At 40.0% G+C, this 71,896-nt stretch overlaps 5 protein-coding genes across 5 annotated transcripts in view; 3 read left to right on the top strand and 2 right to left on the bottom strand.

Annotated features, from left to right (window-relative positions):
- The window catches only part of LOC115739892 (oxysterol-binding protein-related protein 3A-like), a 7,372-nt gene extending 6,193 nt beyond the window's left edge, over positions 1-1,179 (top strand). Inside the window, exons 9-10 of the mRNA XM_030673189.2 lie at positions 267-445; positions 664-1,179. Of these exons, the coding sequence (XP_030529049.1) occupies positions 267-445; positions 664-892 (408 nt within the window). The 3' untranslated portion in view covers positions 893-1,179. The remainder of the gene's footprint in view (positions 1-266; positions 446-663) is intronic.
- Positions 1,180-34,260: 33,081 nt separating this feature from the next.
- LOC115739841 (scarecrow-like protein 9) lies at positions 34,261-37,544 on the top strand. Its single transcript, XM_030673124.2, has 2 exons — positions 34,261-37,118; positions 37,223-37,544. The coding sequence occupies exon 1, from the start codon at positions 34,800-34,802 to the stop codon at positions 37,041-37,043; it is 2,244 nt and encodes a 747-aa protein (XP_030528984.1). The 5' UTR covers positions 34,261-34,799; the 3' UTR covers positions 37,044-37,118; positions 37,223-37,544.
- A 2,105-nt stretch (positions 37,545-39,649) lies between these two features.
- Positions 39,650-42,494, bottom strand: LOC115739843 (UPF0161 protein At3g09310). The gene is made up of 5 exons (XM_030673126.2): positions 42,220-42,494; positions 42,074-42,133; positions 41,679-41,819; positions 41,216-41,308; positions 39,650-40,035 (listed from the first exon to the last, which is right to left on the bottom strand). The coding sequence occupies exons 1-4, from the start codon at positions 42,395-42,397 to the stop codon at positions 41,247-41,249; spliced, it is 441 nt and encodes a 146-aa protein (XP_030528986.1). The 5' UTR covers positions 42,398-42,494; the 3' UTR covers positions 39,650-40,035; positions 41,216-41,246.
- Positions 42,495-45,929: 3,435 nt separating this feature from the next.
- LOC115739842 (uncharacterized protein At5g02240) lies at positions 45,930-50,142 on the bottom strand. Its single transcript, XM_030673125.2, has 7 exons — positions 49,697-50,142; positions 47,745-48,016; positions 47,625-47,661; positions 47,438-47,535; positions 46,853-46,914; positions 46,359-46,482; positions 45,930-46,272 (listed from the first exon to the last, which is right to left on the bottom strand). The coding sequence occupies exons 1-7, from the start codon at positions 50,040-50,042 to the stop codon at positions 46,153-46,155; spliced, it is 1,059 nt and encodes a 352-aa protein (XP_030528985.1). The 5' UTR covers positions 50,043-50,142; the 3' UTR covers positions 45,930-46,152.
- A 14,875-nt stretch (positions 50,143-65,017) lies between these two features.
- On the top strand, positions 65,018-69,515 carry LOC115739896 (RHOMBOID-like protein 1). The gene is made up of 6 exons (XM_030673192.2): positions 65,018-65,463; positions 66,202-66,365; positions 67,581-67,744; positions 67,836-68,095; positions 68,519-68,645; positions 69,182-69,515. The coding sequence occupies exons 1-6, from the start codon at positions 65,111-65,113 to the stop codon at positions 69,302-69,304; spliced, it is 1,191 nt and encodes a 396-aa protein (XP_030529052.1). The 5' UTR covers positions 65,018-65,110; the 3' UTR covers positions 69,305-69,515.
- Positions 69,516-71,896: the final 2,381 nt, after the last annotated feature.

The following is a 71,896-nucleotide window of genomic DNA, read 5'->3' as shown; positions in this document are numbered from 1 at the left end:
ACTACCGTACTTGCTTCCTAGTCTACCAGGCTTAAATCTCACCCATGCACGATGGGAACCTGTCCCGCTGTTCCCTGCACCTAAACACCACTCTGCTAAGGCAAATTACAAAGTTTTGAAAGGTTAAAGGTAGTCTACTCGATTAGATTCATGATGCGTTGTAACTTTCATGTCGAATCTTGCAGTTTCTCAGCGATTACTGTCATGCTTTTTGTCTAACCCATGCGGAGTTCTTCACATTAATCTTGATATTTTCGCTCCTGTAGGCCTGGAGAGTTGCTGAGGCTCCGAAAAATGACAAGTTTCAGTACACATACTTCGGACACGAGATAAACAGTTTCAATACTGCTCCCAAAAAAGTTCTGGCATCTGACTCTCGTTTACGTTCCGATAGATATGCTCTTGAGCAGGGTGACCTCCCTAAAGCTGGTGCTGAAAAGAGCAGGTTTCTCTTTTTCTTCTTCTTCTTCTTTGGCATTAGTTAGCACATGCGAAAAAAATGGAGACTAATTTGCTTTGAGAATATGATCTAAGCCGCATTGTTGGAATGGATAGTTTTCCTTTTCCTTTTTCGTTTGGTTGCGACATTCTGGAAAAAGGCAAAAACAGAGAAGGGTTTTATATATAGGTAATCTGTTTTTTGTTTTTTGTTTTTTTGAACAGATTGGAGGAAAGGCAAAGAGAAGAGAAGAAGAACCGAGAAATGAAAGGCCATAAATTCACTCCAAGGTGGTTTGATCTGACTGACGAAATTAGTCCCACACCTTGGGGCGATTTGGAAGTGTACCACTACAATGGAAAGTATACTGAACATCGGGCTGTAGTAGATAGTCTAGACACCATCGAAGAGCCTGACACTGGATCAACCAAGTTCAATCCCTGGCAGTACTAGGCAACTTTTTGCTGAAGAAGTTATCTTGCGCAAATTCTACTTTCTCTTACATAGTGGCCTATGTATGTCGTAGTTGATCATCTTGAATGCGATTAGCATGTTATTAGCCACTTCTTTCTTCTACTCGGCATTCTTTTATTCATAGGAGATTGTATTGTATAACTTACCCCTGGCTGCAGCATGGTGTTAAAAAAGTCATTTGAGACCATCCTACATAGCCCAATCACATTCTGAGTACTATAGTTCTCATGTATTCTCTCTTGTACTGATGTCTGTGAATTGCGCTATGTTTTTTCTTTTCTTTTTTCCTTTTTTGTTGTCAGTATGAACTGGGTCTGCTTGATAGTGTGCAATCTCTGCATTCTGCAATTGGGATGTGAAGTGGCTTCTTTATTCTGAGTGCAATTTTGCTGCTTACTATCCCCGGTGCTAATATCTCATGAGCGAGTATGGGATGCCGATGGGGGCAGATGGATTAGAACTGCAGACATTCTCATTATACCATGTCCAAGATACGTATGATCATCCTAAAGCATGGCAGGATAGCCATATTTAGCAAAGGTATCTATTTATGCCCCACAGTACAATTTGTCCATGAATAATGTAGTTCAACTCATTTCAGAAATTGGGTCATACGTGATTTATGAGAGCTCCATGGCTAGATGTGGGTCTTCTCTTCTTATGTTTGGGGGTTTATCATCATTCTGGGTTTCTGAAGGTTCGAGCAGGCTGTAGAATTGTGGATGGATCAGACAATAAAAATACATTTTGTCATGGCCGGATCGATCGAATGAGAGGCGGGAAGCGTGTCGATCTTTCTCATTCGGAGTCTCAACTTGCGCATTCTTTTAGGACCACGCCTTGATCAGAGTCCCCGTGTTTTTTATTCCCCCTTTTTTGAGGTGCTTCACACTAGATGAATAGCTTTGGTTTTTATGTTGTTTTGTGACTGAAAGTTTATGCGAGAAATAGCTTTCCTTATGGTTTAACAATTCTTATGCCTTTATCTACAGAAAAACACTAGCAAAAAGTTCGCAAGTTTGCATGTACGCGATAAATTGACAATTAAAACATTTTGCAAAGTTTTCTTATTAACAAAATATCTGAATTATGAATTGATAAAAAAAAAAATTGCTTACACTATGAGAAAATTGTGTACATGTATATAGAACGAGAAACATTTTAAGGTTGGACTTTTTTTTTTTCTTTGAAGTTGTTTATAAGATGAAAGAAATTCAAATTTTAAAATTGAGAAAAATGAGAAATAAAAATAAATTCGTAAGCTTTTGCATTAGTCCATCGGTTAAATGTTTATATTCGGAAAAAAAAAATGATGGCGGTCCCTTGAAAGTAGAAGATATGATGTTATAGACACTACTATATACACCAAAACTTATTCACCAAATTTATATATTGAACTCTGCATGTTTCGAGGAAAACGGATGATTTAAAATATGATTTCTTGTTTTTTCTCGTAAAATAATTGCTCGTATCGCTTGAAATAATTAAAATATATATCCATCATCAATGATGTACATTTAAATATTTTTTTGGACGACGGAAATATTTTCCGTTCATCTAATTTCACGTGCGATGCGAGCGAATAAGAAAGTGTATATGTTGGAGGGTCGCGCACTGGCGTGAGCGCGCTAAAAGGTGCGCCCTCAACGATTGAACGCTTCTGCGGCATGATGTGCGCATTGGGCCGCAGACCCATGACCAGGTTCATTGCATTCCCTTTCGATCGCCGTCTTACTTTAATCTAGATGCCATTCCCAATTCCACTTAATTCCCTTTTTGGTTCCCCCATTAAAAAAAATTAAAAGAGACTGTTGGTCTGGGATTGAGATATGGAAAATGCTTTTCTGACAGTACTATCGGGGACGGTACAATCTCAACCATAGATCCACACACCATCACCGCGTGTTTTGCATAAATCATTCATTGATTGGGAGATCGCATGGTCAGAAATAACTAATAGTCTTGACGGACTATCGGGCTAGCAGCTTCCTTGAAATATTATATAAGGATTACATATGATTCTATTTTTCAATGTCCCCACTATAGTTAATGGTGGTGCGCACATTTGCTAGACTCATTTTATACGTGCATGATGTATCGGGCGGAATCAATCATAAAATGGGTTCATGCCATTAAAAATCTCTCCATGATAAAATTACCCCAAACGGCTTTTCCTCCCGTAGCTCCATGATGCATTTACTTCAAATTGATTTTTCGTCTCACGAAAAATCCCAAGTACTTTGAACTAATTCTCGCCTCACAAAAAATTCTTAACCTTGACCCAAAATGCTGATAAAATTATTAAATATTAAACATCTTAATTTTTTAGAATAGTTGGCAATGATCTTAAAAAATCTCATATGATATCAGAGCACGAGATCCCGAGTAGCATGAAGGAAGTGATACTACAATTAAATATTAAATTGAGCCTTCATGTAACAGCTCAAGTCTTTAAAATAGTTAACAACAGTCCCACCAAAATCATACAAATACTACCCTCTGTTAAAATGTATAGGTGTAAACACACATGGATTTTTCGCATTGACTTATCATTTTGCACGTTAGATCTATTTTATTGAAAAGTGCATTTCTAACTTTTGAAAACTTCTTGATAAAGAAATAGATTTTTCATATAAACCATTCTTTAAGGAAAAAGAATAGCTTTCACTTTTTTGGTGATTTAGACAAAGTAATTTCCTTCTTGTCAAAGGGAGAAGTCGTTTTCCCCAATCCGAGCTTCTTATTTTTTGGTTGATGAAATTTCTGTTCCGTAGATAGACTATTTTCTCACCTTCCAAATACCGAAAAGCCGGAAAGCAATTTCTCGAAAACAATTCTCCCTCAAACGAATGGTCCAGCTAATATGTACTTTGCACTCCTCTATATAATGCTTGTTAAATTACCCTCAATTGGGTATGATTGACAATAGTAGATGATAAATTGACAAAAACAGTCTTTAGGCCATTGATCTTTACATTCAATTGATACCCGAAAGTCATCTTATCTATTGTACTCTACAAGGCGTATAATATTAATAGAGTTATCGCTTGAAGTAATTAGTCAATGGAAAATGTTGTTATTATCCACAATGATCTATGTTTAAACATCAATCAAAATATTTTGGACGGCGCTATTTCCACCCCTTATTTTGGTTAAGACAGTCATTTTTTCAATCAATAGACCTAAAAACCCTTTTTCTCTCTCTTCAATGTACTGTTTCTTTTTTTTTTTATCATCATAACCAACATAATTGTTTCTATCGTTCTTAAATTATCAATTACAAAATATAACTGTTAGATTATACCCAATAAAATATTGTCTTATCATGCATTATGTTATCATTTTGTCTAGAGAAGGTTGTTATTTTTAATTTACGGTTTAATTTTTTCAATCACAAAAGTTATATAAAACCTTAGAAATTCCTAGTTATAATGGCTTATGAACACACAATTAACTGCATACTTGTTAAAATTTTATTTAAAAGTTGAAAATTATAACTCAATCCAATTATCTAGCGGATTTTTGACCTTGTGGGTGATTTTGCGGAATAAATTTGTAGGTTTCTAAAGTTAAAACATCGCTAATTTGTGCTTTCTTTTGAGCTTTCTTTTTTCACATTTTCACATGAATTACAAGATGACGTTGAAAATTTATTTACACCTTTTGCACTTTCAAACTTGCATAAGATTTTTTTTAGGGGAAATTTTTTAAGCATATTTTAGAGTTTTGATCTATTTTCTATGAGATTGAATTTAAAATGGATATTACTTACTTTCTTCATGATAGGAGTTAAACAGCAAGAAGTTTCATGTTTTTCCTTTATGCATTTATCCTTTGTTAATATTTAGATATGGTCCGAATACAAATATGTTTGATATTTGATCACATTTTTGACAATTTAACCTTTTCTATATTTTTATCAATTTTTTTCCACTTTTTATGAAGATTGGCTAAATAATTAAATTCAATTTTTGAATTTGAAATGGTAATAAGATATGGTAAATTGATATCTTGATAGGTGTAGTAGAACATTTGTATTGTAAAGCGAATGAGAGATAATAGAAATAAAGGCAGTTTTGTGGATTAGCCTCATAAAAAAAGAAATAATAAATTGAAGAGAGAGAGAGAAAAGGGTATTACAGTAAGTTAACTGAAAAAAGGAGTGTCTTAACTAAAATGGGAGTGAAATAGAGCCGCCCAATATTATTTGTTCATTCATTTTTTTACGTGAAATAAATGAAACCTTAATATTGCATGAAAATGATAACTCACATTGGACAACCATGACGTGTAGGAAGAACTCGTTGACCACTACCATTCAAAATAAGAAGGCTGATAATTGAATCAGCGAAAGATAGAAAAGTGAACTCTCTTAATTGGCGTCTTTGTGTCATAACAAGCCAATACGCTCATTAGTTGGCCAAACTAATGTCGGGAATCCGACTCAACACATTTACATACTTCAAATTAGGGTGTGCACCGGGTCCAGTTCAATACTAAAACCAGACCGAACCGGCTTAGACCGGCAGGTGCAAGGCTAGTTCTAGAGAGAATCGGTTCAATTTCCAATGATGAAAACCTAGAACTGGCTTCTTGATCGGTTCGTTTCTCGATTCCAAAGCAAAACCTGCCAGTTCCGATGTTTAACTGGTTCTAAACCAGTTTTGTAGTCTCTTTCTAAATAAAAAAAAAATAACTCCTGAGTTCTCGGTCATAAAAGATTAGAATAAAAGCTACATTAAAATATATATAATATTAAATCACGTCTTCATTAATTAAATTAAATTTTTATAACAATTACTAGTGATCTTATAAAATTTCTTGGTTACTAGCTAGTCTCCAAATTTGTTCTAGAAATTTCAGCCCCAATTATATAATAAACATCTTTATACTATATATGGTACGACATCCACATTATTTCCCTAGAAAGGACCAATTCCTTTGTATTTTATTATTTTATTTTTCCTTTTCATTATATCGTTCTTCATGGCTGCTATTTTGACCCCACGGTTGCCACATTTTCCAATTGACTGGCCCAATTTTTCTCCCTCCTCTTTTCCCCTTCAAAAAGTCATTTATGTAACAATTTTAAGGTTTTTTCCAGCGTTTGAAAAATTTAATCTCTCATATATTACTAGCAAATAGGCGCACGTGTTGCGTGAACTTGAGCTCTTCTCCCTACCATCCGCAAACAAATGAAGCGGTCGAAGCAAAAAACAAAAACATCAAAAACCTTTATGATTAATTCCCATGTGTTCACTGCGCATATCCCCAGAATCTTTAAGCAATGATTTCTTGAGTCGAATTCTCAGTCATTAAACCTAATTTCATCAAAATGATAAATCGCCAAAAATAATTTATCAGAAAGATGAGTTATACTGTGGGAAAGATTTGCTCTTTCAAATTGAATGCAACAGGACAAATGACTGTAGAAACGCTATAATAGCGTTTCTACATAGAGTGTTTTAGTGACTAAAATTATTTGGCATGCTATTACACGCCTGGCGCAATTAAATGATCATATGTATAAATTGTATAAAACACAAATGACCTCCTACACCAAATATCAATATCAACTCTATCTCTCACGAATTTCAATATCAAGGTTTGCATGTTTTTTTATTCTAAAATGACATTCTCAAAAAAATTAAAATCGGGGATGTTTTTTCTCTATTTTTCACACAATATTATACTTCCATTTGCTATTTTGTCGTTGATAATGACACACAGGATCTATAGGAATAATTACCAAAATAGTAACAAACCTATTACAATTGTATCAATTCAGTCTTAAACCTTTTTTTTTTTTTTACAATTGAGTCTTAACCTTTTGCATTTGTGATAATTCAATCCATCCGGCCAAATTTTGATCGGACAACGTTGACGTGGGCAACTTTTTAATAATATTTTATCATTTTTTATACTTCCTCTTTGTTTTTTGCTTGTGGCGACGGTGAGGGTTGCCGGATTTCATTGGCCACTAGGCGAGGGTAGCCGATGATGGCGGCCTCGCCGGTAGTTGGCAAGGCCATGGCCTCCTTTGTCCGCAGAGGGCGAGGCCGCCTTCGCCCATGGCCTTGCGCCTCGCCCTCACTAGCCACAAGCAAAAAGAAAAGAAGAAAGGAAACAAAAAAGAAAATGGTTAATACCACATAAAATCCTAAACTAGTACCCCTGTGACAAATTTACCCTAAGCTGGTACACCTATGACAAATTTACCCTTCGTTAGATTTCGTTAAATTAACCATCAAATTGCTGAGTTAGATGACATGTGGCAGTTTATGGGTCTACTACTTTAGGATTTTTACCATTTACTTGTCATAGGTGTATCAATTTAAAAATTTTCATGATATTAACCCAATTTAACAAATGGTGAATTTGTCACGAGTGTATCAGTTTGAGGTTTTTCGTAGTCAAACAAATTAGTTTGGGGCAAATTTATCACAAGTATACTAGTTTAGCATTTTTTATGGTCAAAAAAATAGTTTTGAGTAAATTTGTCACAGTATAACAGGTTTGGAGTTTTTTGTGATCAAAAAAATAGTTTGGGATAAATTTGTCACAAGCGTACCAGTTTAGAGTTTTTCATGGTATTAACCCAAAAGAAAAATACAAATTAATTAAAAATTAGAAAAATATTAATATTATAAAAAAAAATTCACATCAACACTAACTAGTCAAAATTGGCCTGATAGACTGAATTGGCACAAATGCAAAATGTTTATTACTTAATTGGAAAAAAAATTAAGACCGAATTGACACAATTGCAATGAATGATGCGCCACTTAAAGAATTGGGCTGCGTTTTAATGCAACATGGAAAGGTAGTTGCGTATGCGTCTCATCGCTTAAGGCCTCATGAGTTGAATTATCCGACGCACAATCTGGAGTTAGCAACAATCGTTTTTGCTTTGAAGATTTTAAGGCATTATCTGGTTGGTGAAAGGTTTCAAGTGTATACCGATTACCAAAGTCTTAAGTATCTGTTCTTTTAGATTGAGTTAAACATGAGGCAGCGTCATTGGATGGAGCTGCTTAAAGATTATGATTGTGAGATCATGTACCATCCAGGTAAGGCTAATAGAGTTGTAGATACCCCGAGTCGGAAGTCGGTGATAGCTCGGATGATGATTCAAGAGTAGCTTCTTCTAGAGGAAGTGCAAGATTCGGATTTCAAGTTGATAGTAAGCCATCCGTCAAGTCTTATGGCTACCTTAAGAATTGAGCCGAAGTGCGAAGCTAAAGTTAAAGCTTTGCAATCGACGGACCTCGCCATTCAAAAGATCCTACAAGAGGATTCAGCTAAAAGAAAGGTCGACTTCCAAGTAGCCGAGGAAGGAATATTAAAGTTCCGAGGACGTTTGTGTGTGCCTACCGACAAAGGTCTAAGGGAGGAAATTTTGTCGAGAGCACATCACAACAACTACGGTATTCATCCGAGGTAGCACAGAAATGTATCGGAATTTGGGACAGCACTTTTGCTAGAATGGTATGAAGGCGGACAAAGCCAAGCATGTGGTAAAGTGTTTAACGTGCCGGCAAGTTAAGGCGCAGCATTGTAAGCCTGGTGGACTACTACAGCCACTTGAGATTCCAGAGTGGAAGTGAGAGCATATCACCATGGACTTTGTGATGGGTTTGCTAAGAAGTCAAAGAAGCAATGATTCGATTTGAGTTGTGGTGGATAGACTAACGAAGTCTGTGCATTTTATTGTAGTGTGAAAGGATTTCTCTTTGGACAGATATGCAGAGATGTATGTACGAGACATAGTACAGCTTCATGAAGTGCCGTTGATGATTACTTCGGATTGTAATCCCAAGTTTACTATCACGTTTTGGTTTTGGAAAAGTTTGCGGATTGTGTTGGGAACAAAGCTGCAGTTCAATACGACCTATCATCCGCAGACGGATGGCGAGTCCGAAAGGACGATTCAAACGCTTGAGGATATGTTGCGAGTCCGTATTTTGGATTTCAAGGGAAGTTGGGAGGAACAACTACATCCGGTCGAGTTCGCCTACAACAATAGCTATCATCAGAATATTAGAATGGCAACTTTTGAGGCATTGTACTGTAGGGCTTGCGGGACACCAATTTGTTGGAATGAAGTTGGTGAAAGGAAAATTACTAGCCTTGAGTTGGTGCAACGGTCGTTGGATGGTATTAAGGGCATCGAGAGAAGACTCAAAACAATTTAGAGCCCCCGGAAAAGTTATGCCAACAAGCGGTACAGACCTTTGGAGTTTCAAGTGGAAGATCATGTATTATCGAAAGTGTCGCTAATGCGAGGGACATCTTGATTTGGCAAGAAAGGAAAGTTGAGTTCAAGATATGTGGTACCGTTCGAAATTTTGGAGCAAATTGGAAATTTGGCTTATTGTCTTGCATTACCGCCAAGACTTGCTCAAGTGCATGACGTTTTCCATGTATCGATGCTAAGGACGTATGAGTCTGACCCAGCTCATATGTTGAGTTTTGAGGATATCGAAGTGGATGAGCGAGTGTCATACACGTAACGTTCGGTAAAAATTATGGATAGAAAAGGACAAGTGCTTCGAATAAGACGATCTCCTTGGTCAAAGTGGTTTGGCAACACCATGGAACAGAAGGTACAACGTGGGAAAGTGAAGAAGTTATGAAGAATTTGTACCCTTTTCTTTTTTAGGAAATGTAACAATAGTATAATTTTGGGGACGAAATTCCCTAAGGATGAGAGAGTTGTGACGTCCCGAAATTTCAACGAAGGTAAGATAACTGGATTCAATGAATTTCAAATCATGACTTATGGCTTGATAAATAAAATTGAATTTTTGAGGATGTAAGGGACAATAATTGAATTATCCCGAGACGTCGGTCAGAGAAAGTCAAGCCGGTAGTCGAGTCGTCATGTCGTAGTATCGAAAACCTTCGCGCCCGAGCCTAGCCCTACCGAACCCTAGATGTAAAAATACCAAATTGCCATAAGTCGGTTGTGCCAAATGACTAATCGGTAGCCATTTACCAAATTACCGTGTCGCCCTCAAATATTATCCATAAGAAACAAAGACCATTAATGCTGACTTTGACCTTGTGGGCCCCCTCTTCTTTTTGTCACCTCACCCATCCTATCTTCTCTCTCTTCTTTTCACCCACCAACCCGATGACCTCCTCCTCCTCTCCTCTTCTTCTTCTTCTTCTTCTTCTCTTCTAGCCAACTCTTTTCCCCTCCACCCAAAGCCACCAGCCAATACCACCACCACCTCCTCTGTTGTACAACCGATGCCCCGTGACTTCGTCCCGTGTACATTGCGCCTCCACCAGCCACCATCCTAGCCGAGCTCTCCCTCCACCGCACGCTTCACTCGGTGTGTCGCCTTAGCCCAAACAAAAACCCATCATCCGCTGCCACCCTCCTTCACCCGAGCTCCCCTTCGCAGGCTCGCTAACCCGTGACGTCGAGGGATCGTGACCCGCGACACCCGGCCACCGCCGTCCGGCCCCCCTCGGACCAAGAACCGGGCCCGAGCCCTTACCTGCTCGACCCTTTCGTCGGTTCCGCGCGCCCTCCAAGCTGCTAACCGCCAACCCGCCAGCCGACCCGAGCCACCCGAGAAGCCCTATAGATCCATAAGCCGAGAGCTCATCCGCCACACCGCGCCAACCGTCGCAAGCCGTTGAGACCTAAGCCGGACTCGAACCAACCCTTGTCGTCGCCGTGAGTAGCCTACGAGCTTCGTTCACCGCCACGCCCCGGTCGTCGCTAACCGTAGTTTAGTTTGTGAGTTAACCCCTAAACCCCGATTAGGACGTTAATTACATTTAGTGGGTAAGTTAATTAGTGTTAACGACGGATTAGTTTAATTAACTGTAGTTGGGTTAGATTAGTGAATATGGTTAAATTAAATTAACCTTAGTTGGATTGAAGTAACCGTAGTTACTTTGATTTAATCATAGTTACTTTATGTTAATCATGATTAGATTAAATTAATCATAGTTTTTTTAAATTTAACTATAAGTACTTTAATTTAACTGTATTTACTTTTAGATAACCGTAGTTACTTTAATTACTAGTGGTTAGATTAATTAACCGAAGTTGGATTGGTTAATTATTGTGGTACTAATTGACGATAATAGGATAATTTGACCGAGATGGATTGGATGATTAAGGTCGGGTTAATTAATTAAGATGGACTTAATTAATTATAATGAGGTTAATTAATTACATGTATACTAATTAACCTAAGTTGGATTAATCAATTATTTATTAATTAATTATTATTTGGTGATTATTGGGGGATTATCTTATGATTGTTGTATATCTTGATTGCTTATAAGGATATGATTGAAATGGTTAATCACCCTTTTATAGATGCAAAGTCCGGTGGATAAAATGTATTCATGTGACCGTGTGCGAACCGAGTTTTGAGCATGAAAATGGCCTTAAGCCGAGTTTTGAGCACAACCATATGTGCATTGAAATTTAATGCAAAGATATAAATTGGCCGGTTGTCCGGCGTGCTTGTGTAATCATATGATAGTTACCATCACCCCAAGGGTATTTAGGGACGAAGCCAATGCTCGATGGTACTTGGGGTCGAGCCTAGTATGTTCAAACAGATAGTTGGAACCATACGGCTTATCAGAGGCGGACCGACGCTCCCAATAAGAATACATGATTGTTAGTCCATGCCGAGGGTACTTGGAACCACATGGCTTATCAATCGCTGTCGCCGACGCCGAAGGAATGGAACAAAGCCCAATCTTACCAGAAGAGCATGGTTTTGTCAGAATAGGGATCGGTCGTTAATAACCGGAACACGTGTGGTACACTATGCATGCAAGTTGTGATGTGTGTTACGGTTGTGTGCCTTAGCTATGTGCTATTGATTGTCATGATACGTATTGTATAATGTGTGGACCAAGGCGGGGTAAGATTGCATGTGATTATTGAGTTGTGCATAATCCTATGGTAGTTAGAGTGTGGTGCTAATCGTACGCTATTGATCCGTTATTGACACTTGTCTTGCATGTTTAGGCCGCCCCGAGCGAATCGGCGCCCTACTTGAACTTAGTCGTTGACTCACGGAGATTTTATATCTCACTCTATTATTATTGACCTTTTTTAGAACCAAGGTAATGGAGGTTCGTCCAATCGGGTTTGGTGTTCCCCTCGACCGGTCGTTCGATATCACGTACTATCCTAATCTAGGTACGGATCGGGTCCGGGAGCATTATGTGACAACCTTCCGGGTAAAGGAGGGATTAGAGCACCTAGTGCCCCACCGCTTCAAAGCTTGGTTTGTGCGCCATGAGGATGATCTTTATGGGCCGATCCGTGGATTCGGCGGGCCGCCATCCGCATCCCCAAGAATCCAAACCTGGGACCCTATGGATATTGGTACCTCGGACGGAGAGGTAGAGGACCTTGACTCTAACCCGGACCACGACCCTACGCCCTTCCGACAATTACCGTTGAGTAGCCGTGGTAGAGGAGACCTTTTGTGGAGATCCATTGATGTGGATGACGAGGGTAACGTGACTCCTCTTTTGAAGTAGATATGAATTTAACCCTACCCCGACGCGGTATCTTTTCGACGGTCTTAGGGAGCAATCGGGAAGTGCGGGCTTATATATGTTATAGCTTCCTTAGGGTTAAAGAGTACCTATTAATGAAATAGTCTTTTGCTTTGGTGGCTAATGTTGATTGATGAATGTCCTATTTTTCTATCCCCGTTGATTAATGTGTTGTTTGGGATTTGTATGTTCCGCATGCGCTTAATAAAAAGATAAAAAGAATGGGTCGATGATGTACTTGGGACGTCGTCCTTTTATGACCTAAGGCGTATTGGTAAGGTTGTTGCATGCCCGGAGATAGGGACGTGACAGAAAATCTCGGTCATATCCTCTTTTTGAGTAGTAGATAGTTGACTCTGTTTACATTAGACTTGAAGATGGATAGCATTAATCCCTAATCAGCATCGTTTATGGTTGAGACTAGGACAATATCCGACCGTCTTCGAGGTCCCCAACTTTCATTGAAAATATGGTTGTTAGGCACGGGCACCATATAGACCGCTTGTCGTCGGCTATTTGAATTAACAATCTTATAATGTTTTGGGGGAGTATCTAAAAATTATACTTACCCATGAGGGTACTGATAGTAGCTAGATTGATAATTATCGTCCGGACTTATACCCCTTGTCCTCAATTTGACAATAAGTCTTGAGATTTGGGGCTACATTCTTAAGCCAACTTTTTAAAGTACTCTCACGATCATAAGATTATAACATCTATGATCTTCATCTGCTACCGATGGGTGTTTAACGGCTAACCCGAACTGCTTTTCGGTATTCATGATTTAGGTCGTTGGTCCGCTACCCATGGGTGGGTCTTACCCTCGCTTACGGCCGGTCATTATTGTCTACAATCCTTTTTCTCAAAATTCTACCATCGATGCCACTCATTACTAACTCCACTTGTAGTGTCAATTAGGTTTAAATGTTGAGTTGCTTGAGAAAGTCTACTTTAAGCATTATGTGTGTGTTGTCGGGCAATATGTGTAATTAGGGTAGGAGTTTCAGCATTGTCATGATCGCTAGAATTTCTCCGAGCAAGAAGAGACATTCAACTGTTTTTTATTTATTTATTTATTTCGGATGATAGAGGCCGATCCCCTTGGATGTGGCTCAATTCGCAATCAACCCATGTTCTTGAAACCTAGTTGTGATGGCATGGTTAGACGTCTTCTATAATCTAATAATGCATTTCCTTTAAAGATTGGAAATCTCCTGGCTTCCCACACCACCCGTCGTGTGATTCAACCATTTTTTGGAGAGATCGATTCCTTCTTTCCGCAACTCCATTATATTGTGGAGTGATATGCCTATAGTTGGGTAGTGACCGTAAGCATCAAAAACTATGAAAATATTATATTGAATAGAGTTTACTATTATTGAGTCAATCCCTAATTCACAGCCTATAGCTTTGACCCTTTTGCGCAAGTCTACTAGATCCTAGACACCATTAGTTTTTATTGAGTTCAACTCATTTTTGTTCTTCTTCAAGTGCCTAATAAATTGGTTACCACAGCCGCGAACATGGTCGTAACGCCATATGATTGTGTTTGATGAACCTTCATCGGTGTTAAATGATACATATAAATGATTGGTGACTTGATGCTCGACCAGGTGCTTACCTGGCTCTTGAAGTTTGTCATTGTTGCCTCAATTCAATCTATTTCCATTTCTTTACATCATAAAGGGCAGGTTACTTTTGATCACTCTCCAAACTTGTTCTATATACTCTCGAACATGGGAAAAATTGTCAAAAAAGTCTTAAACCTATTGTACTTTCACCAATTCAATTATAAACCTTTCAATTTTGCCGATTCAGTCCTAAATCTTTTCAACTTTTGCCAATTCAGTCCTAAACCTTTCAAGTTTGCCTATTCAATCCTAAATCTTTTCACCTTTTACTAATTCAATCCATCCAACCAATTGAGCCACCGAAAAATGCTTACATGGATTCCTAGTCGGCGTCGGCTGTCCTATGTGGCCGGTCGGAAGCTAATGTGGATGATGAAAAATTAAAAACGGTGACTTTTTTTGTCTTTCGTTTCTAGGCAAATTGCCCCAACTTCTCACGGACCCACTCCCCAAATCAAAGTACGCTCAAATCAGAACCCCAATTTGCTTACCACCCAAGTGACTTTTCGACGACAAACAGCAGGCAACGACCGTCGAATGTCCGACAACTCTCGACGACGCTCCTCCCCTTCACGGCGACTCTCGATGGTGCTCCTCCCCTTCACGGCAACTCTTATCGACTGTCGGATGCTGGACCATGTTTATCCCCTTCACGATGCCGATCTGCTCCCCACCATAGCCCCTATTAGAGAAAATCCCTTATAATATTTTGAAGATGACAAAATAATCAAAGGCCACTAATGTGTTTATTGATTGAGTAGAACAGGGTGAAAGAAACACAAGCCGTTATGCAGATTATGTATTGACAGAACGTCCGAAGGTTATGAGTTATCTATCGATGGTGAAAAAGACATTAAGCATAGAGGTGTCTACAAGCTTGAGGAACCTAAGTAGAAGGTGAACAAGTCTAGAATGGGAAGTTCAGTAAAGCTTGGAAGGACCTTGGATAGGTGAACAACGAGGTAGAGCCGCAATTGCCAATACACTTGGAGGAACCAAAAGATGGAACTCAAGATACTGCGTTGGAATTATGCATATGAAGTTTCGAAGATTGCATTTGAGAAAAGAAGGTTATATTGGCCTTAGTTGGATGTTCGGACTCAAAGCAAGAGTATTGCATATTTGTTTCTGAAGGGGTTAAATCATGTTATCCAGATTAAGTGAAGTATCACTTATGTAGTTTCAACCATACCTTTGAATGAAGACTTATATTCGAGCATCAACAAGGTTTTCCATCTTTTTGGATACAATTTTCTGGTAGAAGTGGATATGTCCGTCCCCTTTTCTCTAGATGTTGAAATTCAAGCAGAAACAAATTCCGCATCCTCAATTGTTAAGGTGGGTAGAATGATTTTCCAAATATTATTTTAATACTAAGTATCTTGCAGGAAAAAAATTGTTCTTACGGGTTTTTGGTCCGGAACCAAGAAGCCAGTTTCCTCTATCAACATGTTTGTATGGAAAGAACCTATGCTTGACACATTTCGTGTCGTTGATATGAGAGAAACCCAATGGAATAGCCACAAATATCCTCCATATGTTCTAAACTTGATTCGGATCAATCAACTCACCCCTAGTCTCAAACATTACCTCGGACAGTACCATTACCAAGTCTTTAGTGGCCTTCATCCCGAGTATCCATTCATTCATCCCTTGCGGTGGTCACCGGATCAAGAGTTCCTTGAAGAATTGAAATAGATGTTTTGGTACATGTTCAATCAGTATACCGTATGCATTGAGTTCCCTACTCAAAAGATTGTTAGAGTCTTGTCTAGAGCACTTGCAGGTGATTACTCTAACCGGAAGAACATGATCGATTTGTTGCTATGGTTTCAACCACTCGGTGCTTAGAGAGAATTATTCAGGATTCAAAGACGTGTGGGAAGACCAGAACCGAAAGACACACTTGTTATGCTTTTTTATAGACCATGGACATTCATTAGTCCTTTTGGAGACGTGAGATTTGAACCAAGCTTGCTTGGAACAACTACGTACAAGCCTCAACACAATTGGGAAATTGCTCATGTTTATAGGACCTTCCCAAGTTGTATTTCATTTATTCCTCGTGAATACAGAGAACTCCAAAGAATCCTATATCGGGAAAATCGTATTATTCCTCTAGAGATATGGCCATCAAATGCATATGATGTTTCATGGGATCAGAGCTATACAAGCGAAGCCACCTAAGAAGCTCTAGAAATTTTTCATCAGAGCCAACAAAGCCAATCTTCGATGGACACGGATTTTCAAGATTCGTGGGGAGGACCACTTTCTCGGGACCCTTATGGACAGAGTTCTTAGGACAATAATTTCATCCCATATGTTGATATTCCTTTTAGTTCAACCACTCCATCAAATTGTCGCCACAGTCGTATACCACCAAATCCCCCAAGACCCAGTTACACAAGAGAACATCCTATCTGGAGAAAAAGAAGAACAAGAGCACCTTTGGCGTGCCTATCAAAGGCAAAAGGATGGTACATACAACTCATATAGCTCGAAAGACAACACTGAAGAAGGAATCAATTATAAGTTGTAAGGCATGTCGGCTATATGTGTGCATGTATTTTCCTTCAATAATTGGCCCATTGGTGGTCAAAAGTTGTTTGGTCGTGTGCGGTTATGTATCGCTGTTGTCTAGTAGTGTCGGTGAATCTACGTATCCAATGTGTGTTTGTCTAGTTGTGTTTTCCTCGCCTATATAAGGCCCTTTGTATCATGAAATCAGGCAGATTCAGCCTCCCTCTAATATCGGTGTGAAGTTTCTTCTACGATGAGTACCTAAATTCTCCTCTTCTCTTCTCATCCAAGCATGGTTCCTAGACTTTTAGAATCATCTTGATATGGTAGTACAATGTGGTTCAGTTGTTCTTCACTTGCCACTTTAGTGGAACCCGTAAATTAGAAATTTCTGACACCTTGAGGGTTGAGCTTCAAAATTGAGCCTAGAAGCTAAAAGGCGATCCCCTGTCTATGGCTAAGAGATCCCGTTTTTGGGAATACCATACCTACTTCAGGTTCGAGCTTGTCTCTGCTTCCTTCCTATCAACAAAAATCGGAAATACAAATCCAGCCATCCAACAGATATTGTCATTGGAGATATAGAAGATGGAATCAAGACCAAATCCAAACTCAAGAATGCCATAAATTCATTTGCACTTGTATCTGAAGTTGAACCCAAAGGAATTAAAGAGGCTCTTTCGGATGAAAGTCGGATAGAAGCAAAATCAGAGTTACATCAATTCAAACTCAATGAAGTTTGGGAACTCGTGTTGAGACCTAAAGATCATCTAATTATTGAAACCAAATGGGTATTCATAAACAAGTTGGATGATAAGGGAAAAGTAACAAGAAGCAAGGTAAAACTCGTAGCAAAGGGATATTCTCAAGAAGAGGAGATCGATTACGATGAAGCAATACTCAAGTAGCAAGACTACAATCTATCATATTACTCCTAGCCTACGCCTGCTACAACGACTTCAAGCTATATCATATAGATGTCAAAAGCGTATTTTTGAATGACTAAATCAAAGAAGAAGTGTACGTGGAATAACCTCCAAGCTTTGAAAATTCAAAGAGCTCGGATCGTGTCAACTGACTCAAGAAATCTCTATATGGACTTAAGCAAGCACCGCAAGCCTGTTATGAGAGGTTAAGTGATTTTCTTGTCGAAAAAGGTTTTGAAAAAGGTAAAGTAGATACAACTTTATTTATCAAAAAGGAAAGTAAAGATATTCTGCTCATCCCAATATATGTTGACGATATCATATTTGGTTCTTCTAATGCAAAACTTTGCAAGAATTTTTCTCAGATCATGCAAAGCGAATTTGAAATGAGCATGATGGGAGAAAGAGTATAATGGGAGAACTCACTTTCTTCCTTAGACTTCAAGTGAATCAAATAGAATAAGGAACCTTCATACATCAAGAGAAGTATGCCAAGGAAATCGTAAAGAAATTTGGTCAAGAAATTGTAAGAAAACTGAATCACCAATGTCTCCTTCATCCAAGCTAGACAAGGATGAACTAATCAAATAGGTTGATCAGCAGCTATATAGAAGCATGATCGGTTCTTTATTATATTTTACTACTTCTGGACCTGACATCATTTTCGGTGTGTGTGGGCACTAGATTCCAATCAAATCCTAAGGAATCACATCGCTTGGCGGTAAAGAGGATCATAAAATATATTGGAACCAATCCTAACTTGGGATTATGGTATCCAAAATCTTCATACTTTACTTTACATGACTACTCAAATGCTGATCCCGCAAGTTCCAAATTAGATAGGAAAAGCACATCGGGAACATGTCAACTTCGGGGATATATGCTAGTATCTTGGTATTCAAAGAAACAAAACATTGTGGCACTATCAACCATAGAAGCGGAATATGTCGCCTTTGAAGAGTTGATGTGCTCGGATATTATGGATGAAGCAACAACCGAGGGACTTTGGTGTTGAAGCTTCAAACGTAGAAATCAAGTGTGACAACACCAGTGCAATCAACATTACAAAGAATCCAATTCTGCACTCTCAAGCTAAGCATATTGAAATTAAACATTATTTTATTCGTGACCATGTGCATAACAGTGATGTTAGTATTCAATTTGTTAATTCAAAACATCAATTAGCTAATATATTCACTAAATCCCTTGAAAAGAATTCTTTTGAATATATTAGATAAGAATTGGATATTACTTCTATACTTGTTCGAGTTGCATTCAAGACAAGTTAAATCTATTTCCGAGCAAATCGCAACATATGAGGAGATTCAACTTATGAAGTAAACCTACAGAACTTGCTCAACATCTGAGATTGATATTTGTTTCTGAGAGCAAAAACATCATCTGAGGAACTACAAATTCATAAAAGGAACCTCTAAACAAACTCATCATCCGAGGAGGTCATCATCATCAGGTTTGATAGTTCAAATTTTTTACACGCAAGCAATTATTTTTCACAAAAATAAGGTAAGCACAATCTCAATCTTTTTAATATTCCGTCAAATATTATGATCGATGTGATTATCTTGATTGAATTGAGTTATTATTCAATTTCTAAAAATAAATTATTACATATCTTTTCAAATCTTTACTTTTGGAAATTAGATCTCAAATCTTTTAACCGTCCAAGCACGGTTTCCTATTCTGGTTAAAACAAAAGTTTTGCACCGAATAGTTCCCTCACTTAAAACCTCTCTTACTAAGATTCAATTTTTATACTTTTCGCTCAACATCTCTTCTCGGAAATTTTTCTCTCAAACTCTATGTGTAACTATTCTCCCCCTCGGTTTCTTAATTCTCTCAACTCCACTCAAAATCATCAATGGCACCCAAGAATTTCTCAACCGCAAAGGCACTTACAATTGGTTCTTGTTGCTCAGGCAGATTGGAACAATGAGGTCCTAGGCTCCAATTGACGCTCTCACTTAGTATGATCTCTCCAGTTCTTCAGACTGTTGAAGCAAGAATCAGAGACCTAAGGAGACGAGCAGCGTTCCTCAAAATGAACCTACTGCTGAAACCCCTACTGTGATAGCCCCAAAGGTTGAGACCCCTGCTATGATTAAAGCCAAACGAAGTAGAAGCTTTAGGATCGTATCTCAAAAATGGAAGTAAGAACTCCGGCTCAAAATGCTATTCTTCCCGTATCTTCCTATTGATTCTAGAATCAAGTTAGCTAGGTGTATATCGCATGTGATTTAGGGTATAAGAATGTGTGGTACGGCTGACAAGGATATTCAGGATTTTCTGCACGATAAAGGGTTTTTTGATGAAAGACAGTTGCAAGGTTTTAGTGTAATGCTAACTCAAGATGAGATTAGGCAAGCTGCAAAACTAGGGGGGCAGAATTTGAGAAAAATAAGCCAACATCATATGAGCCCTCTCGAAAAGGAAAAGAGAAGGTTGGTGAACCTTCAAGAGCTGAGAAAGTACAAATTGCATCAACTGAAGCAAGATCTGAAGGTGAAAAGGCTGAAAAAGAAGCAAGACCTGAGACAGTGCTAGCTAATGATCATCTGAGGGAGGATGATGATGAGATGATATATGCTCATTTTAAAGGTATGGAGATGAAGTTTTCGGTTAAGGATGGTAATGAAGACATGATTTTCAGATCGAAGGACCATCATGAATATTTCAATTCACTACCTGCCAAAACTTCTATAGCTAATAGGCATGTTGATTTTGAGTATTTTGAGAAAAATGATTTGCAGATCCTTTCTTTGTTTTTCAATCTACATTTGCAAACTCTTTGCTCCTTAAATACTCTATGTTATCCTAAGTTAACTGCCTATTTTTATTTAAACTTCTTCATTTCGAGCAAAGACCATATTCAGTTCTGTTTCTTTGGTCAGAACATCATCCTGAGTTCTGCAGAACCTACAGAGATTCTTAATTTTGAGCTGTTTGTTTTCACTCCATCCCATCTCAAAAGAAAATGTTTATAAAGTTCTGTCGGGAATCCAAATCTCTCAAGAGCAAACCAGCCTCACGTTGAACACCATCACTTTCCTCTGAGAGCTATTATTCTGCATAAAGTAGTCATAAACAGGCTTATATGGGCTAGCCTAAATAGCAAGCCTTTCTCTCTTCTACATATTGTCTTTCTGCATATGTGTAGAACAGTAAGGAAGAATAAAGGTCAGTTGTTATATGGGTCATTGATCACTAGGATCTTTGAGTATCTGAGAATAGATATTCCACAGAAGCTCAGATCTTTGCAAATTCCTCAAGGTAGTACTAGTGAAGCAATGTTTATCAAGATGAACTACAAGTTTGCAGATGGTCAGTTGAGAGACGGGAAAAAGAATGTAGTGTTGATAGATCTTCCTTTGGAAGAAACTGTAACAGCAGAGGCCTCTCGAAATGAACCTTCGCCTACGGAATAGTTTGCAAATCGTTCACCTGCAGGACCATCCTTTGAGTCCACTCGAAAGAGAAGGATGAAAATGTTGGCCCAAAAGTCCACTATGCCTAGTAAGAAGAAGAGGTAACTTGCTCAGAAGTTGCTTAAGAGGATCCTGAATGAATCAAATATGAAAACATCCGAGAGCTCATTAGCATTGACAATGAGATTAAAGAAGTGATTCAAGCCATTGTGAGGACAATTATTGCGGATGAGATTACAGTTCAGATGTAGAAGAAGGAAATAGAGAAAGAGAGAGAAGAAGAAGAAGAAGAAGAAGAGAAGCAAGAGAAAGAAAAGAAGAGAAAGAGACGGAGAAACATGAGAATGTCCTGGGTGAGGACAAAGAACTTGGTGAACCATCTGAGATTCCAGAGCCTATTCGACAAACAGTTTATCAAAGATGGCTCAAATTGTTGATTAGATGGGAACTCAGATGATATCTGAGAAAGCAATTCAAGCTGATGTGGAGATGGAAACACACTTTGAAGAAGAGCAGATTGGGTAGGTAGATCTCTTTGAGTTTATTCAAGAGAATATAGCTGAAGGAGAAGCTTAGAAGGAAGCTATATCTGAGGGAAAGAGTACTAAGATTTGAAGTCCACTGAAAATGGACATTGATGATGCTAGCACAACAGATGAAACTCCAAGCAAGAGTACCTCAGATCTTCCAATGCAGGCACCCCAATTTCATCATATGGGAGACATCTAGGAAGTCTTCTAATGCTGGTGTTCAGACCGAAGAAGAAATGGGTGAAGCTACAAATTCAGAACTACTCAAAGAAATCCTACACAAGTAGAGAGAATTGGAAGAAAAGATGACTGATATGTGGAAATCCCTACATCTGGATGTTGATAAACTAAAAATTAAAGTGAATTCTGAACTCTTAAAGTTGAGGGGAGAAAGGACCTCAGATGCAAGCTTTGCTACCTTGCAATTGGAACACATGGACAGAAAGATATTCAACTTAAAAGCAGCTTTTGATCTAAAGATGGCACAGCTATCCAAATTGTCTTTGGTTTAACTTCTATCAGACATTGTGCCTTCCACTTCCACTCAAGCCTCATTCTCATCTACTCCAGCCCCAAATCTACCTAAATAGAACTCATTCCATTCACTTATTTTATCAAACTTGGTTCTGTTTTAAGATTTGAATGTTTTTGAGTTGAATATTGTTTCTATCTCAAGTTTGAATGTTGTTTTTCGACTTGGTTTTGGATGTTACTCTTTAAACTCTTGAGTTGCACAAGATATATTATGGTATGATTAAACCTTTTATGCTCTGATTGAATGTATACTTGCCAGTTTGATCTATACTTTTATGCCGATAACAAAAAAGGGGAGAAGATCTATACCCTTTATTCTCTTTATTTTATTATCTTTTTATTGTGGAAAGATGTGAATATGATTTGTAGGAACAGAACAGGTTCTAAGTTCTTATAGGAAAAAGTTCTGGAGTTGATACAAAAGAAGTGTTATGGTTGAACAGGTTTCAAGTTCTGAGATGAAATGAACATATATCACAGGTCCTCATAGGAACAAGTTTTAAGAACAACATAGAACAAAACGTTCTGAGTTTACAAACGCTGAAAATTTCAAACTCATAATCTTATGCTTTGAAAATATATTTTGCTATGATCTGAATCTTTACAATCTTTTAAGCTGATTACTATGATACAGGTTTTGGAAACTGAATCATATGCTCTGAACAAAAGGAGCTTGCTCATACTTCATACACTCTAATACAAGTTTCACTCGTTCTATTACAAGCTTTGTAAATTCTAAAGTCAATACTTTGAACCTACTTATGTTCTATTCTCAAACACTCTGATATAGGTTTTACTAGTTCTGAAAGAGAAACGGAATCTCTTATTGAAAACGAATTCAAATCTTGAATTCATACTTTTTCCAAAACTTATCTTTTGCTGAAACTTCAAATGATACATCATTGTCTAGCAAAATTTCATTGAGTAGCAAATCATCATGTTACTCACCTCTTTTATTATAAAATTGGTATATTTGTGTGAATAGTTTTGTCATCATCAAAAAGGAGGAAATTGTTGAGAAAAACTCCTAATTGATTTTAAAGTTAATAAAACAATCCATCATCTCCAATATCTAAGTTAATGCAGTGAAATACTATTTTGCAGATTATCCAAAGGTGTATGGATCGAGATACATAGGATTGAATCCACCAAGATAGGCTCGGACGATGTTCTGAGGGACGGAAACGTTGTATAGAGCTCGGACATTGAGCAGGGAGCTCTGACGTTGGAATAATGCTCAAGCTCTACGTGAAGTATTTCACGAGCAACGATCAGATTATCAAGAGATTTATTTTAAGATGATTTAATGGACATATTATATCATCACAATGGCTAGCAATCAAGCTGGATTCGTACTTAGAGATTTTTAATCATGAAGATCAATCAAAGACATGAATTAAGGGAGACGAGATGACTCACCTAATGAAGAACTCTATCTATGGAAACCTAGAATCACAATTGTATGGACAATTAGATCCAAAGGGGAATTCTTTCCTTTGTTGACCTCAATGGTTACGAAATCATTTGTATACAATCTCATCCAAACAGGGAACTTTGGAGAGCGATCTTGTAGAGATCTTGCAACGAGAAGTTAGAGATGGAGGAGTATAAAAGGAGACCTCAAGGCTGAAGAGCGTATGCACAATAAAACAGAATTCAAAATTCCAAGGGCAAGAGAACTTCACATCCTTCATGTACTTTTGATCCAACACTGTAATACTTAGATGAGAACATACGAGTGTAAGAGTGTTAGACGGGAAGTCTATTTGCCAAACAGTAACCTCTAAGCTATTCACTAGTGGAATCCAACCGATCGGCTGCTAGCGTGAAGAAGTGAATGTAGGCTTGAACAAAGTCGAACCGCTATATATCCTCTATGCACATTCTTTTTCCCTTACTCTATCTATTTATATACTGTGTTAGTAGTTTTGTGCACAACGCTACTTCTGAGGGGATCTCAAATCTTACTAGCTAATTTCGTCTAAACGAAGTTATGAGCACACCGATTATATTTCGCATTGATTTCTTAAAATCTTTGAAATCATCTATTCACCCATCTAGGTGATAACACTAGCTACAACATAATTGACAATAGTAGAGGAAAAAAATTGACAAAAACAGTCTTTGGGCAATCGATCTTTATGTGGAGTTTCTACTCGAAAGTCATATTATCTATCGTGTTCTACAAGGCGTATGATATTAATAGAGTTATCGCTTAGAGTAATTTGTCAAAAAAAAAAATGTTGTTATTACCCACAATGATTTATGTTTAAACATTTTCTTAGATAATTGATAAACTTTTTGTTCATTCATTTTTCTAAACAATACAAGCAATTATTTTTTGAAAAATATTTTTCAAATTATTCATTATTCGAGAAAAAAATGAAGCCTCAATACTACATGAAAATGATTACTCATATTGACATGTAGGAAGAACTCGTTGACCACTACCATTTAGAATTAACAAGTCTGATAATTGAATTAGTGAAAGTTAGAAAAGTGAACTCTCTTAATTGGCTTCTTTGGGTCATAGCAAGTCCATTGCTCATTAGTTGCCCAAACTTATGTCAGGAATCCAATTCAACCCATTTACATACTTCAAATTAGGCTGTACACCGGATCTACTTCAACACTAAAACCAGACCAAACCGGCTTAGACTGATCAGTGCAAGGCTAGTTCTAGAGAGATAGAGCTGGCTTTAAATCGGTTCGTTTCCCAATTCCAAAGCAAAAACTACCGATTCCAATATTTAACTGGTTCTAAACTGGTTTTGTAGTCTCTTTTCAAAAAAACAAAATAACTCCTGAATTCTCGGTCATATAATATTAGAGCCGAGAGTTATGGGGTCGATTTTCGACTTTAGACCGAGAACCGATCCATTCCAAAACTGGTTATCCCTTCTACTAAGTACAATATAATTTTTCATTAAGTGAATCTACAATCTGTAGATATGTTAGTTCTTCTATTTTATGGTGATTCCACTAAGGGTTAATACCATGGAAAACCCCAAACTGGTACACCTATGATAAATTTACTCAAGACTATCTTTTTTTATTACGAAAAATCTCAAATTGATACACATATGACAAATTTACCCCAAACTATTTTTTTGACCACCATAAACCCTAAACTGGTACTTTTGTGACAAATTTACCCTAAAATAATATTTTTAACCAAGAAAAATCCCAAGCGGGTACACCCGTGACAAATTTACCCTCCGTTAAATTGGATTAATACTACGAAAAATCCCAAATTGATAAACCCGCAACAAACAAAGGATAAAAATCTTAAATTGGTACACCCATGAACCGCCACATGCTATCCAACTTAGCAATTGATAGTTAGATTTAACGAAAACTATCGAAGGGTAAATTTGTCTCAGGAGTACCGGTTTGAGATAAATTTATCACAAGTGCACCAGTTTGAAATTTTTTGTGGTCAAAAAAATAATTTTGGATAAATTTGTCACGATTGTATCGATTTGAAATTTTTCGTGGTATTAACCCTACTACTAATGGCTTGCTCCAACTTGACCATCTAGATACTATCCTCTAAGCCCACTACCTTTTTTTTTTATCTTTGGGTCTAATGATCTGACCCTACTTTTTTCTTTTCTTTTGTTTTTTCTTCGGTCTAAGCCTACTCTTTGTTTTCCTTCTTTTTTTTTTTTTTTTCAAGTCTAAGCCTACTTTGCCTCTTCTAGAATTGTCGTTTTGTTTGACTTAGAGGGACAGATATTACCTGCTAAAGTGAGAAGGATATTTAAAAATTATATATATACAATATTAAATCATGTCTTCGTTAATTAAATCAAATTTATATAATAATTAATAGCAATCTTACAAAATCTCATGATTAGTAGTTAGTCTCCAATTTGTTCTAGAAATTTCAGCCCCAATATTATAATAAACATCTTTATACTATATATGGTACGACATCCACATTATTTTCCTAGAAATAAAAAGAGCAATTCCTTTGTGTTTTATTGTTTTATTTCTCATTTTCATTATCTTAGTTTCTACTGTTTGATGCTTCCTTCCTTTTTCCTAAACCGATTGTCTAGATTCGACGTATTTATTGGATAAGTCGAGTTCTTCATGACCGCTATTTTGACCCCACGGTTGCCACATTTTCCAATTGACTGGCCCAATTTTTCTCCTGAGTGTGGGTCAAAAAGTCATTTATGTATCAATCTTAATGTTTTTCCCTGCGTCTGACAAATTTAATCTCTCATACGTTACTAGCAAGTAGGCGCACTTGAGCCCTTTCTCCTATCGTCCGAAAATGAACGTTGCGGTCGAAACGGCTAACAAAATATTAATATTATTAAAAATTTCATATTAGCTCCGATCGGCCAAAATTGATCGAATGAACTAAATTGACACAAATGTAAAAGATTTATGCTCAATTGGCAAAAAAAAAAAGAGTTTAAGATTGAATGGACACGATTACAATAAATTTAGGACAATTTTGATGATTTTCTCCACGAGACACTAGTCTTTCTCATGTGACATGTAATTAACCATTTCAAAAACTAAATCATTTCGAATGAGGCTTACTTAATAAGCCTTTTGGATATACTTATTAGTCGATACATTATAATTTCCAGACTGATAGTAAAAATATGTTTAGGGCACGCATGACAACAACTATATTTCCCTGTTTTTCTATTTTTCTATACCGAAAAACAAGTTTGGAACAGAAATTCATTTTGTAGCACAATTTCATTTGTCAATTTTCAAGACAAATTGTTTACCCATATAATTTTGCTTTTTTATTTCGGGAACAGAAACGTAAATAAGAATTCTTCTCGTTACTCACTTCCTCTTTCTCGCATCCTTTCTGCTAATCGCCGTTCGCCGCCACCGGTCCTCGGTCGCCCACCCCCGATCTCCAATCCCTCAACACCGATCGCCGGTCCCCGGCTCCCGTTCCCCTTCATCGTTCGCCATCCGTCGGTCACCGATCGAGATCCAGTGGCCGGAAACTATATAAATTTTATGTTGTTATCAAACGAATTTATGTTTTGGAACAAAAAATTTGTATCATTATCAAATGCATGTCTTTAATTAGAAACCCATCTAGAAAATAGAAATTAAAAAAAAATTATTTCTAGCCAAAAATAAAGTTCAAAAAAAGAATTATTGTCATCCGCGTCATTTGGATGTAATCCACGAGGAAACTTTTGTTCCGCTAGAACGTGGGAAAGTACAAAACTAGCGAAGAAATGCCCAAACGACAAAGAAAACCTAGGCAGTCACACCGTCGCACTTCCACTCACACGCGGCAGTACCGTTCAACCCAACATGGACCGGCAATTCTGGGAGTGGGGGCCACGAGATGGTGAGATATTTTGTTAGCAGCTTATGCTGTCTAAAGAGAAGTAAATACACAGAGAGTCCGTAACGCGGGAGCTAGGAATATTACTCCATCGGTGCTAAATTTATGGTACATACATAAATTCAGTTTTAAATTTTTTATGTTTTCAATTTAATCTCAAAACGGTACGCAAAATTTCAATGTAATCATTCCGATCAATTTTTATTGAAAATCTCTTGCTTGGCGGTCCTCGACATTAGCAGACAAAAAAAAAAAATCGGCTCCTTTATGGGAGATGGATCAATTCCCAAATATAGATATATCTAAAATAAGACTCATGGGGAGTTAGTCGCACCCACGAATGATATAAATACTACCATTGCTTTAGCTTTACTCACGTTTGTAGATCTATATCTTAGTTCAAGATCCCTCTTACTAATTGGAATCAAAGAATTAAAAGTTTTATTTATATACAATAATCCCATTGTAGCGGGTATAGTTTAGTGATAAAAGTGTGATTAATTTTATTAATCCCCTCCCTTCCCCCTCCCCCTCCCGAGAGGAATATGTGCTTCTAAAAGATCGTTGGGGATTTCCTAGAAAAAATCGTCGCATCTTCCTACGATTTCGTATGAAAGATATTCAAGTTAGTAGTGAAGACCAAGCAACATTTCATTGCTTCATTCTTATTTTCGTTTTGTTTAGATTTTTTGAATTCTTTATTCAATTATAAATTACTACATAAATGAACTCTTTATTTATGGTCATTTTATGTGGTAATCAAAATAAATCATATATGTATTACCATTAGGCATTACAATAAATGATCAGGGGCTCTTTTACCTTGAAAAATCATAGAGTTACCTCATGGGGACATAAGTAAGTAAGCAATTCTTATTGTATCGGCCGAATCTATAACCTTCGTTAGCAGATTCATTTTACGTGGGATAAAGGATCTAATTGATTGAGAAAGCACCATAAAGATCAATTAGTGAGGTTCCTCCGAAGGAATCAGACATGATAATTTTTCATCATCTCGCTCGGTGGTATGTTAACGAATTGGTCCACTACAGAAACGAGACTTTTGTTGAATCACAACAACTTACTTTAATTTTTCCCCTGAAATTGAATTTCCAAAAAAATTGGTTGACAGACGATAACTTATTGCTATTGACTCGATGATCCCAATAGGACGCGGTTAACGAGACAAGCAATGACTGGAGTGGGAGAGTCAGAGTCGAAAAGAGGATTCCTCACTTCTTTCTCTCATTCAAAAAACCATCCAATGTAAAGACGGTTTTCGGAGTCTTTACTTTTTATATATTCACATACAATGTTGCTAGTCCAAAGAGGCATATAAATTCTTGCCTAATTTTCAGCCCAAACGGCAGATTTTTTTTTTTTTTTGGTTAGTTGGACTTAATCCTGTCTCTTATGATCAGATTATTGGAACACATTGACTTGATTGGTTTTCCATCCTCGCTTTTAGGTAGTTACGTTTACTTAGAACTGCATAGAAATGACAATTCACATAGGACGACCATAACATTGTTCACACATAGAAATAACCAACTTGTTGTGGTCGAAGTACGATGGAGTTTGATCGGTAAGATGGGATTGGTTGATGAAAGTATTCCTAGCCATCGAACGATCGAGAACTATGTGACATGGGTATCGACATCTGCAAAGTAGAGTCATCGACAGCCGTGTAAAATCGACATTGATAAGTAGTGAAGACATGTTCAATGAGGCCTATTGATGGAGCAAACAATGGGTTAATCATCTCGAAATTTGGCTAAGTTTTGGACACAAGAAGAGGACAGATGGTAATCAGAATGTCGAATGACGGTTGAAGATCCTAGTGACTTTGGAAGTTGAAACTACTTGTGAATATAAGGTCAGCGAGCGATTAGGAGCCTGGAATCAAAGGAGTGTAGTTATAACTATACTTAAGAGTAATAACTGCTTGTAAGCGGTTGTAATTAAGTGGCGGCGTGTAATCATAGAAGAGAGACCACGAACAGATATTCGAAATGTACTTTTTTTCAGTTTATTAAAGTCATGTTCTTCTCATTTTCTAGAATCGTTAATCATTTCCGAAATTTTTTTGTAAATTTACTGTTCATCTTCACTATAAAACGAAATATATTCATGTCCAAAATCACCACAGAACTAGTCTCCATAACAACAAAAATAAGAATCCACTTTTGGTGAAAGATTCTTCACTACCTTGATAAACTTACATTATGGAGGAACAACTCGTCGACCCCTAGCTACCAATCAAAATAAGAAGATTGATAATCCAATAAGCGATGGACCAAACTTCATCTCTCTTAATTGGCTTCTTTGGATGATAACAAGTTAATGTGCTCACTAATTTACGAAACTTACGTTAGGAGCCAACCCAAACTCATTTAGCTACTTCTAAGTATGTGTGTGCACTTAATTCGATTCTACCCGAAAATGGGCTTGATCCGGCCCGACCGATCTATTCAAAGCTAGTTTTAGAGAGAATTGGTTAGATTCCCAGTCCAACAAACCTAGAATCAGCCTAAGACCAGTTTAGTCCTTGGTTCTAAGGGGACGGATTTTCGATGACATATCTAATCAGACTAAATCTTATTTGAAAAAGCCGGAACCGCCGGTTTTAAACCTATTTGAAAGTTTCTTAAAGGAGAAAAATAATTTGCACCCATCGAGAATCAAAACCATGGTGTTCAACATGAACAAATAACAAGCATAATCACTTAACAAAACATATGTTTTTGTAATGAAATGGTACAACTTTTATATCCTAATATAATAATTTGATTCTTTTGTTCGAACAAAAAAAAAAAAGAGAGAGAGAAGGTCTACCGGGGAGCCTAAACAAAACCAACTGTCTTGGTTCCTTGTTCCAACTAGAATTCCGGTTCTAAGCCGAAAGCCGACTGACCTCGAAACTAATCACCCCTCCTTCTAAGGACAATATAGTTTCAATCAAATCAGTCCACATGTGTAGATGTACTAGTTCTGTTATTATACGGTCATTGAATTAATGGGTCGCTCCTCTAGTCATGGACCACCTAGGTAGTCGATACCATATGGTCCCCGATATAAGAAAACACAAAGTTGAAGTTGCTAGCTACTCTCCGATCTTTGCTGGAAATTCCAGCCCTAGCGATATACATCTTATATGGTAGGATATCTACATCTTTTTCGTTCTTCTAGAAAAGACGAATTACATTATTTTTTTTTTAATTTTTCCTGTTTCATTTTTCTTAGCTGCTACTATTTGACCCGACAATTGCAACATTATCCAATCGGTGTGGACCAAATTCTCTCCCGCCATTGCCGTCGCACTCATGATATTTGCCCAGCGTCAGAAAAATCTAGTGATAGTCGTCGGAATATCTTTCATCAAAGTACGTTTTCGATTTTTGTTAAGAGAAGATGGGTTTTGTGGCGATTCAGACATGAGTTAGATCAATGGAACACAATGATGAATTTTGATTTATTGGAAGTTAATCAACGATGAAGTCCGAAGACATAAAAAGTTATGCCGGAATTTAATTGACAACAAAGTGCGACGATAAGTATACAAATTCAATCGACGACGAAGATCCGAATACTAAAACTAAAGTACGAGATTTGAAAGATATTAATTTGTGGAAAAGATAAATTGTAAAAAAGTAAAGATAAGATAAATTTGTGAGAGCGTTGAGTTTTTTGATTGATCGATCGGGCTTACAAAGAGTAAGATGTGACTATTTATAACCCGCAATCGATGCTTACATATAGCGATTACAGTTGTGGAATTCACATAACAAATAAATTCTTAATGGTGGTTACAAGAAGTTCTGTTACCAGAACAAATATCCACAAGAAGTTAAAAATTCCTAAATTAGTGGTGACAAAACATAACTACCCAACAATTACATCTTCGTGTCGATTGCCCGTCATCCATGATAAAAGGCTCTTCATCGATAACTGATGTTGTTGATTACTTCCTTACCGAGTTATTGATTCCATTCTTATTATCCATTGTGCTGTCCATTATTAACCAAATTCTGCTTTTATCAACTACGTTCGATTCTTGTCAATGCAAAAACTTAATCCTCTTTTAGTTTCAACATGCACTTGTCGATTGCCTGTGAAAATTTGACATTGTAAAAAATTAAAAGTAAAAACATTTAAATGCATTCCAATTGTTGTGTAAGCAAAATAAGTAACTATTCTTTTCGAAAGAATTCTTGTTTCCGTACGAGTCCTTTTGAAGATTATATTATCGTGAATTTATAATTATTTTATTAGATATTGTGCAATTTAGCACGCAATTCGATGAAATCCATGTTGAAAACTCTTTTGTTGTTACCCTGGAACGTGGGAAAAGAAGAAAACTTGCGGAAAAAGTGCGAACTAGCAAGAAAACCTGGGCAGTGCGAGACATGAGAATTCCACTCCCGCCCGCGCACTCGCAGGGCCGCCGGTCAACCTAAGTTGGACGGAGCGGACACGGCGATCTCCGGTGGGGCCCCCAACGGCGGCGGATCGGAGTTTTCGTCTCGTCCCTTCCTGTCTGGAGGCGGCCGCTCCAGCATCCTTTGCAAGGGCGAAACGGTAATTTCGCCCCCCAACACGCGAAGCGGGGTGGAAGCGACCGGGCGTGAGGTTCGGCCTCTGATGCCCGGGAAGTGCGCCGCGGGCCCCACCGGTGGGACGCGCCACGTGGAGGCGGGGTCGCTCTCGCGTGCTGACGTGGCGATGGAGGAGAAGAGTGCGACCGCGCGTTGATACGGAGGGAGACAAAAGGCGGTGGGACAATTTTAGGGGGACAGCAACGGGACGGAGGAGAGGATCGGTCCACTCACTCATTCGCTCAGGGACAAATTTACTTTATGTGATAAAACTCCAATTCGAAAAGGGAAAAATTAATTTTCATACCGCAGAATTTTCTTTTTTAAAAAAATAAATAAATTAAAATATATTTCCTAAAACTAATCATTTATTATCGATAACAATTTCTATTTAATCTATTTTTTGAACGAAAAATATTGTTTCGTTTATTCATTTTTATAAACGGGAGAAGCTTATTATTTTTTTAATTTTTTTAATTTTTTTAATTTTTTTTCCAAATAATCAAAATTTGATTTATTTTTTATTTTGTTGAATCGTATACATCGTGATAAATTTGAGGAGATGAGAAAAAAGGAAACGATAAATGCAGAGAAAATATCCTTTATTTAATTGGACGCACGTGGATCGGTGCTTAAGTTTCTCCGAAAGGAAAAAAAAAGACATTTTAATCTAGAAAATTGCGAGAAATCATGGGTCACTCCGTTCACATTTCAACGAGGAAAATTTGTCCTTTTCAAATCACTGTTTTCCTTGTGTCGCACACGAGGCGTCGCTAGCAAGTGCGACGAGACACTCTTCAAGAAGGCCCCTAACAAATTGACGCGTGCGTGGACGAGTGAATCCGTCGATGGAGATTTTCTTGGTTAAGTGTTTGGATGAGCGTATAAAATAGTAAATTATTGATAGAATACGATCATCACCTAGGCACATAAGACGCACCACCAACTAAAGATAAAGATTAAGATTCGAATATAAACTCACTACCAAGGTTTAAAGGATAAATTACCAATCGAGGTTAAAGGGCTTTTGCCAAAAATCCACTTTTCAAAGCTAAAGAAATCGAAGGTAAATAATTTAACTCACGGAGAGGAATTCTCTTTCAATCAACAAGTCTTCTTACAATGAAGAGCTCTTTCTCTATTTAGAGAGGAACTCGGACATAGGAAATAGACAAACATTAAAGGCATGGAGGCTAGACAAACATTTAAGAATATTTGGACTCTCGAAATAGTAAAGACATGGGAAAAGAAAGCAATTAAATCCTCGAAACTAGAAACTGCATTAAAAGAATTAGGAACTAGAAAAGCATTAAAGACATAGAGACTTGACCAGGCGGAGCGGCCGTCGGTGCGGATCTTGACTCTTCGGCCTTTCAATCCATCTTTCAAAGTTCATTTAATAGCCTTGACCAATAAATAACCATCTTTTGGAGATCACCAAATATCCTTGGAAATGGCTCATAACTGCCTCACATTGATATGTTGCAAGTTCACGTCGAAATCGACAACTAGTCTTCGCGAAACAAAACTTAATAAAGCTAGGTTAGAGGGCGAAAGCCTAACTTCCAAGTTAGCAAGTCAAAGCTAAGGCAAGTTAATCTTCAAGCCAACAAACCTCTTTTTCTAGCAGGGGAAGAATCGATAGCTACTTAGTCAGTATCTTGTTCTATAAACTTCACATCGGCAACTTTATTTTCAATCCACCGAAGCAAGTTGCGGCCAAACTCATTCCGGGCTTTAATGAATAACGATTATGTTGAGCTTGTTGATGAAATCAGATCGGAACTTAAGGATTATACTGATGAGTCGGATGCTCCCGCATTACAAATCACCGATAACCAATTCGGTTCTTTTTTTTTTTTCCCCTCTTCTCACTATTGGATTCACTAAATTGTTCGTACTTTCTCATACCTACTCTATTGTGCACATTTTCTTTCTTACACGGCGCGTGCCTTAAATCTAGTGTCTCGTAAAGACGCTCGAGATGCCATTTAAAAAAAATTTCGAAAATTAGGAGAAAGGGTTGATGCTAAAGAGAAACACCCACTAATCTTAATCAAAGCACGGGTCTTTATCAAAATTCCAACTTTCTTCTTGAAAGTGCAAAATTTTTTTTTTTTGGGGTGAGATCTCGAAAGTGCTATTTAGAATAAGAAAATTAGCGCGACCGAGATCATCGAAGATTGGCTAGTCTCTCGCCAACCCACACGTAAAATATTTCGTGACTCGCCATGACTCGGTCTCTTCTTAAGACGGAGCGTGACACCACCTCCAGTTTCTCTAACCACTTGCTCTCTCTCTCTCTCTCTAACTCTCTGTCCGTGGAAGAGCTGGGTTTCGTCAAGGTGCGCACTTTGTTCACTTGTTCTTCGTCTGGAGATTTGACATCTTCGGAGTCCAATGTTTTCGTTGTTCCTTCCCCGCTGAAGCCGTTTGCTCTCTCGTGAATCTGATAGTTGCTCGCAGCTTTTTTATGCTTGGGCTTTGAGTGACCGAAAGCTTTATCTGGGTATTCCAGTTTGTTTGTGCTTCGTTTGAATATTGCGGTTTATCTGTCCTGTTGCCTTGTGATTTGCTGGATATATGCATAGGAGTGTTGAGTATGTCAAAACCCTGAAACTCCGGTGGTCGGATCGGTTGACTTTTTGCACCATCTTCTTTGTGCATTGGCACTGTGGGGTTGCGAGGATTTATTCGGGGGGGATTAGGAGGGGGTCGCGCGTGGGGCATCTGTTGTTTCTGGAAATTCTGACCTGGTGGGGAGTTGGATTGGTCTTTCTGGTCCAAGCTCTGTTTGGTGAGATATTGGGGAGTGGATGAATATGGATCCTCGCTTTAAGGGGTGTTCGGCTTCTGTAGCCGGGCTTTCATTGGATAATCAATCGTTGCCGTGGTTTGCGGATCCAAGTTTAGTTCCCGGACCCAGATTCGAGACCAATGGCTTCAGAGGAGGAATTCAATACGTTCCACACCCAGTGGCGACACAGATTAGTGGAGCCCCAAGTGCCCCGAATTCGTGCATCACCCAAGAGGAGGATTCGCCAGAAGATTGCGATTTCTCTGATGCGGTTTTGAGGTACATAAGTGAGATGCTTATGGAAGAAGATATGGAGGAGAAGAGTTGTATGCTTCAAGAGTCCTTGGACCTTCAAGCTGCTGAGAAATCTCTTTACGATGCTATTGGTAAGAAGTATCCCCCTTCGCCTGAACCAATCCCAAATTATACCTGTCTAAGTGGTGAGGGTCCTGAGGATGACCTCTCTGTAAATAGCTACGGCTGTTTGCTGAATAATCCTCTGGTATCATATTCTTGTGAGAAGACTTCCTTCCCTCAAGTGCAAAGTCTTTCATTTCATGGCGTTTTGCAGTCATCTTACACCTCTTCTAATAGTGTCGTCAGTGGTATGGATGGATTTGTAGACTCCCCAGCTAGTATTGCTCAGGTTCCTGATTTGGGTGGGGAGAGTCAATCTATTTGGCAGTTTAAGAAGGGAGTTGAAGAAGCTAGTAAGTTTCTTCCTGGTGGTAACAGGTTTTTCGATAATGCGGAGTCAAAAGGGTCCTTAACTGAGTCAAGGGTGAGATCTTGTGAGGTCGCAGTCAAGCTAGAGAGGAAGGATGATTGCAAGTGTTCTCCTAATGGCTCACGGGGGAGGAAGAATCCTCACAGAGGGGATGCAGATTTTGAAGAAGAGAGGAGTAGCAAGCAAGCTGCTGTTTTCTCTGAATCACCTCTCCGATCAGTTATGTTTGATAATGTGTTGCTTTGTCCTAAAGTAGATCACATTTGTCCTAAAGTAGATCACATAACCGTACTACAAGACACCGTGCAGGATGGGACTACTGCAACTATGTTGCGCAATGGGCAACCTAAGGGATTAAATGATGATAAAGGACGTGGGAGAAAACGAATTGGGAAGAAGGAAGTCGTGGATTTAAGAACTCTCTTGATTAATTGTGCACAAGCAGTTGCAGCTGATGACCGTGTAAGCACAAGTGAGTTTTTGAAGCAGATTAGACAGCATTCTTCTCCTTTTGGGGATGGAAATCAGAGGCTGGCTCACTGCCTTGCAGATGGCCTTGAAGCTCGCCAGGCGGGCACAGGTAGCCAGATCTATAAAGGCCTTGTTAGCAAGAGAACTTCAGCTGCCGATATTCTGAAAGCTTACCATCTTTTCCTAGCTGCTTGCCCATTTAGGAAGCTTTCTAACTTCACCGCGAACAGGACAATTATGAGTCTAGCATCAGATTCCATGAGGGTCCACATCATTGATTTCGGTATTCTTTATGGTTTCCAGTGGCCAACTCTTATTCAGCGGCTCTCAGCAAGACATGGTGGACCCCCAAAAATTCGGATTACTGGTATAGATTTCCCCCAACCTGGCTTTCGGCCAGCAGAGCGAGTTGAGGAAACAGGTCGCAGACTAGCTGCTTATGCGGAACATTTCAAAGTCCCATTCGAGTATAATGCAATAGCAAAGAAATGGGAAAATATTCAGATTGACGAACTCAAAATTGACAAGGATGAGTTACTTGTTGTTAACTGTATATATCGCGCTAAAAACTTACTCGATGAATCGGTAGCAGCCGATAGTTCGAGAAATATGGTTATTAATTTGATAAGAAGGATCAATCCTGATATTTTTATCCACGGGATTCTCAACGGGTCTTACAATGCACCCTTCTTTGTTACGCGATTTCGGGAGGCATTGTTCCATTTCTCCGCACTTTTTGATATGCTCGAAACTCTAGTTCCCCGTGAAAATCGGGAGAGAATGCTGATCGAGAAAGAGATATTCGGAAGGGAGGCTTTAAATGTTATAGCTTGTGAGGGTTGGGAACGAGTTGAAAGGCCAGAGACATACAAGCAGTGGCAACTACGTAACCTGAGAGCTGGGTTTGTGCAGCTTCCTTTTGATCGGGACATCGTGAAGCGGGCAACAGAAAAAGTTCGGTCAAGCTATCACAAAGACTTTATGATCGACGAAGATGGCCGGTGGCTATTGCACGGATGGAAGGGCCGAATCATCTACGCCCTCTCTGCTTGGAAACCTGTCTAGTGAATTTACGATCAGAGGTCTGACAATGGGGCTTGACAATATTGGGCGTATATCAGTAGATGGAATACCTAGGTGAGTTTTTTTTGTCTCTATTTTTCTCTCTCTCCTGGAACCTGTTCTTGTTACCTGTCCCTCTACTGGCGCTTTGGTTTGATATAACCTTGTTAATCTGGCATGTATATGCTATTATGGACGAATTTTCAGTTGCGTAACAGAAGGTGATGTAGATTTATAGAGGTCCAAGTCCTGTGGAAGAAAGACAGGGTAAAGCACAATTTGTGCCATGTCTTCTTCCACAGAATGCCAAAAGGCTCAAAACAGTTTGTCCTGTATAAAGTGTAAAGGAGACAAGTGCACATAATTTCCTGAATGTGACATGCTCATTTGCAAGTGAGTTCGTTCAGTTGATTCTAACCCTTCCCTGAAACACTAGGATTATAATTGGCCTTTGGTGTCATGGACAGCTTGGTAAATACATGGCCATCTTTCCCTCTTCTTTCAGATGATTAAAACGGAAGTTTTCATGTTCGTTTCAAAATGCCAGGTGCCGACTTTTACTCGGGTCCGTAGGTTGAGGTCGTGAAGCTCGTTGGGGACTATGGAGGAAAAGTGGTCACGGTGATCTTTTGCACAGATGCCTCTGATTTGTGGTGTGTAGTTTGCAGCTGATGAATGAGTAGGCTGGAAGTGGAGTCAAAAGGATATCCTATTAATTCCAAGGGGAAACCTCTCTCTCTCTCACACGCGCGCGCGATGATTTTCTTTGCATTGGCTTCTCCGGAAATGTATATCTGGTCATTTTCAGAGTTCGTGTTACTCCAAGCACTGGACAAGATACTTTTATTCTATTCGGAGTTTTATCCGGCCAATCAAACGCGGCCTTAAAAGTGTGGAATTGAGTGAGGAAGAGAAAAGGAATCGGGCCTAGAGTGTCCATGCCTGACCGATCCCTTCTTCCCCGGTGAGAATCTGGGTACGGGACAGAATGGTGATCATGCAATAATACCGAACAATCAGTTTAAGATGGCACTGAACTCAGACCAACATTTTTCACAGCTTCCCTAGACCTGCCTTTGCTTTATTACACCTCCAGAAATTTGATCGGATCGACTCGATAATCCCCCTCTAATCGGTGCCCATTTCTCGAAGTTGTTCACAGATTTGATCGGATCGGATCGGATCACATCCAGTTGGGTTCACTTTAGTCTCCCGCGGTCTCGTGACGGTTCTGTTCTCGCATCTGTAGTGATTCTCCATTTTCGAATTTGTAATCTATACTCTTGAGAAATTCTAACCCTTTCTTCGTGATCGATAAAAGTCCGGGCAAATCAGGGGCTTCTTAACGTTTTGGACGTGCCCGTGAGCGGCATGGGAGAAATGTTTTTATAGAAAACAAGCTCCAACTTAATTAAAAAAAAAAAAAAGAGAATGGAGGATGTGGGACAACTGAGAAAACGGAAACATTTTATAGAATTGACCCATATTATTTGCCTATAGAACTTTCCAAGTCTGCATCTCCTGTATAAAAGAAAGGCTTGAAGAGGTTGTTTTTAAGTCTTTCTCATATTTCATGTCATATTTATAAATGCACAAGGAGACAACAACAACAACAACAACAACAAAAAAGCTGTTGAAGGAAGAATTACCAAAAAAGTCTTAAACCTATTGCGATTGTACCTATTCAGTCCATCCAACCATCCCCAGCATTCTTGGTCCCGATTTTAGAGGAGTACGTAGACATTTCAATCGCTGAATGAGAAGTTTTTTGTTCTTTCAACTCAGATTGTGCTCTTCCTTTCCAAGTTTTGGTGGTGTCCCAACTTCAAAGGGAATGCAATTTTGCATTCAAAGTTGCATAAGACTTTAAAAATAGAATTCATCATCGGCTTCCTGGTTGATTAGGGTGAATAGGGGTGATCGGTTCTAAGGACCGATTTCTCAAAATGAGAACCATGAACCATCCGCTCGTTTTATGGACCCACTCAAGAACCGAACTACCGTTCCGATCCGGTTCACTTGCTAATTTCTTCGAAAAATTCATAGAAAAAATCACCTTTATTTTGAGGTGAGGAGTAAAACTGCTGAGGCGCGACTTGTATTTTTGAGGTGAGAATTAATGAGACCCAAACATTTTGCTCCACAATGAAAAACATTGGCTATCAATGCAATTTATCGGACAAACAGAGATAAGTGTAAGACTGCATTTAATATCCATGCAGTTGGACTAAAAAGGTCTTTGTCCTCATGACGCGCACTGAACCTGTCCCACAACTGATCACCTCCAAAATAGAGAAATACCTAGAATTAAATATATATATATATATATATATATATATATATATGAAAAAAAAATTCTAAAAATGATCACCTTATATCTCTCACAAAAAAATTTCTATCATTCATGAAGTATTTACAAGTAGAATGTTCTTACAAAAATGTTGTTGTTAATTATATGTAGGCTCCGTGCAGAAAATAAATGATTTGAAAAACATTTTTCTAAAAATTATGGCTTGTGTCACTTCGAATCTCTAGTTGACAAAAACTATTTTCATTTACAAATACCTCTTGGTCTCTCGTTAACAAGACCCTTACTGCAAAAGACAATCATCTTTGAATTTGCTTAGCTCATTGTCTTTCCAAACGAGAAGCATAACTCCATCATCCACAATATTTTAGCAAATAAAATCATTGAGTCCTTTTTCGTTTCCCAGCGGTCAAGAAGTTCCATTTAGACTGTTCTTTGACAATCTTGGTCGTGCGAAATCCTTCATGTTGGGGATGGCAGGAGGACTCTGGAGGACTTATGCCGTAGAGACCTGACATCCAGCAAGCAATGGTATTGGGATGGACCTGTTCGAAATCGCAACTCCCCTGATAGATCCATAAGACAGCAAATAATACACTCAGTCGGACGATGATGGACCATAAAGCGTTCAATATTAGCTGCAATTACGAAACAGGAGGGCCAAAATCATACGCTATACTCAGAGGTCTGCATAGGAAACACAAGAAACGTGCTCATCAGTTTCATGTTTGTATGTCCAACCAGCATGATAATAATTTTCAGATTGAACGGCTCGTTTATCCTGTTTCACAAACAACAGTAGGGTTTGACAACATACTTCCCGGCTTTCCTCGACTCTTAACACTCTTGGCTAAAGCTTCAATAAAACTTTCTTCTACATTTTCAGTGCTACCTTAAGCAATACCATGTAATGTAAGGGGTTTTCCCTGAGCAATGCCTAAAAGGCAACAAAGAGGCCAGCCCTTTCACCCTCCTTGCAGCCAAAACCCTTCTCTGAGTCTTCTTGATTGAGACTCCACAACCAGCAATTCTTGCGAATTTGAAAGAATGTCAACATTTTGACCCAACTTCGCCATGAATCTAATTGAGATTAGATATCCCAGGGGGGTGCCGCCATCTGCGGCCGACTCAGACATTGACGAAGGTCGACAGACTCTCGTTGGTGGCTGGTTGGCACTGCCTCATTGCCCAGCCACCACCTTCCATGTGTGCTCTTCTCCTTCCGCCTTCCATCTCTGTTATGTTTTTTATTTTCCTTTTTGTTTATTGCATTTTATCTATGCCATGTCAGCAACGAGTTGGAGAAGCATGCTGATACGGCACTGATGTGGTTAGCCACATCAGAATCCCCGTCCATAAATTTAACTGAAGGACCAACCCAAACAACATAGTTTAAGGATCCAACTGCACAAAAAGAGAAGTTGAGGGACCTAGTTGAACATTTTGCAAGTTGAAGGACACGTGGTGCCTTCGTTCCTCATCGTTTTGCAAAGCCTCTTTACTTTTTATTTGATTTTTATTTGTTTTTCTTTCCCATTTTATTTAAACTCTTGAGCCATGATATGAAATGAGTCAATAAAGCCTAAGTATAGCATAAATAAGATGGCGGGTTTTCTTATTTCTTTTTGAAATCCTCCCCGAAGAGTAACTAGGACCAATTCAGTTACGTTTTCATGTTCCAATTGAACCCTTTCCATCTTGGATTATTCTCAAAAGAGAAGATTCTTCTTTTTACCAAACATCTGAGAATCAAGTTTAAAGATAGCTGTTAACACTAGGTCGTGTGTGTCAAAAGAGACTCCAATTCCCAGAATCAATCTGGGACACAAACTAAGCCATGTCATCTCAAAGATGAAACAGAATATACCTGTTGGCAGAGAAGCCAATATAATAAACTCTTATTCTTCTTTGGATGGACGTTCTTCACCAAACCAGCGCGGGGGATCAAAACCAGATCCACCTGGCAAAGTGAACACCTGAGGAAAATGAAAATGTTTTCTACCTACATTTACTACGGAGAGAGCAAGAGCTCAACGGAGTGAGCTCTTGTTTTCTCAATGAACAGAAAGGGTTGCCAACTGCTGTTACAGTGTACAAAAATGGATCATGTCAATGACATTAAGGGCACTGGCCAAGCCCTGCTATATTGTGGAGGTTATACTTTCTAGATATGCAGATGAGTTAAAACACAATGTAAACTAAACACAGAAAAGAAAAATATCTTATTTCATTTCCAAAACATAGTAAAGCTTAAAAAGAGCCTTCAGGGCACTCATCAACAACTTCCCTGGATACTTTATCAGATGATAAGGAGCTCAAAAGGCAATTACCAAGAGGATTGCAACGGCAGATACGCCAAGCCGACAGGATGGTGCCCTTAACAACCCCATACTTCTTGTAGGCTTCCATTGAGTACTCACTACACGTCGGCACGTACCGACAACTCTTCGGCAGAATTGGCGATATCTCCCCTGACAGAAGTCAACCAAGTAAAAGAAAAAGGGAAATTTTTCAAGAAAAGGAAAGGACAATCAAGAAAAAGGAGAAATTTTCAATCTTCATTCCACATCCAATTCAATGGAACCATGCCTTTTTTCGTTTTTTACGTCCTCCATGCCAACAACAACATGAACCAACGACAAAGAACATGCATCTGAAGTATCAAACTACATAAATAGAGCAGGACAATCAATCAAACACCTGAGATGCAAGTGGAGAAACTCACTCTTGTAGAACCTGAGCATACTCAACGCAGCTTTAACTCCTAAACTGCTCGCCTCGTCATCTGATTGGCGCAACACAAACCACAAAACCAACGTGAGATTCACAGTAGCAGAGAAGTACACAAACTCGAGCGGAGAGAGAGAATACCTGGTGAAGTGCTCGAGTCGGAGTTGCTCCTGAGCTCGCTAGTTATTGACCGGAACTTGAAGGAAGTTCGAAGCTTCGCACTAGGGCTTGGACTGAAGGGGTGAATGAAGGAACGGGAATTTAGAGAAGGGAAAGGAGGGAAGAGCTGCTGCGAGTTTAGGGAAGCGACGACCGCCATGGGAGACCACCTAAGCTGTGCCGGAAATTGAACCAAGAGATGGTGCTTGCAAAATTACGAAAAAAACCTCGTCACTTCACCCCAATCCGCCATCCTTAGTTTAGGGAAAAATCCAAAAAAGGGCTTGAAGTCCTCTTATTTTTTCAAATTAAGGCCCCAAGTGAATTTTGTTGCAAATAAGGGTCCAAGGTGACATGGTCTGTTTCAATTAAGGGCCTGAAGTGGCTGTAGTATTTCAAAAAAGGGTCCGGCCTAAAGGGCACTTTCGTCATTTCACATTTTAATTTTTTTGTTCATTTTCCTCTTTTTTTTCCCTTTTTTTATTTATAATTTTTTTTAAAAAAAAGCCACACATGCGGGAGGGCTGCCCCTCACGCCTATGTGGCCGCCGGCACATTGCTTATGGGGGGTCGGCGAGGGCGGCGAAGTCCGGCGTCACTAGCTAAAAGCAAGGGTCGCCGAGAGAGGGTCGGGCCCTCTCCCAAATACGTGTGGGATCGGCGGCCCCCGCCCAAATCAGGAGCCGCGGGTCGTCGCCCGGGACCGGGCGGGGGTCACCTAAACAACGGCATGGCCTCGGGGCAACCGTGGGGCACGACTACGAAGACCGAGGGTGGTGTCGAGTCTCGTAGAGGGCGCAAGCGGGGTCCTCTAGTGGCGCGACGGCTCAAGGTACTGGGTCGGGTGCGGATTTGAGCTTCTCGGGCTCGGATCCGGTGGCGAGGGGAAGGCGGGCCGGCGATTGAACGGATGGGCGGTGGTGCGAGGTGGAGTCGGTGGTTAAGTGGGTGGTTGGTGGCGGTGAGCAGATAAGGAGATAGGGGTCGGACCTCACCGAGCTCGTGAGTTCGTGGGTCTCTCGGCCTCGGGTGCGGGGGCTCGGAACGGTGGCGGCGACGGCGAGAGGCTTAGACCGACGGTCGAGCGGCGCGGGCGTAGGTGGGTTGAGGTGGATCACTGGCCGGCATCTATAGATGGAGGGGTGGTCGTGAGCAATAGAAGGAAGGAGAAGGAGAAGACGAAGACGGAGAAGAAAGAAAAGAAAGAGTAGGGGAGGGCCCGGTCGCATCAGGAAAGAGAGAGAGAGTGAAGGGAAAAAAAAGTGTAAAACAGATAAAAAAAATTTAAAAATATCAAATAAAAAGACGAAAATGGCCTTAAAATTAGGCCTTTTTTTGAAATTTTATGGTAACTTCAAGCCCTTATTTGAAATAATATTCACTTCAGGCCCTTATTTGAGAAAATGAGGGCACTTCAAACCCTTATTTGAAACAGAGATCATTTGGGGCCCTTATTTGAGAAAACAAGAGGACTTCGGGCTCTTTTTTGGATTTTTCCCCTTAGTTTATATGAAAATGCGTGGAAATCTTTTGGCATGTCGCCGGACTGAATAAAATCCAAATATACTCCCAGGTAATCGATTTTTTTTTTCAAAAAATGGAACCAAAAAATTCGAGTTTTTTTCATTAAATTGACAATTTTTTAGTGTTTTTTGAATTTATTATTATTTTATTGAATTTATCTTTTTTTTTCATTTTTTTTTTCCGTAACTCTCGCAGGCAACGAAGGCCCACGACGAGGTCTACGCAAGGCGGCCGACCGCAATGGCCTTGTGGGAGGGTGAAAGGCACAAAGGCCCTCGCCAAATTTGGGAGAGGGCCGCCTCGCCCAAGGCTTTCACGTCCCCACCGGCTGCGGGCTAAGCATTTGCAGTCGGCGAGACTCCTTGGTAATCCTCCTCTGCACAGAAAAAAAGAAAAAGAAATGCAAGGACAACAAAAACAAAAAACAAAAAATTCAATAAAATAAACAAAAGTTCAAAAAAATATTAAAATATTATTAAAAGATATTCACATCAGCGATAACAGTATCATGTACGACGACCGACGTCACGAAAGTGTCGTTGCCGTTAATACATTTTTTAGTACTCCTTGAGCTAATCTCTCATTGTTTTCGAGTATTAAGCTTAGGAATATCCTTGACCAAAATTAGCTGAATATACCCAATTGACAATATATGCAAAGTTTTGTTTTTTTCCTCCAAGTGAAAAGATTTATTTTAAGATTAAATTGGTAAAAGAATGATAGGTTTATGATCTTTTAGACAATTTTTTTCCTCGCTTGTGGCGGTTGTATACCGCAACCCCTCTCATCTTCCACTTGCCGTCACCGCTCTCGTGGCTTTGTGCTGCGACCACTCACTTCTGCCGCCATGGTCACCCTCCTCCCATCCATCGCAAGTAAATAATACCCAATTTTGTTGTTTGATCAGCGGCAGCGCGACTCTTTGCGACTTCTCCGTCCGCAAATTGATCCGTGACTCCGACTCGCCGGCCAGGAACTGCCATCAAGGCCACTCCCGTGTGGCCAAGGTTTCCTTGACTGTCGCATACCCAAGTCGTTCAAACATCGTGTGACTGGTTTTGGGACAAATCTTGTATCAATCCAATCGTAAATATTTCAATGGTCCATTAAACATTTTGCCGATTTACCAATTTAATCCATGTGGCCGATTTTGATCAGAAATTACTGATATAATGGCCTAATAAAAAAACCGCCACCTTATGTGGCATGTCCAATGCTGACGTAAAAACTTCTTATAATATTTATTTATTTATTTATTATTGATTTTTCTTTTCTTTTTCTGCGATCCTTGCATGGTCAAGGCGAAGGCGGACGTCCTTACCTTTGGCTGACATGGAGGCGGAGGGCCTCGCCCGTGGCCGACCCAAAAAAAAAAAATTAATCTCCTCCTCATATTTGACATCTTTTATTATTGCAAATGAAATACGTTCCTCCAGAAAACACGAATCAAGATTTTACCGAAAAGGCGAACAAATGGATCCCCGTGCCTAGGCACCTGCTTGATCAATCAACCCCAGTATAACTGGACCAAATTGCGAATTTCCCTTGCCACCACCACGTAATCCACTCCTCCTTACTTCGACAAGATCTGATGCTTCTTACCAACAGTATGCCGTGCAAATTCAAATATAGTCGTGTCATTCCAAACATATCGGCCTGTCCTGCTCGACTAACTATTGTTCTATCAGCACATGGAAGTATGGGGCATACTGAACCAATATCATCCGAACCTTTAATCATGTAGGTCCGACCATGGGACCGATATGATCAACAATCCAAATGGGTTCGACCTGCGCGATCTAAAGACCGTGCAACAGTTTTTCCACTGACACAGTTCCGGACAAATGCTGGTCAGGCATACACAAGGGAGAAATGTGAGCATACAACGCCTTTTAATGGTAAGTATTTTCCTGACCTAAACCAACCGCTACCGCTAGCATCAGCAATGGACCGCCATCACTTAAGGAGGAAAACCATTCCCCATGCACATTAGGCAAGTAGACATGCAGCTTTTACAAGTAAATAATACCAAATTTTGTTGTTTGATCATATTCGTGGGCCACAACCGATGCAGGGGACCACAAAATTGAGACTTGCACCAGTCGGTGGAGACATGAATTCTCGTGCAACTGCTTTTATTTGCGCCGTCTGGCAAGTAGACATGCAGCTTTTACAAGTAAATAATACCAAATTTTGTTGTTTGGTCATATTCTTGGGCCACATCCAATGCAGGGGACCACAGAATTGAGACTCGCACCAGTCGGTGGAGACATGAATTCTCGTACAACTGCTTTTATTTGCCCCCGTCTTTGTTTCCCCCTCTTCATAAACTTAGCAAGAGGAACTAATTGAGAAACAATTAAGCTTAAGACCCGATGCACACTTGCAATGTTAAAATTTAGTGGTCACACTGGCAAATAGAGCCTTAAAATCTTTTGTGGGTGTACCGGCATCTTCGGGCTTCGAGGCCAGATCGAATGCCTTGCACTTGGACTCCTCGAAGAGCAGTGCCTATTTAGGAGGGAAAGATTGGGTTGGAAATTTAAGCTCGCAAGTTAAGCTAAGAGAACGAACTACATAACGGCATAAATAATCACCTGAATGCAAACTTCTGCGACGTCCTCTCTTGCGATGGTTTTTATTGGTGTCTCAAGAATCTCATCATCCTTGCCCACAATTAATTCACGGATACCCCCTTCTTTCTCTTGCAAGCCTCCAGCCCTGAATCAGGTTAGATATAAGTAGGCATGTCTGGTCTAGTGAAAGTAACGACAATTGCAACTTTGTTCAGCCAATAACTAATGCTATTTACTAAACCAATACTTTGATTGTCATTGGAAGTTGGGATGCTCATGACTAACCAATCGGTGATTAATCACCAGTTTAGAACAATCAGATCAACTTCTCCAATTAAAGTGTTCTAATTGCACTCAGAAAGACAAGATACCGTAAATATGATGCATTGCAAAAAAGTGGATTATAATATCAATTCATCTCTGGAAATGCACACGAGTGCAGGCAAGACAGAGAAAGAGACTTAATGAGTGATATTGTTGGGAAGGATGTTTAAATCTCAGAAGTTCGAATCCACCTTATTATTGTGTATGGAATACCAGAATCAGCCAGGTACTGCTCAGCCTTCCTCTTCCACACCTGTAAAATAGCAAAGCTAATATTTTGCTGTGATATACATTTCCTTACTGACATATTGATCCAGTAAATGATATTGAATATGAGAGAAACAAGATGATTTAAACCAGGAAAGCTGATACTTCGCACTGGTAGATACTCACGGATATAAACAGTAGTCTATGTCCTGTGAAGAACCATTTCAACTTTTAGCATTTGACTGTATGCACATTTTCCTACCATAGGTTCATAGTTGCTTTCCAAATGGCATAAATAGGCATTAGAGACCAAACCCCCATAGTCAACCCCACACCACCCACCCCCAAAAAAAAAAAAAAACAAAAAAAAGGAGATAAATTTCCCCCTTCTCTCTTCATTCCACCCTTTATTTGTCTTTCTCCCCCTCCCACCAGCCAAAACAAACACCACAGAAAAATTAGCCGCACCGATGGTCAATTAAATGGAAGCTCGATGACAAAACATGCTCAAATAAATAGAGATCAAAAACCATTTCAAAAGATCTTGTGGAGATTGATGATGTACAAACCAGAATATTTCCATTCCCCAAGCTGTTCAAAGGGTGATTGGGATTTGTTCCACCCATTGAACCAACCAAAACTATTTGCTTTACTCCTGCAGCTTTAGCTGTAGATAGAAATCATATAAATCAGCAAAGGGCATGCCAAAGGAAGTCGGAATCACAGAATCAATTCCAATGGGCAAGAGATAGAGACCAGCATCAATTTGATTTTTCTGTCCATGCCAATCAACCTGAGATGCAAAATATTTTCTTAGAGCAAATAGAAAGGACAATCGATGTTCCCCCTAGGAACTCTAAACAGAGGTAAAATGACCTGTTCAGGATAAGCTCCTTCTTCAAAATAAAACTCCGGCCTTCCACCCTTAGTGGGATCAAAACCAGGCTTCATCTTTGGAACAGCACTGGTGAGAATAATAAGAAAGTCAGTCCCTTGTATTGCAGGAACTATACTACTGGTATCCCTTATATCACCAACATAAACATCATCAGCTCCCCCAATTTTGCCCTTGCTCTCTTCTGTTCTGACGAGACCTCTTGCAACAAACTGGTCTGGCCTCTCCTTCAATATCTTATAAACTATTTGACCTGTCAGACAAGATTATCTCAAAGAATTAATAACAATGATAACCTTAAAACCCATAGGAAGAAAGATGACTTTCTGAAAGTGAGGGAAATACAGCTGAATCTGGACTCTGGGAAACTCAACATTGAGTCTCTTCTCAAAATGGTATGAAGATGAGCAATTTGAGAGCTAGAGATTGAAAATCAGCACCTCCCAGTGCGCCTGGGCTTTGTGTGCATACTATTCTAGATATTTAGCCATTCAAATACAAGAATCGCCAGAGACCAGATCTCAAGCGGCAGTAGTTCAATTTCTTTTGCATGCAAAATTGCTACCCAAAGAATTTCTTTCATATCCTACTAAAATCTACTGAAAGAGCTATTTGACTTCAAGTTGGGAGTCTTATTAGGTGCTCTAGGGGCATTTCTTTGGTGAATCTAAATCGTGAAGCGTGAGACTAATAAGTAGATGCCTTATTTCCTAAATCCAATGGCTGATATATATTAGTAGCACTGCTAGTGGAGCATGGAGAAATAGCATATACCTCCTCCTTCAAACAATTTGTGTCCAACCAATAGACGAATACAAACGCATCAAACAAGATAGTAGTATATTGTTGCACATGTGAAATGAAATATTTGTAAATGAGATTAGCACTTCTAATGATATATGAGAAGGCCAAGTGTATGTTTGAGATTAGCACTTCTCTTTAGCTGTCACTTTAGCTTTTTGACTTTTTAGAAGTGGTTTTCGGTATTTCAAAGATGACTTGCTTTTCGATGTCGATTATGGCTCATTCCAATTATTTTTACGTTGAGAACCTCATCCACAGAACAATTAATATAGGCATCTCTAGCCATGTAAATTTCTTATCATCTTTTAACAGTTGAAATAATCTTTTGAAATAATCCAAGGGGTGCAACTTGAGTACAGTAGACAGCACTCTGTATGGTCTTATCAGACAGCAACTTCCAACTATTAACCCATAAAGTGAACTTGCATAATCGTCCTTATTCCTATCATCAGTTTGAACCAACCCAACTGCAGTTTGGATCGCTCTCTTGCTTCCTTCCCACAGATGATGGCCCATCGCTTTGCATATCGCTATCCTTCGTGCACTTGTTAACCTCCCCAAGTGGCTACTCAGTTTGCCACACACTGTTTCATGATTGCGCATCAACATAATCATCTATCATGATGAATTCCCAGAGTAATGAAAGAGTTCCTTAACAAGACTAAACCGCATTCGTCAGGGGTTCATCTCCAAACTTTTCCTCACACGCAATTTTCCCTTGGGAAGAACAGCAAAATGCCAATTGAAAAGCCTGCCACATTGATAAAGCGATACGAACTACAATACAATTCGCTTAATTTTGCAAATTTTAGCATCGGGATTGGGGTGCTCTGCTTCTTCTTCCTACTTCTTGAGCTAGATCTGTTCTAACTTTCACGCGCGCGCGCGCGCTTAAAGCCCTAATCCGTCATCTACCTCAGTAAAGAAAAACAGACAACAAATTTGAGAAGATAAAAGTTATCGGATGACATCAGTTCTGGAGAATCAAACGAGAAAATACGAAAACAAGCAACGAGTCCCACAGAGAAGCTCCAACAGAGGGAAGTAATCAGGAGTTCGCAACTCAAAAACCCAAAAAGGCGAAAAAAAAAAAAAAACAAGCTTTGTAAACGAAAGAGAAGAGCCTCACCAGTTCGACCACCAGCACCGGTGACGAGTACGGTCGGCGGAGGCGCGCCGGCCATGGATGCAGAAACAGTCAGGAACCGCCTCCTCGGCGAAGAAGGAGAAGGAGACGGAGACGACGACGACGACGACGAAATGGAAGGGAAACGAAGCGAAAGCGAAGAGGGAGAGACCCTAATTTGACTAGCGCCGCAGCTGCTGCTGCAAATGCGATGGCCTCGGGGATAAATAACGCGAGCGCTCACCCAACTCAATTTATGACATTGACCCACTGCTGCTGCTGCTGATGATGACGACGGTGACGGTGGAGCGATAGAGAAGATCGAGGGGACACGTGTCACCATTGCCATCACTCCGAAATGCACCTCACTTGCACCCACTTCTATCCATCCGTCCAACCGTCGCCTGAATCTCTCGATAACGCCTCCCAGTCCGAGCGGAGCCCAAAGAGAGGATAAAGCTCGGCCTACTCCACTCAGTTTCCCCCAGTCAGCCGGGAAAATTCATCGTTTCAAAAAAAATTTAAAAAAAAAAAATTTCGAAACGTCCCTCATTTTTTTTTAACAAAAATAAGAAGGAAATCTTATTTTAAATAATGATATAAAGTGATTTCATTATTTAAAAAAAAGCCTGATCAAATATTTTTTTTTTCTTTTTTTGCATTCCCTTCTTATCGGTGGTTGGCCTCACTTGGGATAGGCAAGGGCTGCCCTCGAAGGCCTCGCCTTGAATTCGAAGGCGACCTTGCCTAAGTGTGGTGGCCCTCGCCCAATCCACACTTGTGACTGGCTATCGCTTGAGATCGGGCACTGGCAAGAAGGAAGGGAAAAAAAATAAAAATAAAAAAGCGAATGACGAAAATGTCCTTAGTCGGGCGATTCTTTGAAATAAGAAAAAAATTTCAAATAATGACTCGAAGTGAACCTCGCTTCAAATAAAGGCCTAAAGTGATAATGAAATTTCAAAAATGGGCCTGGACTTAAGGGCTTTTTTGTCATTTCACTTTGTTGATTTTTGTAATAAGGGTTGGGCCCAAGCTTCAGAGTCCTATTCGAACATTATCAAAGAACGACATCAAGGATTTTGTAGGAGCTTAGAACATGGGTAGAGAGACGGAGAGACATGAGGACAACGCCTAAATTAATCCGTATATGTCCTTGAAGAGCATAAAGAAGACTTCACAAGTCACAAACACAAGTTTATCATCCTAATGATATCGGAAATCAGCAATCACTGCACAAGTACACCTGGTCTGCAAGTTGCTAGGGCATCCTAAGCACGTTTCGAGTCAAAAGAACGTGATGATCCGAAGTAAAATCAATATGAATCCAAGGCGACACTCGGCGACGCGGATGTACAATCTGAGGAGGTCTAAGTACCGCATAACTAACATTGAACAATTGCTGATTTTATTCGACTCAACCCTTGGGGCAACATGAATGTCCAAACGGACACTTGGTTCGCGATTAATCCATTTTATTAGCAGAACGCTAGAATGTGTAAAGGGCACATTGGTGATCGCACCGATCGCGTGCTTTTGATAGCCAGCGTCCATCATTTGAAATTCGTTATCCCTCCCTCTCTTGTTAAAGATGGTCAGCATTTATCCTCAATTTGAAAGTTCCGATTCAGATGATCTTGGTAGTTAAATCATGTTTTGAATTCCGCGTTCAAAAAAACCTTCGGGATAAGGAGAATGGCGTCTAACTAAATCTGTAGATATCTACCAATTCTAAGATTACAGAAATTTAGCTACGAAATCTTTCGAGCGAGAATTTCTCGAGAAGTAGAGGGGTTCTTGTAGCCATAAGAGAATCCTAGACGGACAGGATTTAGGGACCGACCGTCCGTACGTGAGCTGACATAACCCCTGAAAAATCGAAACCTCCAAGCAAGTCGCGAAAGAGAGAAGGTTCGGCCATCAATGGAGACTCCGGCGAGAAGACAGAATGGCGGATGCGGGAGCGAGAAACCGACGCGTAACGCCTCGGTCTTGAAGCAACACCCATGGGGACTGCGGTTTCTCCCCCACGACCACGAGCTCATCGACTACCTGCGCCGGAAGCTCTCCAGCCAGCCTCTCCGACAGCCTCATCCCATCATGGACATCAACGTCTACAAGCACACCCCTCAGCAACTCTCCGGTCAGTGCCTTCTTCATCTCTTTTTTTTTATTTTATTCTGATTTATAAACGATGACATATGCTCATTCTCTCGTATATAATTTACAAGGTCAATTCGCTCCGACACCATGCTCCATAGTTGTTTCCGAAATACTACGTTATAGTAATCTCATTCTTGGTGACACGCAGAACTGAACGGGTCGGGAGACACAGAGGGAGAGTGGTATTTCTTCACGACCAGAGACCGGAAGTACAAGAACGGGACGCGGCCCAATAGGGAGGCCGGAGGCGGATTCTGGAAGGCCACCGGGTCCGCTGGGGCAATCGTTCATGACGGGCAAGTCATTGGCTGGAAGAGGTCGCTCGTTTACTACCTCGGCAAACCTCAGGGTGGCGTCAAGACCAGTTGGATCATGCACGAGTTCACAGCCAAGGACGCTGATCACAATAACAACAACAATCCCAAGAGAACGACCGGCGATAATGACATGCAGGTCCGGACCGTAGTTACGAAATTCGAATGTGACTTCGCTTTGCACGGTGATAAAACTGTTTTTTCTAATCAATCGATGCGTCTTTGTTCAGCTTGATGGCTACGTGCTGTGCAAGATACACATGAATAGGAGGAAGTACAAATCGAAGGACCAGAGGAAGAGGAAGAGCGCGGCTTTAACCAAGGATGAATGCGAAGCTCCACACAGAGATTTGGGCCATCGCGACTTCCACGCTGAAATTTTATCTCCTGTTCCCGGACCGAATGGCGGCGCGCCACTTCAGCCCTGGGGCCAGGCTCCTATTGCCAAGCTTCCGAGCGTGTGCGGCGGCATTCCCACGCCTGATCAGAAGCAGCAACGGCCGCAGGCGAAGGAGAAAGGCAGAATTTGTTCCGAGCACGCCGACACTCCCAATGACCCGGTAATTAATGCCCAGCCTCTGGACATGTTCGACTTGTGGGAGACTCAGGAACAGCAGCAGCAGCAGATGGCCAACCATGGGGCAATCAACCAGAGTCATCCTGATGTTCCCATCAATTCGGTAGCCGGGCCTCCGCACATGCCCTTTATTTCCTTGAACCGTGGACAACCAGAGACCGCGAATGATCGAGCTGCGGCAGTCAACTTCAATGCTACAAATAATGCTTCCGATGATTCGATAGGGCACGGGGCGAACGCCTTCAGAGATTTGTCCTTGGCCAGCCAAGACAGTTCATCATTCACGGATGACCTTGGTGATGATCTCCTGCACAGTAACGAGTCTTCCTTGTGGAGGTTTTTCGACTATAGTAAATTTTGTTTGAGGTTGCTGTAAACATAAAGTGTTTGGGAGATTGTACAGCACATGGGAGCTGCACTGGGTAGATAAACACTTCGGCACGTTTGGTTGTCTAAACATGAATTGAAATAGCATCGCATAAGGCGGGCTTCAAAATTTTGTGGATCGTGAAATTTTTTTCGAAATTCCATTTACGGCGAAGCTTTGTCGGCACAGCAGGAGAAAATCATGAGGAAGAAGAAGCAGGCGGATGACGAGTTAGGCGTGGTGAATGTGGTAAAGCTCCTTCTGCCATTTATGTGCAGAAACAGCAAGGCCTTTAGAGAAGGCAGTGTGCTTTAGTAAATGCAATGACCACGGCCATCTTTCTCTCTCTAACCCGAAATCGGGCGGGTTCCTGACCGATCGGGAAGCTCCAGTTGAGGAACACGATCGGTCGTGGTCCAAGGCGAGATGACAATCAGCTGACCGGTTCGACATATGCAAATTGAAATTATTTTATCGATATGTATCCCGAGATTGCCCAAATACTGGATAGGATTTTGACATTCGGCATATTTCGAACAACCTTTGGTTCTTACTTGTTCATGTCTTGTATCGGTAAGCTTGTGTTGCATAGGTTATAGAAGGGAGGCTGCTCTTCGAGGATCCTTCCAACAATTTTGCTTTGTTTTGCTGATGTGATCTATTAACGCCATGCTTGATAGGCAATGAAGGGAACATTGCCGAGCTGACCTGACATTTCTATCATCAGTAATATAGGGAATACCAAACAAATTTGGAATAATTGATGAAATTGATTTATCAATTAATGTGTCGGACTGTGACCGATCCTTTAAATAAGTGGATCATGTTCAAAAATCAATAATAGCATGTTAAATGAAATCGGACATATGTACGGTCGGTGAGTAAATCTTATCGTAAAATTAGAACATCACAAGCGTATAGAAATGGTTTGCATGGAGTTTGACTCCCAAAGTCTGAAGTTCCTCAAAGGGAAAAAAGAGGTGAAGGAAAAGAACCTTCTAGTCTACGTGGATTCTGACTCCCAAAACCTTGTGTGTGTGGTTGACAATCAGTCAGAACAGTACTAGGAAGTTGAAAATCTTATCCGTGAAACCCAGCTAATTCTGGCCCAAAACCCAAATATCTCTCTAGTCCACTGCAATAGAGAGGCTAATCAAGTAGCCGATTGGGTCGCTAAAATACATAGGGTTAACTATATTTCGGCCCTTTGGACCTCATCCCCTCCCCAATCCCTTTGGGAGCTTCTTTGTGTCGTTGCCCCTTGTCTGGGCCTTTATGTAAAATCTTCTAATAGCCAGTAATACAAGTTAGATTTCCCGACCAAAAAAAATATATAGAAAGTTCACATAAAAAAAAGGGGTTTTGTCCATCCTTAATTTAAACATTCTCACTAATCAAAAAATCAAGGATACATAATGTCGCTTGCTATATATATGTATATATATTGTACAGTATTGTATGCTATATATTCGCAGTGTCCCATCCGTAGTCGCCCGGAGATTCGCCGGTGAGGTAGAATGGCGTCTCTTCCGAGAATGGGCCCAAGTACTTGATGAGGTCCGGCCCATACCACGGGCTACCGGAGGCGACGGGCTTTGGTTTGGCCACAGTCACTACGCAGAGGGTGCAAGCTTCATGGCTTGGCCAGCGAGCGAAGGAGAGGACAAAGGCGTTGGAGATGAGGGACGTTGTTAGGGTCTTATATCCTCTACTATATATCTCTATCCGATTTCTCATTGGTGACATTGATGTGCAAGATTTTGCTTCAGTGAACGTGGCGATTTGAGGGACAAATTCCTGTATCATGCATACTCCGGCCTTCATATCCTCACATTCGTAGCCTTATCGTCTTGGTCGTCCGACGGCAGAGGAGGAAGAAAGGAATCCGTTATGGCATAATCTCTGCTTCCCTCTCGCTCTCTCGGCTGCAGCAAACGAAAATATGACCATCGCAGCAGCTTGTCCCAGCTCCTCCCGGTGATTCCGGACAGTCCTCTCTCTTGGCCGCTCTCCGAGTCTTCATCCTCTTTCGTTCTCTGTGCAAGGAGTCGTTTCCTGAAGGGAAAAAAAAAAAAACAGAGTAATAGAGAGCGAAGGCGAATTAAGAGAAAAAAACACCGATTTGATTTTGCTTTTTCAGTTGGAAAGATCAATGATCAATGTCAGCTATCAATTTGGATTGACGAGTTCGTGCTCATTAAGCAAATTGATGGTTGTGGCTTCTTTAATTGAAGTTGACATCCAATTGACGAATGACGATGAAGTATTGAAGGAGAAGCGGAAAAGAAGGGCCATATCGCAAAAGGCAAATACTGGACAAGAAAGATGAGCTCAAGCTAGCAGAGATTTAGAATTTGAACCAAAGCTTAGATGGAAATGGGAATCCAAATCACAAGAAGGGCCAGCGAAGGAGTTCAGGTGAGTCGCATTAGCACTGATAAAGGAGCCTTGATTGTATTGACAACGCCCAGGGTCGATAGGAGGGTCCAATCATTTTTTTTTTTTTGCTTTTTTGTTGAAAGAAATATATTCGTTTCATATCAAAGAGAAAATACATCACTTCAAAAAAAAAAAAATGAAGATCCCACGAAGCAATTAAATCTGAAAGCCTGCAGAAACTCGCTCATTCTTCAAAAACGGATCCGTCATAACATCCAAGCACAACCCGCGGCCAATCACCGAATCTCGCATCATCATCAATGCTAATCACACAGAGAAATTCCTCTCCAATAGCAACGGCTTTGCCAAACGGCGGTATGCGCCTAAGTTCGGCATCCCAGCACCATCATCGTACAGAGACAAGAACAAGATAAATGGGTTGAGAAAGTATAGAAAACGCCTTATAAATCCAAAACCTATATCTAGGTTGGAATAGAAGAGCACCCAAATCTGGTTCTAACTCTAGATCGGGAGAGAATAATTGTAAAAAGATATCACTTGATCACGAAATCACTTTCAAATAAGCCAATTGATAATAAAAAAAAAAAAGTTTCAAAAACTTGCGGAGCACTCGACAATCTAGAGTAAGCACCGGGAGCCAGAACAAACAGATACGGAGAGAGCATATTCTTCCAAAACATTAACACTACGATCTTCAGAGCTCACTTTCATAGAGGATGTCGATCGCTCATCCACGAAATTAACGAAACGGTGGATGGGAAGATTTAAAGGAATATGGAGGAGAGGTAGAGGGGGAGGGAGGAAGAGTGGGGGACAGGACCCTCTCTCTCCCTGGAGAACGAAACTGCTGGAAAAAAGAATAAAGGAGGCGATGACTGTGGAGAGGAAACCCTAGGGGAGAAGGGAGAGAACATAGCTTTTACTAGTAGGCAATTCAATATTTACTGTTGTAGGAAGTTGTTTGAAGCTTTTTGTGGAAGGTGCAAATTGTAACCAATGAACGGGGGAAGGTGATGAATGCAAGCTTGGCTTTGAAGCCGATGAATGTAACCTTTAGTTTTGGATTTGCTAGTAACGTGAATGTCTTCCGTGTACTTGATTTGTTTGTGGTTCGAGTTGAGAATTTTGGGTCCAATTAACGTTGTGCTTTGAGATGAGATATCTACCAATTCTAAAATTCATGAAATTTAACTACAAATCTTTCGGACGAAACTTTCTCAAGAAATAGAGGAGTTCTTGAAGGCATACGAGAATCCTAGACCGATTTGGTCGTCGAGATTTCCGATCGGGATAGGATTGGATAGGATAAGATAAGAAATCTAGGGATTTGGCCATATACTATCCATCATTTGGTGAACTACGGATTTAAAGTTGGATATTCTCATATCCTATCATATCCTGCATTTGGTAGAAACTATATATCAATATAAATGACATATATGCCCTATGTGATGCTATGAAATATTCCGATCTTATTACTATAAAAATAATATTCTCATACACCAAAAAAAAAAAAAAACTTGAAAATGTACACATTTTATTAGATTTTCAACCCTCTTTGCAAAAAAATAAATAAATAAAATGAAAATAGAAACAAATGATACAATAAAGTTAGCTTTTATATGACGGATAAGAGAAATCCTATCCGTCCTTATCCTACCCCCTCCCCTAGGATTTTTTTATCCGGGTTATATCCCCCTATATCCGACATTATACTATCCAGGACACCTACCAAACACGAGATAGGATAAAACATATCATCTCCCGAGTTTTATACGGACGACCAAACGCAGGGGACCATCCGTACGTGAGCAGACATAACCCCTGAAAAATCGAAACCTCCAGACAAAGTCACGAAAGAGAGAAGCTTCGGCCATCAATGGAGACGCCGGCGAGAAGCGAGAGTTGTGGATACGGGGTGCGAGAAACTGGGGCCTCATGTCTCGTGCTTGAACCGACGCCCGCCGGGGGTAAGATTTTACCCCGACGACCGCGAGCTCATTGACTACTTGCGCCGGAAGCTCTCCGGCCAGCCTCTCCAAACGCCTCATCCCTTCATGGACCTCAATGCCTACAAGCACACTCCTCAGCAGCTCTCCGGTCAGCGTCTTCATCTTTTTTTTTCTAAGTTTGATTTGCAGACGATGAGATGCTCATTCTCTCGTGTATTATCTACGTTATCCTTATCTCCGTTCTTGGTGACACGCAGAACTGAACGGGTGGGGAGACAGAGAGGGAGAGTGGTATTTCTTCACCACCAGAGACCGGAAGCACAAGAACAGGAAGCGACCGAATAGAGAGGCCGGAGGTGGATTCTGGAAGGCCACCGGATCGGCGGAGGAAATCGTTCATGAGGGGCAAGTCATCGGCTGAAAGAGATCGCTCGTTTACTACCTCAGCAAGCCTCAGAACGGCGCCAAGACCAGTTGGATCGTGCACGAATTCACAGACAAGGACGCGGATGATAATAACAACAACAATCCCAAGAGAACGACCAGCAAGAAGGACATGAAGGTCGGGACCCTACTTTTGAAATTCGAATGTGACTTAGCTTTGCATGGTGATTAAACTGTTTCCTTTTCCATTGATGCGTCTTTGTTCAGCTTGATGGCTATGTGATATGCAAGATACACATGAAGAGGAGCAAGCCGGAAGCGGAGGACCGCAAAGAGGTTGGTGGCAAGACTGGCCAGAGGAAGAGGAAGAGCGTGGCTTTAACCAAGGATGGATCCAAAGCTCCACACAAAGATTCGGGCCATGGTGACTTCCACGCCGATTCTCGGACCGAATGACAGTGCGCCACTCGAGCCCGGGGACCAGGCTTCTATAGTTGAGCTTCCGAACATGTGCGGTAGCTTTCCCACGCCTGATCAGAAGCAGCAACAGCCGCAGGCGACGGAGAAAGACAAAATTTGTTGCGAACCCGACGGCTCTCCCAATGACCCGGTAATTAATGCCCAGCCTCTGGACATGTTACACTTGTGGGAGACTCAGGAGCACCAGCAGCAGACGGCCAACCATGGTGCAATCAACCAGAGTCATCCTAATGTTTCCATCGATTCGGCAGCTGGGCCTTCGCACATGCCCTTTATTTCCTTGAACCATGGACAACCAGAGACCGTGAATGATTGAGCTGCGGCGGTCAACTTCAATGCTACAAATAATGCTTCTGACGATTCGATAGGGCACGGGGGCGAATGCCTTCAGAGATTTGTCCTTGGCCCCCCAAGACAGTTCGTCATTCACGGCTGACCTTGATGATGATCTCCTGCACTGTAATGAGTCTTCCTTGTGGAGGTTTTTCGACTATAGTAAATTTTGTTTGAGGTTGCTGTAAACATGAAGTGTTTGGGAGATTGTATAGCACATGGGAGCTGTACTGGGTAGATAAACATTTCGGCACGTTTGGTTGTCTGGACATGAATTGAAATAGCATCGAATAAGGCAGGCTTTGAAATTTTCTGGATTGTGAAAAATTTTAGAAATTCCATTTACGGCGAAGCTTCGTCGGCACAGCAGGAGAAAATCATGAGGACGAGTAAGGCACAGAGAATGTGGTAAAGCTCCATCTGCCATTTCTGTTAAAAAAAAAAACCAGCAAGGCCTTAGAGAAGGTAGTCGGTTGACCATATGCAATGGCCACGGTCATCTTCTCTCTCTAACCCAACATTGGGCGGGTTTCTGATCCTAGGAGATGAGTGAAAATGTCTGTAGACTGAGGCGAAGGTGGAGATGCCGATCGGGAAAGCTTCAGTTGGGAAATTCAATCGCTTGGCCGGCAATGACGACCGATCATAGTCGGAGGCAACGACATTCTGCTGTCTTCATGGTGATTCTCGATTTGGCTGGCCAACGGGAAGTGTTTTATCCGGATGTGCCCCGAGATTGCCCAAACACCGGATAGGATAAGGATCAGATTTTGATATTAGGCATACTTCGAACAACCTTTGGTTCTCATTAGTTCGTGTCTTCTCCCAATAAGCTTGTGTTGCATAAGTTAGAGAAGGAGGCTGTTCTTTGAGGATGCTTTGTTTTGAAAATGTGATCTACAAACGCCTTGCTTGATAGATAGGTAATGAAGCAAACATCCCCAAACTGACCTGCCTTTTTTATCATCAGCAATTGACATATAAGAAATATCAAATATACTTAGACTAATTGATAAAATTGATTTACTATAAGTGATATGCCAGATTGTGACTGATCCTTTAAATAAGCGGGTCATATTCAATAATCAATAACAGCGTGTTAAATATAATCAATCCCCGTAAGTCTAGCATTTTCCTTGACGTATAGATGGTCCCGTAAGTAAATTTTACGTGAAAATTAAAATATGGTGAGATAAGAGCTTTGACTTGGTTTTCACGAAGCAGAAGATTCAGGTGAGTCATATTATTACTACATTGGGTTCATATATTAGGTGTAGCAATTCTCCCCCGGGACCTTTTCCTTGTGATGCTCTCGCGTACTCACGCCACCAAAAAACAAGAAGAGCACCTTCATTTTCCTTCTCAAGACCTAAAATGAGACAAAGAACCTTAGAATGCCAAATAAGATGCTGCAACAAGTACACGACTCGACTCGACTCGACTCGTAGAGTTACCCCCGACTTCATCGAGAAAGGATGCCGTCATAAAATCTAAGATGTTTTTACCATGTTCTCGTTTCGCAGCATGAAGAATCGAGTAGTTTCCGAAACTTTGGGATATAGTTGCATCAGATAATATGTCCCACAACAGATTCCCAACCATATAGCAGTAATTCGTATAAACCGCGTATGAAAAATTACAAGAAGGTACAATTTTGAAATTGTAGAAAACCACATGTTCATAATCAAGGAACGACGAAACTTTCTATGTGAATCAAGTGCAGGGTGCATACTTGATTATTTACACCATCAAATGTATCAAATGTTGGATCGTTTAACATGATTTTGCATTTGTGCTGCGTGATTAATGAGGTTAGCTAGGCTATTTAATAAAAATGTGATTGACAATAACCTACTTTCAATATTGTCCGTAAAAATAATTCCTTGTCATGCAACCTTTATATAATCACATCTACCCAAATAAATAAAAAAGTTTTGATTACCTCAATGTAATCTTAGTGAGGAGATTTTTTATTTTATTTTTTAAACTTTTAGTGGAAAGTTGAGTTTTCTTTTCATTTTAAAACTTTATTATAATGTGGATAACCCGATACGCTTATGAAAAAATCATCGATTATTTAGCGCATTTCATGCGGCGTGTCTTTCGTTTTTCTGTACCTTCGCTCCATCATCAGTCGAATGCATTGGAACATTAAGATGTGGCTAATACTAGCTTGAGCTAGATATATGAAACCGGATTGGAAGGTAGTGACAATAGACCACCAACTAGGGAAGATGAGCTCCAGAAGTGGAAAGTGAGAGCACACAAGGCCATGTTAGGGTTGAGACCACCTTTTGCAGTGGAGCGAGAGTTGTGGATGCGGGTGCGAGAAACCGACGCCTCACGTCTCGTTCTTGAAGCTTTCCGGCCACGAGCACGACCACGAGCTCATCGACTACTTGTGCCGGAAGCCCCCCGGCCAGCCTCTTCGACCGCCTCATCCCTTCATGGACCTCAACGTCGACAAGCACACCCCTCAACACAGCTCTCCAGTCAGAGACTTCATCTTTTTTAAGTTTGATTTACAAACGATGATATGCTCATTCTTTCCTTCTTGGCGACATGCAGGACTGAACGGGTGGGGAGACAGAGAGAGAGAGAGAGTGTGTGGTATTTCTTCACGACCAGAGACCGGAAGTACAAGATGGGGATGCGATCCAATAGAGAGGCCGGAGGCGGATTCTGGAAGGCCACCGGGTCTGCGGAGGAAATAGTTCATCCGGGGCAAGTCATCGGCTGGAACAGGTCGCTCGTTTACTGCCTCGGCAAGCCTCAGAGGGGCGTCAACACCGGTTGGATCATGCACGAGTTCACAGCCAAGGACGCTGATTACAATAACAACAAAAAATCCCAAGAGAATGACCGGCGAGAATGACATGCAGGTAGGGACCCTAGCATTCTGCAACCAGAGGAGTCAAATGGATAGGTCGAGTTTGAGTCGGATCGAATATAGTCCGACCTATTTTGATCCTTTTTCATACAAATACAAATCTACCGACCTATACCCAACCCATATTCGACCCGACCCCGTATTACTTAAATGCTTCTATATTTAATTAAATCATGAAATATTTATTTCTTATAATTTATTTAAAAATTGATATTGCTAAAACGCTTTCATGCAAATTTAATTTTTTATTGTTAAATTTTTTTTATATTTTTTAACAAATTAATTTTTTAATTTTTTCCATTTTCTTCGGCAACGAGCGGCAGTGGTTGGCGACGGGCGGCAACATTCCAGAACATTTTTTTTATTTTTTTCTTTCTTTGTTTTACTTATAAAAATTTAAAAATATAAAATATAAACTAATATACTTGAGTTGAGTGCTTGGGAAGCTGCAGGCCACGAGCCGAAGATGGGTTGAAAATGGTTTAGGTTAAGACCCCTATTTGAATAGGCTTTATAAGCCTAAACCCAAATTTGACCTTTTTTAAAAAAAAATTTTGTTGAATCCATATATGACCCAAGTGAATAATAGTGGATCAAAGACCCATATTGACACCTCTATCCGCAACTGACTAGTTCGATAAGTGTAGCATTGGAAACTTTTGAAATTCGAATGTGACTTCCCTTTGAGTGGCGATAAAACTATTTCCTTATTGATTAATGCCTCTTTGTTCTACTTATGGCCATGTGATATGCAAGATACACATGAAGAGGAGCAAGTCGGAATCAAAGGACTGCAAAGCGGAAGGCGATAAGATCGCCCAAAGGAAGAGCGCGGCACTAACCAAGGATGGATGCAAAGCTCTGCACAAAGATCCGGGCAATCGTGACTTCCACGCCGAAAGTCCGTCTCCTGTTCCCGGACCGAATGGCGGTTCGACTTAAGCCCTGGGGCCAGGCTACTATTGCCGAGCTTTCGAGCGTGTCCGGCGGCGTTCCCACACCCGATCGTAAGCAGCAACAGCCGCAGGCAAAAAAGAATGGCACAATTTGTTTCGCCCGGCCTTAATGGAGTTGGGTCCGAGCGCTTGGTACCCGGTCCCGAGCGCCCGAGGTATGGGGCCTAGGCCCAACCTAGATGGACCCGAGCATGGGTAGCCGAGGACTCGGCCCCGACCTCTAGTCCTAATCACCGGTCAATGCTCGAGAATGAGCATTGGGGTTTCCATGCCCAAGCGCAGAGTTTCTGATCCAAGTGTCCATATATTATCATATTTTGAAAAATAATTTTCGAATTTTTAAAATCAAAACCATTTTCGTGAATTTAAGCTTTGGTAGAAAGATATTTTCTATTGATTCACTTTTTTTATGTGATCCAATGCTGAAAAATAAAAAATAAAAACATATTTTCTCGAAAATCGTTTTCTACGAAACAAATGAAACCAAGTAGAAAAAGGCTTGGAACCTCCGCCGTTTCGCGTTCTATAATGCCGTATCTGTTGAACATCTCTTACCTCCATGACCTGCCATAATTACAGACAACGACCACTTCCCAATAAGAGGATCCAGACAATCAACATACGTCTTCCCGGCTTATATCATCAGTTTCTGCCATAACCAACACACTAAGTGGTCAAGACGTGCGATGCTCATGCCCATGGAGTTGCGATCCGACGCCCTGGCGACGAGGGCGACGACATGTCTATTATTCTCTTCACGTTCTCCTTTTCTTCCCGAGTAAAACGAGCGAGGATAGACGACTAGCATAGGCGATGTTCGACTTAAGTTGCAATTATCACTTGCTTTAAGTGAGCCCATCGCCACTGCCCTACCTAGATATTAGTGAAAGTAAAGCAAGGATTATCGTACACCAAAACACAACCGACCTTAGATCGCAGGTGAACCGAGGCTTCCTAAGTTAGTAAGTTGGATTATCAATGCGGTCCAATTCCTAATGGAAAAGCTTTTATTAGGATGCATTTATTTCGCGAAAAATTCAAAATTTAGAAAATATTTTTGGAAAAGTAGTTGGTTATATAGCTTAGAAAAATTAATCAACAACGATTTATGATTAACTATTTTTGCAGGAGATAAAAATATTTTTCATTTATTTATTTTTGTAAGTTAAGCGGGCAATATTTTTTTCGGAAAACATTTTGTAAATCTTTAGTTTCTGTAGAAAACGTACATTTCGTGAAAATCAAATGAATAAGGAAGCGCCACGTGGTCTGACTATTGGGAATTGCTTCCACTTAAGAACAGACAAAAAAAAAACGTGGGAATATGTAGCCTTTCAATCATGGAGAGCAAGCGGCCCGGTCGGCTCGTCTGTCGGCAATCGGAACGAAGAAAGGGATGCCAAATAATACCAGACATTATCTCGCGCCACTCGGGGCACCGGACCCGCGTGGGGATCCGCTCGACGATGTCGTTTATTATTATTATTATTTATTTTGTGGGGCCCAGCTATCCCCCACGGATTGCATGTGAACTAACGCATAGTATTTGTTGCACTGACCTGTCGTCTGTCAAAATGGTCCGTAAAGTTATTTATTTACCCATGTTTGATAGGTTGAGATATTATATAAATTAGTCAGATTCATTAAATGAATTAGTTATATTCATTAAATGAATTAGTTATATTCATTAAATGGATCATAAATAGATTTAAAATGGAAGAACCTAAAATAATATAAATATTAAATGGGTTCATAACTTATTTAGATTCAATCCATATCTATATATGGCTCTCTTTTCATTATTTTCCATCCTTACTTGATCTCGCGCTCATACACTCCTCGCTCTTACCTCAATTTGGACATAAGTTTACATGAATTTGATTAAATATGAAAGCGTTCTATTTATATGGTTCGGATCGGGGTATGAATTGTGCATGTGTTGTAAATCACTAGATTTGCATTTGCATGGGAAGAAAAACGGGTTAACTTGGACAATTTGCATGATCTAATCCACACCTTCCCGATCAAGTATGCGTAATGATTTGCTTCGCGACATCGACCGATAGGATCTTGCGTAAGAGAGAGATATCTTGATTTCGAAACTAATGGTAGCATATCTACATAAGTCTGTAATATTACCAAGGAACAAAGGTTTACCCATTACCTAATTCGGTTTTGTTAGGGAGCATTCTGAAAAGAGCACTATTAGAGACATTGAAAACAGTCTTAACCCATCTAACAACACACCTTAAAAATCGTGCAATAACAACATTTTAATGGGACCGCCTACCTAGAACGCGAATATTTTTAATTTTTTCAACGATACACATCGACTCTTAGTTAGGTTTCCCACGGGGTAAAATTTTTTAATATTTTTTGGCCGGATTATTGTTCAACAAACTAAAGGAGAAATCCGACCAAAAAACAAAAGGAAAAGGAGAGAGAAAAGACAATGTCCAACCTCAGCAACCAAACTCCTCTGCGTAGTTGACCAACTCTCTCTCCTGCCTTCTTGCTTCCTCCCCTTTTTCTCTCTCTTCTTTCACACACCCCTCTCTCTCTCCCTCGATCTGAGCTCCGGCCACCCACGTCATCTCTCCAATGGCGGCCACACGCGGCGAGCCCGACCCACAACCACCTCTTTCCTCTTCTTCCGCGTCCGAAATCCACGTCCGGGTCAACTCGCGCCGAGCGATACACCCGGTGAACATACCCACGCCGCCCCCGGCGGCGGCGGCGGCGAGCCCTGTCGTGTTCCGGGAGGTGAAGCATTTCAGGAGCTGGGTCCCGTGGCTGGTGCCGACCTTCGTGGTGGCCAACACGGTGATGTTCATCATCACCATGTACGTGAACGATTGCCCCAAGAACTCGGTGTCCTGCATCGCCAGGTTCTTGGGCCGATTCTCCTTCCAGCCCCTCAAGGAGAACCCCCTCCTCGGCCCTTCCTCTTCTGCGTAAGTCGGATTGAGCTTCCCTTCTTTTGGCCTCTTTGATTGGTTAAAGTTTGATTTTTTTTTTCTTCCGATGGGTGGAGTGAGTTTACGCTTGTCCTGTTTGAACTTTGGTGTGTTTGACTGTTTTGAACCATGGAACGAAGCAAATAAGATAGCTTCTTTCGGTTTCCGGACAATGTTCCTGTTGTTTCGGTCTGCGGTTTTGGAATTCTGTTTCGAAGGATTAGATTATCGTATACTTTATCGTAATGGTTTCTCAAAGAAAGAAGTATTTTGAGCTCTTGGATGAGTAGTGGTCCCGCTGCGTAGCCTACATACTAAATGTGTAAAATCTTTATCTAGGCAACTTAGAGATGTTTTAGAGCATTGATGATTGTGTCCACGTTATCATGAGTACTAGCTAGCTAATTTGTCATGGTGAATCTAAAAAGGCGCATGGGCTACCATCTTATCTGCAAGTGACTATGAGATTAGATTACGGCTATTTCTACACTTAAAGTGAATAAGCAATCGCCAAAGATGCTAGACCTTATTCAACTTGACTGCTGTTTTACGCCTATACTACGTAATTTCCTTTTGGAGTTGGATTACAGATATTTCTACCTCTACAGTTCGTCGTGTGTATGCAATCACGCCCAGATTCTTTTGTTCAACTTGACTGCTGTTTTATGCCTATATTATGTAGTTTCCTTGTTGATTGGTAATTATCAAATTTAAGTCTATGCTATGTCTTTTTAGGCTTCAGAAGATGGGTGCTTTAGAAGCAAGGAGAGTGGTTGACCGGCACCAGGTGTGGCTCCTTGTCACCTGCATTTGGTTACATGGAGGAGTTTTCCATATATTGGCAAATATGTTGAGTCTTTTAGTTATTGGCATTCGGCTTGAGCAAGAATTTGGTTTTGGTATGTATGGAAAGCTGCTTTTCCCACCTCTGCTTCATCGTGCTTATATTTTCTGGACATCAGCCTTCTCTAACCAGACTTCCCATCTCATGTAATATTCTTGCATTGTGCAAAGCTTCCCATTATTGTCATGAATCTGATGATGGTGCACATCCATTCGAGTGTGTATGTACAATTGTTAAATATCTTAGAGTTTGATTTCGTCCTGACTCAGAACTTCTGACCTGGGGCTTGCATGGGAGAGGACATATGAGGGGGTTGGAGGCATTGAATTCATTAGGGATGCCATCTAAATAGATATGGGTTGCATCAAAAGTGAAAGAACTAATAAGATCTGACGATTTGCAATGTATTAATAGCTTTTAGGCAAGTTTTGTTGATAACGTTGAATGATTGTGTTCCTTTACCTACTGTTAGTGAATTCTGAAAGCAATTTGGAGGAAAAAATTTGTGAGGAGACAAGTATCTAATTTGACAATGAATCGATAGGCTTTGATTTTGATCTGCTTAGATGTTTCCAAATGCTCAATGGGGAGTGGATAGCGGAACTTGTTTCTTTTCGGATGGTCCATGTGCCTTAAATCTTTTAGTTTGCATGTGAAATCCATTGCTCTTGGTGCTACCACTACTACGGTATATCATGATTTATACGTTTTTCGTGTGCCAGTCACCCAAAAAATGGAAATTCAGCTTTAGGATATACTTGAGGTTTTCTTCTTTCTTACCTGAACAACATGCGCGCCATGATATAATAGTTTTGTTATAGCGTAGTATGCTTTTGCAAGTATTATTTTTGTACACTCTCGTCTTGTTAGCTCCCTATATCATGATACCTACGTTCTGTCATGGGCCAATATTAATAGAACATTGCTGATCTACCCCTCCTTATACCTGGTTCAAGTTCTATTCATTTACATTTGGTTCAAGATTTTGTATTTGCAGTTTAAATGCCATCATCGGTGGTGCTTAAATCTGCAGAATCTTTGTTTCTCGTGTTCAGTTTGCAAATTAAATTCTGAAGAAACATGGCCTTTGCATCATCCTCATTATGCGACTTCAACATAGTTCGCATTCGAAGGCAGTTTGATGGAGTTAATTACTTTGTATATCGCTGTATCCATGGAATATCTTCATTCATGCTACCAGGATCTGTGGATCTGTCAGATAAGCTGCGTTCATCTATGTGGCTTCTATTAATTAGAGCTTTTCTTGCAGTGCGAATTGGCTTGCTCTACATGATCTCAGGACTTGGTGGAAGTTTGTTGTCAGCTCTTTTCCTTAAGTCAAACATTTCCGTTGGTGCTTCTGGTGCACTATTTGGATTACTAGGTGGAATGCTCTCTGAACTCATTATTAATTGGAGCATTTACACCAACAAGGTATAGTATCATTATGGATGCTTTTTCACGACCCATGAATTACTATCCAGCATCTTCTCTCTTTCTGTTAACATTAACTGAGTTTTCCCAGGTTGCAGCATTTGTGACCCTCTTGTCTATCATTGTGCTAAATTTGGCTGTTGGGATACTTCCTCACGTGGACAACTTTGCTCACATTGGAGGATTTCTTTCCGGCTTTTTTCTGGGATTTGTCTTTCTGATCCGGCCCCAGTTTGGATGGATTAGCCAAAGATATGCTCCCCCTGGATATTTGACGACTTCAGTTATATCCAAATTCAAGAAGTATCAGTGTGTCCTGTGGATTTCCTCTCTTATCATCTTCATTGTTGGGTAAGTACTCGGTATACATTTTCTTAAATATCAAGGGAGAGAAAGGATTCACAGAATTTCCATTTCATGACCGTTTAATGACCTTGAGATCAAGAAAGCTGCCAAATATCTATTTCCAGGCATTAGCCGATAGTTAGCTGATTTTCTGGGTTAATTGGGAAGTAATTGCATAAACCTATCCTGTGCTGAGTTTGTGCAGGTAAATGTTGGAAATCTGCATAGCTCAATGATGAAAGCCAAGCAAAGTCCAATTATGCTTCTAAAAATTATACCTTGAACATTTTTGTTTATCACTTCCTGCTTCCATTTACATCATAGTGTTTCTTTGCTTTTTCAGGTAGTTGGTGCTTTCATTATGCACAAGTACTTGGACTATGAAATACTTGGAGGGGTTATAATTTTAAATCTATGCTTTCTTAATAGGTTTACTGCTGCTCTGGTTTTGCTGCTCCGTGGTTTTGATGCAAATGATCATTGTTCTTGGTGCCACTATTTGTCTTGTGTCCCAACTTCAAGATGGAGCTGCAATTCAAATCTGGGATCCTGCAATGTAAGGGACCTCCCCATTCTTTTCACACTTTTCAGTATATTGAGTTCACTTGCAAAATCCTAGACATTCATTTGAGACCGGACAACCTTTTATATGGACTAGAAAATGCCCATGTGATTCATGCGCGATCATGGGTAGCAACTAACAATTTTCTTACTATAGCCCATTGTTAAAATAACCTTCATGCTGAATTCATGATTATAATTGTTGTAAAGCAAAGCAAATCAAAGTTCGAGTTTGTGAAGTAAGGTCACTTAGTTACTTACCGACATCTTTTGCAGATAATAGAAGAACCATGCATGGTGTACATCTGTAGTATTCAAAGTTTATGTCACTTGGACATTAACTTCATTTGTATTGCAAATAATGAAATTGCTGATCTCTATAGTTTGTGGCACCGAGTATTAAAATCACGTCTTTTGCACATGAAGAAATAGTAATTGTTATATGCCTGACCAGTCTCGTTTCTGTCCAACCATCTCTTTCGAGAACTGCATGACCCCCTTGACCTGTGTTGCAATTGCTTTTAACCGCAGTCCACGCAGTTTGGAAGCCAGCTGAACTTGACGTGCTTGACCAACGGCAAATCCAGCATGTACACGTTGCCGGATGCAACCTCTTCTCAGATTGAGGGGCTGTGTTCTCAGCTATGCAGTTGATTATCAAGAAAACACGGTGCGTGCGGGCATCACCTTTAAACTTGATTGCTGTGAAGTCATGTCGACTTCGGGTTATTCGATTTTATGTACATATTCCAGGCAGTATAGAGACTGTGCTTTTAGATTACAAATCTGGACGTTCACTTGAACCTTCATATTACATGTATTGCTAAGAGTGATAGATTATTAATTGAGTTCAATTTTTGTTCGACGGTCGATGCTTTCCCATTGATTTTCCGAGTATCATGTTTGAAAACTTCATGACACTCGTTTAGTCCTTTTCACGGTTGGCGTACCTACCTTGAGTTTTCACATTGTCGAGGATTAGCATGCTTAACGTGTGAAATTCACTCTTTACATCTCCAGGCAAAATTGTCAAGCTAGACAGGCAAAATTGTCAAGCAAAACACGAAAAAAAAAAAAAAAAAAAAAAGTGAATTCACTCATTACGCATGCTCATATCATAAATCCTTTATTCCCCTTTGACAAACTGCCCCACTTCTACTGCGAAACTTCACGATGGTTTTGGGAAAAGTACAAAAAAAAAGAAAAAGAAATTGTAAATGTATTGCATTGATATCAAGATAGTCCTAAACCTTTCAATTTGATTAATTTAGTCTTGAATCTTTTCATATTGGTATCAATTCAGTTCATTCAGTCAATATTTTGCCCGAAAGCGCTAATGTGGATGCGACCGTCGTGACACGACCGACACCGATGTGGAAATTTTGTTAAAGTGTTTAAAAAAAGAAAATAAACATAAAAAATAAGTGTCCACCTAAGATAGCCAATATCCACATCAACAATTTTTCATCAAAATTAGTCGGATGAACCGAATTGATGTCAATTTGAAAGGTTTATGATTAAATTTGTCTAATTGAAAGGGTTAAGATTACATTGGTACTAATGCAATAGGTTTATGACTTTTTTTTATACTCTTTCCAACGGTTTCGATGATTTCCCACCCCCCCTCCTTGGCCAGCCAGGCTATGTTCTTGTCGTGGTCATTGGGACTTTGGATGAAGGTCGTGTCGTTGTGTCGAGTTTCTCCTCTAGATCCGAAGGCAATAGCTCTTCCATGGCTGCCGGACTTCGAGTGGCGAGGCCAAGATCCCCACTGCCCTGGAGGAGTTGCCGAGCTCAACGGCAAACGGGGGATTGATTAGGTCACTAGATTGGTGGATATTTCGCCAAATTTGGAAAGGCCACTTTGGTAGACGGCCGACGTTTAATATCAGATAAAAGTTTAGAGACCTAATCGATTCAATTGAAAATTTACAGCGAACTTATATATTAGACAAAAAAAACATTGAAGGACCAAATTGAAGTAATTGAACGATCTTCATCCCTGCACTTAATGTTATTATGTGCGCCTTTAGTTTGGACGATAATGGACGTACCCCACCTCGTAATGTTGCTTTTCGGACTAGGGATGGCCCCTGAATTAGAGTTGTGACCTTGTTTTTTTTTTTTTTTTTTTTCTAACATGTATCGTAGTTTCTACCGTACTGCACTGCACGTTCGACAATTCGGAATCCAGTAATGCTGTTGTCACGAAACATAGTTGCAATCCCTTTTAATCATGAATTAGAACATCATAATTTTCGAGACGATAGCAAATAATCGGGCTTAATCCGAAAGAAAGAAATGGCGCGAAAGTATTTGCACATGGACAATTTGAAACCAGTCTTTGGGCATCTTAACAAAAAAAAAAAAGAAAAATCATCGAGTTATGGCGATGGCCTAAAATTTTTCCGTTCGGAATCGCCTGTGTTTTTTTAATATGTCTAGCACGGTTGACATACAATTTCAGGGGGTGGCAAAAACGACACAGTTTGGATTATTGAAAACGATTCTGGTAAGTTGCGGGGTATTATTGCAAAGCTCAAGGTGGGGTCCAAATATAAGAAGAACCAAAAGAATTTGGTAATTAAAGCTTCATTTATTTTATGAAAAATAAATAACTTGGAGAAATATTTTATAAAAAAACGATTATTTGTATCAGTTGAAATATTTAATCAATCATTTTTTTAAATGATACAAATAATCATTTTTTATGAAAATATTTTCAAAACATTTCTTTTTCGCAAAATCAACTCGCCCAAAAATCTACAATGGCAAGAATTGGTAATCCATTGTTTTTATGGTTTAGATTTTATTGTTCCAAGGTGTTACAAATAGTAGCAAATGCCAAATCCGATAAGTGAGCCTACCATATTAATTATTTTTCGTACAAAAGTTACCAAGTCCGAGTCTTGGTGCATTTATTTTGCAGAAGATTCCATGAAAAAGGAAAATAATTCGAAAAATCATTTTTCAAGAAAATGATTTGTTTTTCTTTATTTGGTGATGTGACCGAAAATATTTTTTGATGTTTGGTTTTCATTTGGAAAATGATTTCAATCTCATGACCATATCTTAGCCAAAAAATATGAATTTTTAAATTATTTTTAAATTTTTAAATTTGTATTTTTTATTTTTTATTTCTTTTCTTTCTTCCTTCTTCCTTCGTCACGACGTCTTCCACCGCAACCGGCCTATAGTGAGCAGTGGAGATAGAAGAAAAGAGAAAAGGAAGAAAAGAAAAAAATA

The sequence above is a fragment of the Rhodamnia argentea genome, chromosome 10, assembly GCF_020921035.1.
Source record: "Rhodamnia argentea isolate NSW1041297 chromosome 10, ASM2092103v1, whole genome shotgun sequence".
Lineage (NCBI taxonomy): Eukaryota > Viridiplantae > Streptophyta > Magnoliopsida > Myrtales > Myrtaceae > Rhodamnia > Rhodamnia argentea.
Note: the sequence above shows the minus strand (reverse complement) of the source record. Positions and strands in the feature narration are given on the sequence as shown.

Excerpts from the sequence above, each read along its gene's own strand:
- LOC115739896 (XM_030673192.2), top strand. The coding sequence starts at position 65,111 with ATGGCGGCCACACGCGGCGAGCCCGACCCACAACCACCTCTTTCCTCT. Across the intron at positions 67,745-67,835 it reads GGAGCATTTACACCAACAAG|GTTGCAGCATTTGTGACCCT; the intron begins GTATAGTATCAT and ends GAGTTTTCCCAG. Across the intron at positions 68,096-68,518 it reads CTTATCATCTTCATTGTTGG|GTTTACTGCTGCTCTGGTTT; the intron begins GTAAGTACTCGG and ends CTTTCTTAATAG.
- LOC115739843 (XM_030673126.2), bottom strand. The coding sequence starts at position 42,397 with ATGGCGGTCGTCGCTTCCCTAAACTCGCAGCAGCTCTTCCCTCCTTTC. Across the intron at positions 42,134-42,219 it reads CGACTCGAGCACTTCACCAG|ATGACGAGGCGAGCAGTTTA; the intron begins GTATTCTCTCTC and ends TGCGCCAATCAG. Across the intron at positions 41,820-42,073 it reads TATGCTCAGGTTCTACAAGA|GGGAGATATCGCCAATTCTG; the intron begins GTGAGTTTCTCC and ends GACTTCTGTCAG.
- LOC115739842 (XM_030673125.2), bottom strand. The coding sequence starts at position 50,042 with ATGGCAATGGTGACACGTGTCCCCTCGATCTTCTCTATCGCTCCACCG. Across the intron at positions 48,017-49,696 it reads CGGTGCTGGTGGTCGAACTG|GTCAAATAGTTTATAAGATA; the intron begins GTGAGGCTCTTC and ends CTTGTCTGACAG. Across the intron at positions 46,483-46,852 it reads ATTCCATACACAATAATAAG|GGCTGGAGGCTTGCAAGAGA; the intron begins GTGGATTCGAAC and ends AACCTGATTCAG.
- LOC115739841 (XM_030673124.2), top strand. The coding sequence starts at position 34,800 with ATGAATATGGATCCTCGCTTTAAGGGGTGTTCGGCTTCTGTAGCCGGG.